Below are 72,089 nucleotides of genomic sequence, written 5' to 3' on the forward strand. Positions count from 1 at the left end.
GATTAGGTTTCTGCAAAGATAGGACGTGAGTTAATTGTGGGTGGAGTCTCAAGACATTAAATATAGCTCTCATCAGGAAAGATGTGAATTCTTTTGGTTTTGCTTGACTTGGTTTTCTCTGATTCAGTCCAGGACTGAATCACTCAATCAGTCTATACCTGTGCAGCACAGAAGCAACTTCAGTCCCTAAACAGAGCTGAGATGCCTGGACATTGTATGTGGCCAAGAACTGCCCCCAGCAAGATGTGGCTGATTTCCCTGGTGGTCTTCTCCTTTATTGTGTTCACAACTCAGGGTAAGGTTTGGGGGTATATTTTTTCCTCGTTCAGAAAACAAATAACAACAACAAAAACAGCAACAACAATAAAAGGTACTGAGAGTTCAGGGTAAGAACTCAGCTAAAAAGTTATCAATCTTATAAAAACAAATGTTGAAAGCTAAAATTAATGAATTAATTAATTAATTTAAAATGTACCTAGCATAACAAGTGAAGTGGTCAAATGGGGAAAAATAATTTTTGTATTACAGATAGACATATAAAACCAAAAGTTATTCCTTAGTGCTCAAAGGAAATGAAGAGATATTTCTCAAAAGAAAATTAGAAAAGTATTAACAATAATATGAATACCTCGAATAAAAGAAATGTACATCAAAACACTTTTTGTGGTAGTAAAAAATTCCAAGCAAGATAGATGTGTATTAATTAGTTATTAATCAATTGGTTAAGGGTTAACCAAATTATGGTTCATGAATAAAATGGAATATTATGGTGCTGTAAGAAATGATGTGTATGGTTCTCTTCTAGTTCCTATTGCCAACAGCTACAGTTATAGGAGCAGCAAGAGCAGCATGTCCCACTAGAAATTTCTTGCTCCTAGGCATGGGTCTCTGGACTTACTGCCTCAAAAGCAAAGCAGCAGGTATTGGGGAAAGGTAAGAGCTTCCCCAGAGATGACCCCACCAAGGCCATTCACTTGATAGTTTTTCTGGGCTATAAGACAAACTATAAGACCCACAGCAATTAAGATGTGGACAGGCCTTGCTCAAAGATGAACAAGAAGGAAGAAATTAAAGCCATTGCAATTATGGAGATAACTTTATGATCATTGTAGGCATCATGGGCTGGTGCAATCCTTCTGAGGCCTTTAGACCTGCAAAATCATCATTACAGAGTCTATCACTTAGGAGTATAAGGGGCAATTCAATGAGAACTGGCATATATTTTTATCTTTTTCTATATTTTATTTAAAATACTTGTTATATGACATGACTGGAAGACATTACAGAAAAAATACTGGGAGAAATTCTGATGTTTTCGAAACAAATGAGGTCAATAAAATTAAATTTTAAGAAGGGAGCTATTTAGAGGTATGTGACTTTGAGTAAGCCACTCCATTTCCCCTTCTATAAAATTGGGATAATATTGCTACTTATCTTGTTTGCATGTATACAAAAATTTTATAAAGAAGAAAAACCTACATATATGTGATTTACTATTATTATTAGTAGTAGAACAATTTCATTTCCATTTTCTCTTTTGATATTCAATACAATCCTATTGGGAGCTATTATTACTTCATACTTATAAGTGAGGAGTAGATGGTCCAGTTTTCATTGTTTTTCCAAGGTCTCTTAGTATGGAGCAGAGTTGGAATACATACATACATACATACATATATACATATATATGTATATATATATATATACACACACTATATATATGTATATGTGTATATCTATAAATACAGAGTGTATGTGTGTAAATACATATACATACATACACGCATATATCTCTATATCTATCTATCTACCCACCCAAGAATCCTGCTTAATAGTTCAGTGTTGATTCCTTTCTGCCATATTGCCTTTTCAAGTAAAATCACTTCTCTCTAAATGTTTCACAGGGCCACAATCCTCAGCACCTGTAGTGGACACTGAATATGGGAAAGTCCAAGGCAAACAAGTGATTCTACAAGAATTAGGCAAATCTGCCAATGTTTTCCTGGGACTCCCCTTTGCCAAAGCCCCTCTTGGACCCCTGAGGTTTGCTCCACCACAGCCCCCTGAACCCTGGAACTATGTGAAGAGCACTACTACATACCCACCCAGGTAAGTCATCAGTCTTTAGGTTTTTCTGGAGAAGGGAGAGCTTTGAATAAAGAAAATCATTACCTCCTAATTAAGAGAATTATCTACAAATTCTTTTATTAGTTTTCTGCTGTTCCAGATCCCTCATATCATTCCATAATTCTTTGTTTTTCTTATCTCTTCCTCTCCCCTGGAAACATTTCTGTTTTTTTTTCTCATTCTTAACCCACTCATTTAAGATATATCAGGTAGGAGGAGAACATCTCAGATTTCCACAGTAAAATGGTCCTCAGATATAAAGTGATCTACCTCCCTTGGAAATCTTGACTACACTAAACAGAGCAAGGTCCTGCTGTAGATCCCAGCTTAAATAGATCCTGCTGGTACTGTTTTATTTGCTTGGACATAATCAAACAAAACCCTTGAAACACATTGCCCAATAAAATGGCAATTGCCCTTTGCCTCCATTCTTCAGTCATGCCAGGAACATACCTAGTTATAAAGCAGTCTTTCTATTGACCTCCATGGGCTCAGTGACTTTAAAATAGATCATTTGGGAGAAAGTTTTGGAATAAGAATCATGATTTCATCCAAGACTCTTCTGTTTCATAACTCTGACCTTGGGATAGTCATTTAATTTTTATGTTGTTCAATGAGGACAAGGATGGCTATTCTACTTTCCCCACAAACAGAAGGTCCAGAGAGTGAAAGCGAAGAAGCCTCCTAGCACATTTAGGAGCAGCTCTAGGGTCACAGTTTTGTGTTTGTCCCTGAAGGAATACAAATATATAAAAAATCAGAATAATTTATATAGACCATCTACCTTATTATACCTCTCCCCCCTTTTCATTCTATTTTTCCTAAGAATAACAAATAGTTTATTGATAGAAAGTCAGAATTGAAAGAGGCCTTAAAGACCATCTAGTTCTATTACCCATTTGGTAGAGGAGAAAACTGAGGACCAGAGGGAGAAAAGGATATGCCCAAACATAATGTAGGTTGGACATTTTATAAACTTAAAGAAAATTTAAAAGGCATTCAAAGTAATTTGTCAATTCTCCATTAGAAGGCAAAGTAGAGGGTCTGAAGAAGAGCAGGAGGGTTGTATTGGAGGAGTCAGAGGACCTGAGTTGGAATCTTGAGTGTGTGATTACCTATGTGATTTTGGGCAAGTCACTTTCCTTTTCTGGGTCAGTTTCCTCATATGTAAAATGAATGTGTTTGACTAGTTAATCTTTAAGAACCTTACCAGCTCTAAATATTCTGACCATTGATCCTATGACCCCAAAAGTGCTTTCCTGAGATGCTGTTAAAACAACAAAAAAAGTGATTTCCTATGTTTCATTGCACAGGTGTGCCCAGAATCCACTTGAAGGGGATGTTATAGCCAAACTTTCTGGAGATCAAATCGGAATTTCCTTGAAAAATTCTGAAGACTGTTTGTACCTGAACATTTACACTTCAGCTGACCTGGCAACAAAGACTAAGTTACCTGTAAAGAGTTAATGGTTTGGATTTTCTTTAACTTTGGATTTTTAGGTTCTCTTTCCTTCTTGCATCTATGGCAGATGAGGATAGGCAGAAATAATTTTACCTTCCTTAATCCTTCCTCCCTCCTATAAATCCCTTCCCTTCTCATGGCCCCTTCCCCTCCTACTTCCATGATGGTGAAGATATATGAATATACCTTCATCTCTCCATCCATCCACCCATCCACCCATCCTTTCATCCATACATCCATAATTTTCCCCTCTCTCCTCCTCCCATTCCTTTTTCTTACAACTACATTTTTTTGGATTATCCCATTTTAACTAACTCATACCCCTAACTTCTATCTATGGGGAGTCCTGCCAAGGATTCTAATAATGATGAAATTCTTAGGAGTTAGATGTATCATCTTCCTATTTAGGAATGTAAACAGCTTAACCTTATGAATTCCCTTATTTCTCTTTTGTGTTTTCCTTTTTAACCTTTTCTTGATTTTTGTGTTTGAAAATAAAATTTTCTATTCAGCTCTGATCTTTTCATTAGGAATGCTTTAAAGTCCTTTGTTGCATCAAATCTTCATTTCTCCCCTCCCCTGAAAGGTTAGACTGCAGTTTGCTGGATATGTTATTATCTGTTATAATCGTAGTTCCCTTACCTTCTGGAATATTGTATTCTAAGCCCTCCACTTTTTTATCATGGTAACTGCTAAATCTAGTATGATCCTGACTGTGGTTCTATGGTATTTCAGTGGTTTCTTTCTCTCTGCTTTTATTATTTACTCCTTGATCTGGGAGCTCCAGAATTTGGTTACAAGATTCCTAAGAGTTTTCATTTTAGGATCTCTTTTAGTAAAGTGATCAATGGATTCTTCAGTTTATTTTTTAACCTCTGTTTCTAAGATATTGGACCAATTTTTCATTATAATTTCTTGAAATATGATTTCATGGCTTTCAGGTAGTCCAATAGTTTTTATCCCTCCTCAATCTACTTTCCAAATGAGTCATTTTTCCAATGGGATATTTCACATTTTCTTCATTTTTCTAACTTGGTTTTATTGTTTCTTATGTCTTTTGGAGTAATTAGGTCTACTTGCCCAATTCTAATTTTTAAGGAATTTTCTTCATTGAGATTTTGTATGTTGTTTTTCTATTTGGATAATTATGCTTTTTAAGGAGTTATTTTCATCAATGAAAGTACATCTTTTAGTAAGCTGCTAATTCTTTTTTCATAATTTTCTTACATTGCTCTATTTTGCCAGATTTTCCTCTACCACTCTGATTAAAAAAAAACAAGATTCTTTTTTCCTCCTTTATATTGCTTCATGGTCCTCCTCCTAGGGTCTTTTGTAATATTTTATTGACCATATGTATACTCTCTTTACTGCCCTTTCTGCTACTACTGATGCTTCCACAACCTGCAGACCTCACATTTCAAATTTGTAATGATTGGAATGACGCCACCTACTGGAGACTTGCTGTGGAGAGCTCCACCATGAGGAAAATGCCTCAGAGGCATTGTGGCTTTTCCTTGGCGTCAGGAAATGACGCTTACTCATGGGTGCTGTCTATCAAGTCTACCAGCCAATCAACTGGAGGAGCCTCCTATGGTCTGGGAGGAGACAGGAAGGAGGAAAGGGAGCCTGCGCAGAGAGCGCGGGCCCTTTTGGCTTCCGGACTTGATGGTGGTGGCGGCAGAGGACTTCACAGGAGATTTGAGGAAAGATAGGAATGCCAGACTGTTAGAATTCTGTTCTCAATCTTTTTCTTTCTATTTTCCAATAAACCCTTAAAAACCTAAACTCGTTTTATCAGTGATTTTTAGTCAGTTTCCCCCAAACTGGGGGAACACATTAGAATCCACATTTAGAATCTTAAATTACACAAATTCCTGAGCAGCCCCCCTTCCCTGCAGTGTTTGTAGGCAGCCCTCTTTTTCCATCTTGCTAAGATGTCCTGGGCTAGAAAAATGAGATTCTGAGACTTTTTGATTATCCTACTCAGAATATGATTTGAAACATTAAAAAACATTTGATTAAAGAATTTGTTTTGGCAGAAATGCTCATTTCCCTCTGCCATCTTGGCTCAGCCCTTGAGCCCTCCTTCTCTAACTTAAATGTTCTTCCTTCAATCAATCCTCATAGCACAGTTTTAAGTGTCTTCATCATCTTGGTTACTTTCCTCTAGTACAGGATGCCTTCCCTTCCTCCCTCACAAGGGATCTGGAGATACATTTTCAGGAAACTGTGAACTTTAATTGGGGGGGATACATATTTATTTCAATATTACTGTTTTGGGGGTGGATAATTTTACATGTTTTATTTTATGCTTTTAAAAACATCATTCTGAGAAGGATTACATAGATTTCACCAAATATACAATGGAGTCCATGAAACAAAAAAGGTTAAAACCTTCCCATTAAGTGTGTAAATACAATTTCTCAGGAATGAGAAGACCTCAAAAGTTATATAATACAAGTCCTACTTCCACAGGCATCTACTCTATAATATATCTGATAAGTAGTTAGTCACCATCTGAGTGAAGACCTCCAGTAGTGGTGGTAGTGGTGGTGTGTCTAACAATTACTTACCAACACATTTTCTTTGGAAATTCTATTAGAAAGTTTTGGCTCACATGGAAATAAAGTTTGCTCTTTTCAATTTTGCAGTTTTCAATACTGTTCCTATTTCAGCGCAATGGGCCAAAAAATGAGTCCAAAGTTTCCTTTGCATAACAGCCCTTCATATTATTAGGATAATCTATCATGTTCTCCCAAAGTCTTTCTCCTGCCTTAAACATACCTAATTTATTCACCTGACTCAAATGTAAGAAGTTCAGGATTACTTTCTTCCCATCCCCCCTTCTCGTCAACAACAGATTTTCCCAATAAGTCAGATGATTAGAACATTGAAATCTGCATTATTTTTCTGGGTTTGTTCCTTATATAACAATATCAATAGAGTGGAGTGTTCATAGAGGAGTTTAACCAAAAGGATGATGTCTCAGGGAGAATATGACTTCCTTAACCTAGCTGACCCATCCTACCTCCCACCCTCCCTATGAGTAGGACTCTGTCAAAGAAACAGCATCATAAAATCAGTTAGAGAGGACCTTAAAAATTATCTAATCCAAATCCTTCCTTATAGACAGTTGGAACTTGAGACTTAGGAAATCGAAATTAATTTCTTTAATTCACACAGCAAGTTATTGGTAGAGGCCAAATTAGAATCCAGTTTTTCTGGCCTTTAGTCCAGAATCCATTATACCCTATCATCTCCAAAGAGATCTCTAGAATGGGTAGACTCATCTACTTGGCCTGGGCGGTATAAAAATGTACTTTCTGAGGTTTCCTTCAAAATAGGGATGCTGTGACCAATAAGATTCTTCTCTCATTCCTCAGGTGATGGTCATGGAGGGGGTTTTTCAGTGGGTGAAGCTTCAACTCTCAATGGAATATACCTCTCAGCTCTTGAGAATGTTGTGGTGGTGGCCATTCAGTACCGTCTGGGAATCTTTGGATTCTTTAGGTAAGACCTTGAAGAAGGGAATTTAGTTGACACAAAGTACCTGTGGTGCTTCCAACTCTGAAATTTTGTAATTTTTGTGTCACTTCTCTTAAGATGTTGTAGAAGCATACATTTAATTATCTGATTGTGGCTGACAGAATTTTTATATCTTTTTGTTTCCTTAGGAAAATGTGTGGGTTTATTGGAATTTTCCCATAATTCAGTCTCTTTGGGTTCAAAGATCATGGCAAATATGGTGTTGGTGCACAGTGAGCACTTAACAAATATAGCCAACATTATTGCAAGTCTGCAGTGGACCATCTGTAGCTAAGGGATATACATTCTTCCCTGCCTGGTTCAGTAGGTATTGATTGAATAACTGCTTTGTATAGGCTTATTTAGTGAATATTTATTGAGGATCTTCTATGTCCAAACTATTCTATTCACTGAAGGATTTTTTTTAGCGTTTATCTGTGCTCAGTTCAGGAGTTGTGGGCAGGATACAAAGATATGTTTTTTGCTCATCTTTCTTCTAAAGAACTTTTTAAAAAATATTCTCTATTTTATTTTCCCCCAATTACAAGTAAAAACATTTTTTAACATTCATTTTTAAAACTTTGAATTCCAGATTTTTTCCTTTCCTCTCTTCCCCCACAACCTAATTTAAAAGGCAAGAAATTTGATGTAGGTTATGCATGTGTAGTCGAGGAAAATGTTTCCATATTATTCATATTGTGAAAGAAAACATACACAAAATACTCAAGAAAAATAAAGTAAAAAAAGTATGTTGTGATCCATATTCAGTCACCATCATTTCTTTCTCTGGGAAAGGATAGCATTTTTCATAAGTCCTTCAGAGTTGTCTTAGATCATTGTATCACTAAGAATAGCTAAGTTATTAAGAGCTGATCATCTTACAATATTGCCATGTCTTTCTAAACAGTATATTTCACTTTGTATCAGCTCATGTAAGGCTTTCCAGATTTTTCTGAAAGCATCCTGCTCATCGTTTCTTTCTTTTTTCTTTTGTCTCTCTTTTTTTTTTTTTTTGTGCAGGGCAATGAGGGTTAAGTGACTTGCCCAGGGTCACATAGCTAATAACTGTCAAGTGTCTGAGGCTGGGTTTGAACTCAGGTCTTCCTGAGGTGCTTTATCCACTGTGCCACCTAGCTGCCCCCATCGTTTCTTATAGCAAAATAGTATTCCATTATAATCACATATCGCAATTGTTCAGCCATTTCCCCAATTGATTAGCATTACCCTGATTTCCAAATCTGTGACACCTGAAGAGTTACTATAAATATTTCAGTACATGTAATTCCTTTTCCTTTTCGTTCTTTAATCTCTTTTTGCATACAGACATAGTAGTGGTATTACTAGGTCAAATGGTATGCACGGTTTTATATCCTTTTGGACATAATTCCTAATTGCTCTACAGAATGAGTAAATCAGTTTACAACTCCACCAGCAGGACATTAATGTCTCATTTTCCCCACATTCCCTCCAACATTTGTCACTTTTCTATTGGCTCATTAGTCGTTTCCTTATATGGCTTTATTTTTATAAATTTGACTCAGTTCTATATATATTTTAGAAATGAGGTCTTTATAGAGAAACTTGCTTCAATTTTTTTCATAGTTACTATTGCTAACTGTATTTAAGTCCATCCTATCCCCATACATGACCCTGTTTATTCTTTTCTATCCATTTACCTTGTCCTTCCTCAAAAGTGTTTTGCTTCTGACTCTATGCCCCCCACCAATCTGCCCTCCCTCCTACCACCCTACCCTGTTATAGTATCCCCTTCCCCTCCTACTTTCTTGCAGGTAAGATAGATTTCTATAGCTAGTTGACTGTGTATATTATTCCATCTTTGAACCAATTATGATGAGAGTAAGGTTCACTCATTCTCTATCACCCTTCCTATCTTCTCTTCCACTATTTTCCTACTTCTTTTATGTGAAATAATTTACTCCATTCCGTCTCTGTCTATCCCTTTCTCCCAGTGCATTACTCTCTTACCCCTACATTTAATTTTTTTTACATATAATTCCTTCATATTCAACTCACACCTGTGTCCTCTGCCTATATATACTCCTTCCAATGTTCCTAATAATGAGGAAGTTCTTATGAAGTATTATCGTCGGAATGTAAACAAGTTACCTTATGAAATCCTTTATGATCCCCTTTTCCTATTTATGATTTTTAAGCTTGAGTTTTATATTTGAAAATCAAAATTTCTATTCAGCTCTGGTATTTTTATCAAGAATGCTTGAAAGCCTTCACTTTGATTGAATGTCCATCCTTTTCTGAAGGATTATATTCAGTTTTGTTGGGTAGGTGAAACTTTGTTTTAATCCTAGCTGCTTTTGCATTCTGGAATATCATATTTTAAGGACTCCAATCCTTTAATATAGAAGAATCTAAACTGTGTGTTATCCTAACTGTGGCTCCATGATATTTGAATTGTTTCTTTATGACTGTTTGCAAAATTCTCTCCTTGACATGGGAGCTATTGAATTTGGTTACAATATTCCTCAGAGTTTTCATTTCGGCACTTCTTTCAGGAGGTGATCAGTGGATACTTTCAATTACTATTTTACCCTTTGCTTATAGAATATCAGGGCAGTTTTCCTTAGATAATTTCTTGAAAGATGATGTCTAGACTCTTTTATCATGGCTTTTAGGTAGTTCAATAAGTTTTAAGTTATCTCTCCTGTATCTATTTTCCAACTAAGTTGTTTTTCCAGTGAGATATTTCACATTGTTTCTATTTTTTATTCTTTTCATGTTGTTTTATTGTTGATTTCTCATAAACTAATTACCTTCCACTTGCTCAATTCTAATTTTTAAGGAATTATTTTCTTCAGTGACTTTTTGTACCTCCTTTTCCATTTGGCCAATTCAGCTTTTCAAGGTACTCTTTTTCTGATTGCCTTTGTGTACCTCTTTTATAATTTCACTTAGTCTGCTTTTTAAGGTGTTATATTCTTCAGTATTTTTTGTGTCTCCTTTACCAAGCTATTGATTATTTTCTTTCATGATTTCCTTGCATCACTCTCATTTCTTTTCCCAATTTTGACTCAACCTCTCTTATTTGATTTTCAAAATCCTTTTTGAGCCCTCCAACTGCTTAAGAACAATTCATCTTTTTCTTGGAGGCTTTGGATGTAGTAGATTTGACTTTGTCACCTTCCGATAACATGTATTTTGATCTTCCCAGTTATAATAGTAACTTTCTACAGTTAGAATTTTTTTCTGTTTGCTCATTTTCTCAGCCTATTTCTTGTCTTTTAACTCTTTTATAGTGGGACTCTGCTTCCAGGATAAAGGGTGCACTATTCCAAGCCTCAAAGGTTCTGTTCAGTGTTTTCAGAGATATTTCTAGGGACTTGTAAGTTTTCAATTCTTCCAAGATAGTATGACCTAAGGAGGGTTGTGTTAACCATTCTCTTGGCCTGTGCTCTAGTCTGTGAACAACCACAAGCACTCTGTTCTGACTTAGACCTGTGAAGAGGGTACCTGCTCCACTGAGGTCATAAGTTCAGGTGTGCTTGTGCTCCTCCTTGTCCTGTGTCTGCTACCCAGGACTACAACTGGATCAGACTATGGGCATAGCAACATAGTCCTTCCTTCAGTGGCAGCAGACCCCTATAATCTCCCTCTGACCAGTTATTTGTCCCCTTACTATCTTTGAGCTGAGAGCTCTAGAAGTACCTGCTGCCTCTGCTGATACAATGGCTCCTAAGGCCTGTTTCTGGTTTTCTATGGCCTAGTCTATCCTGGGTGGCCTGCACTAGAGTGTACTCTACTCTCAGCTAGGTGTAACAGATATTTTCTGCTGACTTTCTAAGTTATTTTCAGCTGATAAAGTATTTCATCCTGTCCTTTTGTGATTTCTTCTTTTTTTTTTCTTTTGGTGAGGCAATTGGGGTTAAGTGACTTGCCTAGGGTCACACAGCTAGTAAGTGTTAAGTGTCTGAGGCCAGATTTGAACTCAGGTCCTCCTGAATCCAGGGCCGGTGCTCTATCCACTGTGGCACCTAGCTGCCCCCCTTTTGTGATTTCTGGTGCTCTATGAATTGTTTTATGGCATTATTTATAGATATATGGCGAGGTTTCTAGAGAGATCTCAGGGAAGTGGCTGCTTTTTCAATGCCATCTTGGCTCTGCCCCCCCACCCACTTCTGAAGAACATATAGTCTAATGGGGAACCACAAAATACACAAATAAAGGATACAAATGTGAGGGCAATAAGTCCCAAAGGAAGGTACAAGTAAAGGTGTTATGAGATAATCAAGGAAGGAGAGATCACTCTCACCTGAGTGGGAAGGGAGATTAGGGGATGATTTATGGAGGATTTAGCATCTGAATTGGGTCTTGAAGGAAAGAAGGATTTAATAGAAGAAATGGGTTGAACTCTCTATTCCAGACATGGAAATGTGTCAGTCAAGTCTTAGAGACAGAAATAATAAGGAGAAAATAGTACATCTAAGTCTAGTTATTGCATAGAGTATGTGTAAAGCAGATTAGTTTAGGAAAAGGCTAGCCAAAGGTAAATTGAATCAGATTATAGCAAACCTTGAGTACAAATGTCAGAAATTTTTTTGCTAGAAAAAAGGGAGACATTGAAGGGTTGTTTTTTTTTCTTCTAGTGGAGACATATGCATTAGGAAGCTTATTCAGGCATAAGTGTAGATGATAAACTAGAAAGGTGATAGGAAATAAATAAACCACATAGGCATTTAATAATTTTTAAATAATTTGAATGCTGGTGAAACAAAATCTCTGGTAGTTTCTATAATAGTAGAAAGTATAGACCTCAATTAAATAAGTCGATCATTCATGGACAAGCCTAGCTATGGTTTGTCACCAGGCAAGTTTTCAAGTTTTTCCCATGTGTGTGTGTGTGTGTGTGTGTGTGTATGTAGGGAAGAGAGAAGGGGTTATGATCCATGTTGGCAGAGGAAGTATCCACATCTTTGGAAATCATTTTTTTAAAAAATAATATTGGTGTACTACCCATTTTGTACTCCAGATTCAATGTAAGAGCAGATCATACCTTTGAAAATGTGCTGGATTTGGGGTCAGAGGACATGGTCCCTAGCTCTCCCACTTACTATCTGTGTAACCTTGGACAACTAAGTTCATCTTTTTGGTCCTCAGTTCCTTCAACTTCAGAGTATTGGACTGCATGATCTCTAAGGTTGTCTCCAGCTATAAATGAATTATCTATCCTATTCTGTGGGTCTATGATCTGCTCATGATCCCTCACTGAAATGTTTTTATTTGCTAGTTAGTCCGATTACATAATTCATTGAAAGTAAAGCCATTTAATGAACTAAGATAGTAATAAAAATAACAAGACACCACCACTTCCCATAATACCTGTGCACCCTTTCCCACAAATACATGTACAATAAAAAAGAATTGATATTCCTCACACATAACATTGCATGTTCTATTATTATGTATCTATTTAGGATGTTCCCTAAGCCTGGAATTTACTTTCTCATTTCTATCTTTTAGAGCCCCATAATTTCCTTTAAATGTCAGGTCAAGGGGGGCAGCTAGGTGGTGCAGTGGATAAAGTACTGGCCCTGGATTCAGGAGGACCTGAGTCCAAATCTGGCCTCAGACACTTGACACTTACTAGCTGTGTGACCCTGGGCAAGTCACTTAACCCTCATTGCCTCACAAAAACAAACAAACAAGCAAACAAACAAAAAATAAATCTCAGGTCAAGCACCACCTCTGATATGAAACCTTTTATATGCTCTCAAGTGCCGTTGCCTCTTCACTCCTCTTAAAATCACCTTCATTTATTTTGTATATACTTTATACTTAAATTTTTGGTTATGTAATGATTCCCTTAACAAAATATTAACTGAGGACAAGGATTACTTGGACCTTTTCCTTGTCTTGTCAGATACAGAGTCTATAAGGCAACACACCTATCCGAGCAGCAAACAAAATGCAGCAGAAAGGGTTCAGGCTAAAATTTAATTTGATCATGAAATCAACTGCCCTGTATTTCCTGGGGCAGATTTACAGTTTATAATCCTAGACAATATGTGGGTAAATTTAACTTCTATTATGTCCCTGATTGAGATATTATGTCTCCAAATGCCATTTCAGGGACCACCCAAAATAATGCCACAGAAGTTTTCTAGAGGTGGATATAGCCCCCATCTCTCCTAAGATCCTGACTGATTGGAAAGGAGACATACAAATGAAGTTAGGGGAAAATACAAGGCTTTAGTGAAACATTTGAACCACACTTTTTCCTTTACTATACACATCTTCCAGAGGATGAAAATCAAACCTCTTTCATTTACCTCTGTCCAGGACAAATATGCTGTTTCCCTAAATTGAGTATTAATGAGGTAGTTTATGGCAAGTATTAAATGAGGATTAAAGGTGCATAGACTTTTAAATTATTAGAGGTCAGAGGAGGGAGCAATTACAATTGGCTTAGGTGAAATTAAGGCTTCATGGAGGAGATTAGAGGGGAACTGAGCCATTTGGATAGGCAGATAGATGGACTTTCCAGTCAGAAGAAAAGCATGAGTAAAAGGCATTGACATGGTAACAGTAGGGACAGGAAAGAGATGGGCAACAAAGAAATAGGAATTTCTTTCAGGGTCTATTAGAGATGGGGATTAATATTACCAACAGAGTTCCCTGAGGGTTTGGTGGGGCCATGAAGTTAACAGAAGAAAATTAGAAACCATAATCCCTATCCTCATCAAATTATATCTAAAAGAGAAAACATGACCCATATATAAACATAATTGTGAGGTAGTAAGTTGACTAGAAGTGGTTGGAGTGGTGGATCTGGTATCAGAAAAACTCATCTTCTTGAGTTCAAATCAAGCTTCACACTAACTGTGTGACCTTGGACAAGTCACTTAACCCTGTTTGCCTTAGTTTCATCATATATAAAATGAGCTGGAGAAGAAAATGGCAAACCACTCCAGTATCTTTGTCAAGAAAACCCTAAATGTGGTCATGAAGAGTTGGATACAATTGAAAAATGATTGAATAAGTTGATCAGACACTGGAGGTGGGAAGCTTAGCATTATTCCATATTTCCCACAATACCACTTGTTCCTAAAGTAATTGCTATGTTTTATATGTGTCATAAGGTTTGAGCCTAACTGCAACAATATGAAGTAAGTGCTATTATCTCCATTTTATAAATTATGAAACAAGCTTAGAGAGACTAAATGACTTATTCATTATCACAAATCTTTTATCACAGGCTGAATTTGAATCTGGGTATATCCTGACTATTAATCAAACTTTCTGCTACATCATACTTCCTCCCATTTTCTTTCTTACTACTATTATACCAATCGGCACTTTTCTAATCATCCATGCTAACTTCTCTTTTCCTCTCTGTCTCTCAGCACTGGAGATGAACATGCCCGAGAGAACTGGGGTTACTTAGACCAAGTGGCTGCACTCCAGTGGGTCCAGAAGAACATTGGTAACTTTGGAGGAGACCCAAACTTGGTGACCATCTTTGGTGTGTCAGCAGGAGGTATCAGTGTTTCAGCACAGGTGAGTTTCCACGCTTGGATTCAGGAGGCTTCCAACAATATCTGTTAGTAGAGAGTGAAAGTCCCAACCACATGTAGATATTGTTGGCATTGACTGCTAGCTGCTTTAGTTCTTCCACAAGACCATGTGTGATTCTAGGCAGTGAGTTTCTTCCTTAATTGGGTAATAAAATAGATGGGATGAAAATGCAGAACTGTCCATGCCCAAGACTAACTGTAGAAGTCTAATGGTGAAGGTCTATGGGAAAGAAGATTTGATTCTGTCTTGTAATGTGCTCTTCCTTTTATAATACCTTAACAATTCATAGTTACAAAGTATTTAAAATTACTTTCCTCAAGGCTACTCTATTAGTGAGGTAATAAAAGCATTATTGTTCATATTTGTAGAGATGAGGAAACTATCTGTATGATAAAGTCCCTTGCTTAAAAATCACACAGTTATGAAGTGTTTGAACTGGGATTCATACTGATTTCAGATTCCATGCCCAATGCTCTTTCCACTCACATTATATTTTTTTTGCTCAGTTGTTTTCAATTATGTCAGACACTTTGTGACCGCATTCAGGATTTCCTTGGAAAAGAAACTGAAGTACTTTGCCATTTCCTTTTCTAGATCATTTTAGATGAGAAAACTAAGGCAATAATATTTAAATGACTTGCCCAGAATCACACAGCTAGTAAGTGTCTGAGGTCAGATTTGAACTCAGGAAGAAGAGTCTTTCTGACCCTATGTCCAGCACTATATTCACTGTGTCACCTAGCCCTCTCACAATATCTCTACAAAGTAGCTTAGAACATCATCACTATTAACAATTAGCAAGCCCTTCAATAAACCATTGCATTCCCCTTCTGAGTGCATGAAAACTCTTGTGATACCTAACACCCACACCCTTCTGCTTTTTTCTTGAAACTGGGTCAGCTCTGGACAAACTTGTAAAGAAAGCAAAGTGTGATTCTGGGACCCTATCTCACTCTCCTTTTAATATCTCTTCCTTTCCTCTCCTCTCATATTACTCCTCTCTTACTTTCCTCCATTTTCCAGGAAACATTTATTAAGTGTCTGTTGTATATTGAACGTTGCCTTAGGTACTTTGGAACACACAGAGTTCAAGGTCCTGAGGCAAAGCTACAATTTTCCTACCCTACTTGTAGTTCTGGGCTAAATCATAATCTCACTTCCTCTTTGCTTTTTCCCTCTCAGGTTCTTTCTCCTTTGACCAGGAACCTCTTCCATAGAGCCATTTCCCAGAGTGGAGTTGCCCTTATGGAATCTATATTCAGTGCTAACATCACATCAATTGCTGAGGTTGGTTTTTGTCACTTTCTAAGTCATATATGAAGGTTTTTATTATTATTTTTTAAACAGCAAGCTTCCTCACTGGAAAAGAAAAAACTGTATATAAAACTCTTGTAAAAAATATGTAGAGTGAAGCAAAAATTCCCATGACTGATCATTTAGTTGATTTGAGTTCTTAAATCCTTCAACATTGTCTTTAAAATTCTGTTTTTTATCATATAAATTGTTCTCCTGGTTCTTCTCAATTTACTTTGTTTTCAGTTTATAAATGTCTTCTCTGATTTCTCTAAAAACCATCCCCTTCACCATTTCCTAGAGCACAATAGCATTCCATTACATTCATACACGACAATTTTTCAGCTATCCTTTGTTTGCCATTACCAAAACTGCTCTAAGTATTTTTGTCCATATAGGACCCTTTCCTTTTGGGGGATGCCAGGGGGAATCACTTTGGGCATATAGGCCTAAGGGAGTTATCTCTAGGTCAAAGGGTATGTCTAATTTACTTTAGCAATAGAATGTCAAGACAATTTCACAGCTCCTTCAACAGCACGTCAATGTCCTTTTTATGTAGCCTTTACAACTTTTCTAATTTTTCTTTTTTTGTCAATTTTACCAATCTAATGGGTGATCTCAGAGATAATTTTATTGTCATGTTTCTAATTACTAATAATTTCATACATTTTTAAAAATAATTTTTAGTAGCTTGGATATTTCCTCTTGAAAATTCAATAATAATTGTCAAATGATAAATATTCTTACAAATTCAAATTGTGTCCTTCCATATCTTAGAAATGGAACCTTTATCAGAGAAACTTGTTACACAGGTTTTTGCTAGTCTATTCTTTCACTACTAATCTTAACTAAACTGGATTTTTTTTTGTTTTTAAAAATTTTATGTAATCCAAATTATACATTTATCTTTTGTGATCCTCTTTGTTCTTTGTTTGGTCATGTATTCTTCCTATTCTCATTGATCTAAAAGATATTTTTTTTCTTTGTCTACTAATTTTTTTTCACTAATTTGTTTTTGATGAGGCCTTTTATATCTAGGTCATGAATACATTTAGAACTTATCTTGGTACATCATATAAAGTATTTTTCTAAACCAAGCTCCTGCCACACTGCTGCCTACTTTTCCTAGTAATTTTATCAAATAACAAGTGCTTACCCAATAGTTGAGGTCTTTGGGTTTGTTTCAGCAAGTAGTGTACCTAATCTATTTCCATGGTTGCAAATCACACAGGTGGGGCTCTTTAAATCTCACTCCTTTGGTTTCCATCCTGGAATTTTTTCCAATGTACCATGTCACACCCTCAAGAATATAAGGTTGTCCCTGTTAAATTTTGTTTCAGAAAACTGCAGCTTTTGCTGGATGTAAGACAACCACGTCAGCCAGTATGGTTCACTGTATGCGGCAGAAGACAGAAGAAGAGATCCTGAACACAGCTCAAAAAATGGTAGATAACCTTAGAGTTCTGAACCCATGTTCCTTTAAGAAGATCCATTGCACATGATTATGTTAGATCCTCCAATTCCACTAGGCAGCTTGTATGGTATGTCTTGAATGAGAAACACTGACCTGCAGAACTATAAATAACTGATTTGGGAAGAAACATAGATATAACAGGGACATTTTTTAATGATAAAAGTATGTTATTATTTTCTAGTTACATGTAGACCTAGTTTTCAACATTTGTTTTTATAAGATTTCTATTTCCAAATTTTTCTCCCTCCCTCCCCTCCTTCTCCCCTCCCCAAGACAGCAAGCAGTCTGAAATAGGTTATATATGTACAATCACATTAAACATATTTCTGCATTAGTCACGTAATGAGAGAAGAATCAGAGCAAAAAGGAAAAACCTCAAAAAAGAAAAACAAAAAAAGTAGAAAGAGTATTGTTCAATCTGCATCTAGATTCCACAGTTCTTTTTTTCTGGATTTGGGGAGCATTTTCCATCATGAGTCCTTTCGAACTATCTTGGACCATTGTATTGCTGAGAAGAGTCAAGTCTATCACAGTTGAATAACACACAAAGTTGTTGATACTGTGTACGATGTTCTCCTGGTTCTGCTTATATCTCTTAGCATCAGTTCATGTAAGTCCTTCCAGGTTTCTCTGAAATCTTCCTGCTCATCATTTCATATAGTACAGTAGTATTCCATTACATTTATATACCACAACTTGTTCAGCCATTCCCCAATTGATGGGCATCCCCTTAATTTCCAATTTTTTGCCACCACAAAGAGAGCTGCTATAAATATTTTTGTACGTGTGGATCCTTTTCCCTTTTTATGATCTCTTTGGGAAAAAGACCTAATAGTGGTATTGCTGGGTCAAAGGGTATGCACAGCTTTATAGCCTTTTGGACATAGTTCCAAATTGCTCTCCAGAATGGCTGGATCATTTCACAGCTCCACTAACAGCATCAGTGTTCCAATTTTTCCACAGCTTCTCCAACATTTATTATTTACCTGTTTTTGTCATGTTAGCCAATCTGATAAGTGTCAGGCGGTACCTCCAAGTTGTTCTAATTTGCATTTCTCTAATCAATAGTGATTTAGAACATTTTTTCATATGGCAATAGATAGCTTTGATTTCTTCATTGGAAAACTGCCATAACAGGGCAATTTTTGTACCCAACTGATGCTCCCTTCATCATCACTGGGGGGATGCCATGGATTGGATGCAGTGAAGAAAGGAGGCTGATTTTGATGAGACCAGGGAAGAGCTCACACTTGTTCATAGGAACTAAGTATCAGATTAATTATTTTTGTTACCCCATTGCTATTCAGTTGTTCTCCTGGTTCTAAGGGATACAGGTATCAAAAGCAGTCTCTTTAGTGTCTTGGAGAAAAGCCATGATTTCTCCATCCCACTTATAGCTCTGATTTTCACAAAGGTCCTCCCAACTCATTTTGGTTGATTTGAATAATCACTCAAGTTATGGTCTAGTAAAGGGCTTTCCAGGTTTCATTTCTGATGCCCACCTGCCTGAACATAAGGAACTGGACCAGGAGAACTCTTGATATTCCTCCTCACATTGGGATGCTGTACAGTCAGTATTTCTGAGAAACTATTCTTTTAAAGAAGAACAAAGTGTGTGTGGGGAGGATGAAGTGGAATGCAGAGGAGGAGATGTTTCCTAGGACTATAATGTACTTGATATGTGTTGTTGCTTTGCCTGAAGAGAGGGTGTATCATAATGTAGGCCATCCTCTCAGAGAGTTATCTGCTTTTCTCAATGAGGCCAATCTGACCACGGACTAAGATAGTGTCAAAATGTGAAAAACAAAATATAGCCTTGAGATAATTATTTAGATCTACTCAAGCCCCAAACAAATTGATGGTGAGACATACCCATGTAAGTGAAGTCAAAGTAGTTTGTTGGACCAAGAGTGATTGTATAATTGCAATAATTATTGCTTTGTAAAAATGAAGTCAGTTTGTCAGGAACCAATAATCAATTTTTAAAGTCTCTAGTGATTCAGAACAGAAGCCTAGCCTTTCAGAAGTATTCAAAATGCTTAATGGCATCTATGGCACTGTTTCTGTATGAGTTTTAAGATAAGATTAGAGATTCAAAAATCTGGGGCAAAGTGCTCCTCTTCTTATCTGTAAGAATGTTTACCTCTTCTGACTTTTTTCCCAGAGGTCTAGTTGGAAGAATGGTAGGTAGGAGAGAAAAGAGATCTAGATCTTCAGGTGGTTGTACCAAGTTGGAATTCTAAAAGGTCTTGTGACTATATTAATGGCTCCCATAACCCAGTTTCACTGCTGCTGTGAAGAGAAGGGACTAGAAGTGCTGTGTAATTCATTTCTGAAAATAATCATGAAGAAGTATGGAAAAGAACCTGAGGCTCAAGTGAACCAATGGTGAAGCAGCTGAGGCCTCAAGATGAGTACTTTCTGGAAAAATTTTCTCACTTACCCTTCTTTTGTCTATCTTCACAGGAACTATTTGGTTGGATTTCCTGGGAGACCCCACACAGGTTAGATATCCTTGTTTTATTAATTATTTGAATCTTTATTTCTTTAAACTGCAGTTAAACATAAGGAAGACAACCTTGAACAGAGTCATTTCAGTCCTTTACCCTTGAGAAACAGCTGGTTCCATGCTCAGGTAACTTCCAGGTTAATATTTCATATCAACCACTACTGAAAATGATCTTTTCAAGAGGCCAAGGTTGTTCTTTGTCTTTTTCAGAGAGACCCATAGGGAAACACCTGTTCTGGGCCTAGAAATTATTTTAAAAAGTGTAAGAGATATTGCCCAGGCTCTAGTCAAGACGAGCTATGATCACTAATACCAATTACCTCTTATATACTCTTTGAAGATATTGCCCGCTAGTGAAAGCCTTAGCTTTGGACTCATTATTAAGTTTAAAAATCTTGGAGGGGTTAATTGGTGCATTTGAGGTTCCATTTTTTTCCCATTCAGTTCTGTAATGAACTTTCACCCTAGGCCTATTTTTCCCATTACCATCACTACAAAGGCAGTCCCCATTGCAATATTTGTAAAAGGCCGTAGGACCATTTTAAAATTCCAATTGTCCCTTAAATCATACCAAGAAATTCTCTTGAACAAATCAAAGGAGAACAATAATTTCCCTCCAACCCCACTGTCTCTAAGTTTAAATTGCAGAATCTTCCCAGGTTCTCACCTGATGACTGTACAAACAGCCCTGGTTTGATATAGAAATGTTCCCTCTTTTCTTAGCCTAGTTGCACATTGAACTGATGTCCTGCAGTTTGGCTTGAAGTAGTGAAATTGTGATATAGTGGAAAGAACAATGGAATAAGATTCGGGTAATGTGAAATTAGTCCATAAGTCCTAACTCTGCCACTTACTAGGCATTATTCCTTGAACACCCAGATTCCCGCCCCCCCCACCTCCCCAAACCTTAGTTTTCTTATCTCCAAGTGAAGGAGTTATAGAATTGCTTAGCTTATAGATGAAAATGAAAGGTTTGAGAACAGGGTCTGCTTAAATTTTATCTTTATATTCCCATGGCTAACCCACAATAAGTACTTGATAAATATTTATGGGATGAGAAATTTAGACTAAATTATCTCTAAAGTCTCTTTTCTATCTAGGAAATAAAGAGTATATAATACATTTCAACCTTAGTTTCCTCATCTCTAAAATGGACTTATTACATGGTTATGAGAACTGAATATGATAATGGATGTAAATATGATTTATAAGTGGGAAAATTCTGTACATAGGTATAGTTTTCTTCACAGAGTCACAGAATTTAAGCATTAGAAGGATCAAAAGTAGAATGAGAGGGAGTGGGTTTCTCCTTCTCAGAGGAAAGACCCCGATGTGATTCTTTCAGGTATATGATAGTGGCGATTTCTTTCACATATGTATTCCAATATATGACTGCTAAGAGCAATTTCCTTGTTCCTAATATCTGTATTTTCTTCTTTGTAATTTCCACACATTGCTCCTGGTTCCACCTCCTATAGCCAAAGAAAACAAATCCAAGTTATACTCTGCATGACAACCTTCTCATACTTGAACACAGCTTTCATAATCTCCCTGAATCTTTTGTCTTTGGGCTAAAGATTCTAAGCTTCTTCAACAAATTTTACATGTTATGAAATAAAGGCTCTTCACCATCTTGGTTACCCCCATTGAAGGCTTTTTTACATTTCCTATATTCACCTTTGAAAAAATCTTGGTTGCAAAGTATTCTATGTCACTTTAAACAACTGCCATTTTTCTCACTCATTGGCATTGTTCCTCTTTTTTCCTACAGAATTTTATACTTCAGAGTTTCTTATCCTTCCTGAACTGACTTTCTCTGTAGAATCTTAGTTTACAGTTAGTTGGGATGGTGGGTAAGATGATTAGACTTGGAGTCAAAAAGACCTGATTTCAAATTCCATCTCAAAAATTTACTATCTCTGTAATGATGGGCAAGTCATTTAACTTTTCTCAGTCTCCTCATCTGTAAAATGGGGATAATAATAGCATCTACCTCACACGATTATGAGGATGAAAACAGCCAACATATGAAATGCTTTGCAAATCTTAAAAGTGCAATATAAATGTGGGTTTTGTTATTATTACTTTTGTTATTATCCTACCTATCCTTCCACTGAACCTTTGAAATCTGCTTTCTCCAAATCTGGACAAAAGAAAACAAAAGCAAAATTGGGCTACATTAAAAGAGACATGGTTTCCAAGAATAAGGAGGCTACCTTATAATTAGATTCTATATTCTACCCTGGTCAAAGTATTAGATTAGGTTCTCAGTGCAACATTTCATTAAGGATATTAGTAACCTTAATATTGAGCAGACATGAGCAATCAAGATACTGACAGACCTCTAGTTCATGCCATATGAAAATCATATTAAGAATCAAGGGTGGGGGCAGCTAGGTGGTGCAGTGGATAAAGCACTGGCCCTGGATTCAGGAGGACCTGAGTTCAAATCTGGCCTCAGACACTTGACACTTACTAGCTGTGTGACCCTGGGCAAGTCACTTAACCCTCATTTTCCTGCCTCCCCAAAAAAGAATCAAGGGATATTTAAATGTAGAAGACTCAAGAATGACATGATAGTTATCTTCAAGTAGTTAAAGGGATGTCATGTGACAGAATAAATTAGATTTGTTCATTTTTGCCCCATACACTAAATTTAGGAAAGGTCAATAGACATTACAGAAGGCCGAATTAAGCTTGAGCTATCTAAAAGTGGAATGGGCTGCCTTAAAATGTTATGTTCTCCCTCATCTGAGGTCTTTTGGTAAAGAATAGAAGGCCATTTATTTGAGTATGTTGTAGAGGGAATTCCTTTTCACTTACAGGTTTGACAAGATGGCAACTGAGCACCCTTACAAGTTTGAGATTCTTAGTTTTGTGATGGGACTGTCAAATTTAAAACAATTAGAATATAGCTATGTGGCAGAGTGGATAGAGCACAGGGCCTAGATTCAGGAAGAACTGAGTTCAAATTTGGCCTCAGATACTAGCTATGATCCTGGGCAAGTCACTTAACCCTATTTGCCTCAGTTTTTTCATCGGCAAAATGAGCTGGAGAAGGAAATGACAAAACATTATCTTTGCCAAGGAAACTTCAAATCAGGTCATGAAGAATTGGACAAGACTGAAAAATGACTGACAAAATCTTTTAGTTGGTTTAATCTAAGTTTGTACACAAATACAGCTAGTTTGTTTTGCTTTCCTCACAATCCTATAAAGTACAGAATCATCCTCATTTTATAGGTGAGTTACCCAAGGTATAGAGTAAGTGATTTGTCTGGTCTCATAACTATGGAATGTTTACTCAAACTTTGCATTCTTGGCTCAGAGAATAGTGGGGGGTTGTGATATTCAGATAAATTATATATACACACAAATACACACACAATATAGCATACATACATGAATGTATCTATATAAGTATCTATACAAATGTATGTGTCTATTCTATATATGTATACATATATGTATGTATACATGTTCATAGATGGGAGATATATGTATATATATACATACACACATGTTCATAATTGGGAGAGATTTATATAGTGAGTAAAAGAGTTGATACCCTGGCATCTGGGAACTTTTAAAAATATTTTTATAATTGATATATTTCAAATTGACAATTTTAATATCATTGTTTTCTTCTGTAATCCATGTATTTTATTTTATGCATTTAAAAAGATTATGAGAAAGAGTCCATGCCACAAAAGAGTAAGAATCCCTTGATTAGAGTAATCAGGGAAGTCTCCTTAGAGAAAATAGCACTTATACATGGTCTCAAAAAGATAGGGAAACCTTTCAATACTTACTTTTCATTTAAGCAGTCAAGACAACCTTTTATAAGGGACTAGTTTTTGTTACTTCATATTTTTCTATACATTTGGCCATATTAACTGAATTAAGTTTACTTAATTATTTTCTCATCCATTGTGTTCAAATCAGTTATAAGACAGGCAAAATTAATTGATTCATAAATAATCCATTGGTGAGATAGAGATGGTACTGATAAAATTTGTTGCCATTTAGATTAAAGTTACAGGTTCTTAACCCTGCTGACTTCATCAATGGATGGGGAGGATGTGTCAGTCCACAGTCCACAGAGGAAGTTCATTAAAACATCACACAGTTTATTCCTCTTAGGATAAGCATGAGAAAATGGTTACATTATTTTTTTTTCTTTCAGAAAATTATTTTGCTACCTGGAGTTGTGGATGGAATATTTTTCCCCAAAAGTCCCAAAGAGCTCCTCATTGAAAAGCAGTTCAATCATATTCCTTATATTGTGGGAATCAACAGTGATGAATTTGACTGGATTCTTCCAACTGTGAGAACATTGTGTTTCTTCTTTATGTTTCTTCATGTTTTGCTTTGTTTTGTTTTTCTGTCTCTAGGACCAGGACTTTCCTACCAGTTTAGTAAAGAAAAAAATAAACAAACAATGATTGTCTTTATTTGGATGCAACCATTCTGTAAAGTTAACCCTGTACTTCTATCCATTAGCATAGGACTGTTTCCAAGGAATTTCTCTAGACAGTGGTCAAGTTATTGAAGATATAAAGTTGGTATTTAGTACTCCCTAACTCAAAAGATCAGTCCACCTTAAAAACCATCTAGTCTAAACACCTCATTTTACAAATATAAAAACTAAGGTCCAAAGAAGGAAAGGATTTTCAGTGAGTCACATATGAGTTAGTGGCAGACTTAAGATTAAAACTCAGGCCTTCTCACTTTGGGGATTTTAGTCCCACAATCCAGTACACAGGACCCTCATACTTTTTCCAAGTTACTAGTTGATTGTAGAGGTGTTAGAGAGTCACTGGGGTTTATTAAGTATAGAGGGTGGGGAGACATAGTCAGATCTCTGTTTTAGGAAAAGTCACTTTGGCAGATTAATGGAGGATGAATTGGAGTGGGCAGAGAATTAAGGCAGGCAGCCCTACCAGTGGACTATTAGAATAGGTTGACAAATGCATGAACCAGAGTGGTGGCAGAAGAGAAGGGGGAATAATTGAGAAATACTACAAAGGTGAAATGGATAGGTCCTTGGCAACAGCCTGGATATGGGGTCCATTTTGGTGGATGAGAAATAGTGCACAGTCAAGGATATGTAAGCCTTAATAGTCAGGAAGCTGCCCATTGGCCAGCCTTTCAAACACAATAGGAACCCTAGGATATTTTTATCAGCTAGATAAATGTGAGGTGACTATTATTTTTATATTTAAAATATATATTCCTATTTTTGTGTTTTTTTGGAATATTTTTCTGGGTAATTCATTCATTCTATTAATAAGGCAAGCAGGTTATTAGTAAAAGTATGGTCAAAGGACATCTCTCTCAGACCAAAAACCATTATGGCAGTAGGACTTAAAGCTTATATTCCTTTGAAATAGTGGGTGATTCATCAAACAGCAATCAACTCTAATTCATTAATGTAATCTAGAGGTAGGCTATATGAAAATGGAAGGCTATACTAGATTATCCCCAGCCATGTGCTATCAATTCAAAGAATTTATAAGCTTTTCAGTGGGTCGGCAGAGTGACCCCTTCCTAGACAGAGAGACTTTGCTATCTAGGAAAAATCTGTCTCTACTTCTTGGAGTATTTTATAGGCTCAATGAATTCATTGATCTAACCCAACTTGGAGAATCTTATTTCAATGACAAAGATAAAATAAGAGTGAATTCTTCACTTGTTTCATAGAGAATGCTTTACTTGCTTTGTTGACTGCCATTGCTTTTTGTAAATGATTTTTTTCATTTAATAATTGATTTCTTGTTTGTTTGTTGGTTTTTAATTTTTCAGCTAATGGGATATCCTCTATCAGGAGACAGACTGGACCAAGAAACAGCAGCAGCTCTATTGTGGGGTTCCTACCCACTTGTTGTAAGGGATCCAACATGATAAAATGTCAGAACTAAGAAGGAACTTATGATATAAATTGGCCAGTACATGCATGATAGCAGAGTTTGGAATCCAGAATGTTAGAAATGAGGGGACCTAGAATCAAAGTAGTTCAATACCGTCAAGGTAACAATGGGGAAACTAAACTCCAGAAAGGGCAAATTATTTTCCTCTGGACAGTTGTTCAATGGCAGAATCAGGACTTCAACACAGGTTCATTAACTTCGGTATATTTTCTACTGAACTCTAATGATTCCAGAGACAGCTCAGTAGCACAGTGGATATAGAGTTCAGGGCTTGTAGTTTGCAAGATCTGAGTTTAAATTTGGCTACAGACACTTACTAGCTGTGTAACACTGGGCAAATTATTTAATCCCATTTGCCTCAGTTTCTTCATCTGTAAAATGAGCTGGAGAAGGAAATGACAAGCCACTACAGTATTTTACCCCCCCCCCAAAACAAACAAACAAACAAACTCAAATGGAGTTATGAAGAGTTGGATGTGACTGAACAATTAAACAACAACATAATGGTTCCAAAAATACATGATTTTAAGTAAAACAATATTGTTATGCGGCAGTTAGCCTCAATAAGTAATGTTATAAATGGGTAATTGGCTAAACAAAATTGTTTAGCAAAGTTTTATAATATTATGGTGGGACTTGGTTACAATGGATTGACAATATCATTGAGAAGAGATATTGCTTGGGCCAATATTTTGTAGGATGTAAAGTCAATTAATAGACTAAATGAATTATGTATGGATGACAAAATGGAAGATATGAATGAACCACCCATCAGTTTTCATTCCTTCCCTCATGATCTATTCAGGAAATCCCCAAAGACCTTACTCCTGTGATAACTGAGGAGTATCTTGGAATGACAGAAGATCCTGTCAAAAAGAAAGGCCTATTTCTGAACATGATAGGAGACTTGATGTTTGGGATTCCATCTATAAGAGCGGCTCGACTTCACAGAAGTGAGTCCCCAAGGACCCCAGGGAGGGTGGCGGTGATACAGTCAGACTTACCCCTTCCAATTTTAGACAATGATTCTAACTCATTCTAGAGCTACATGAGACACATTTTACACAGAAACATAATAGATAACTATATTTAAATAACATAGGATTGGACTTGGAGATAGGAGACCCAAGTTCAAATATTGGCTTGAATATTTTCTAAATATAATAGGAAGGGGGGGCAGCTAGGTGGCACAGTGGATAAAGCACCAGACCTGGATTCAGGAGAACCTGAGTTCAGATCTGGCCTCAGATACTTGACACTTACTAGATGTGTGACCCTGGGCAACTCACTTAACCCTCATTGCCCCACAAATAAATAAACAAACAAGCAAATAGATAGATAAATAAATGAATGAATGAATGGATGGATGGATAGATAGAGAGATATAATAGGAAGGATATAAAAGTTTTGGTAGAGAAGAAAGCAACAGGTTATGAGAAGATGATGTTGGTCAGCTGGGGAGAGCATCGTGATGACACTTACTACCTAGGAATATAGAATGGCCTGCCTTTATCAAGTAGAGATTTGATGACTTTATTGAGGATGCCACAGTAGATTATACAAGATGACTTCAAATATTCTAACCATAACTAAGATTCTATAATCAAGGAAGAATGACAGAAGTATCTTACTAAATTGACTTAGATATGGATAACAACTTTTGAGAAAATAATGTGTAATATCATTCTGTGTGCCTCTGTTGATAACTCTAGGTATTATCCTCAAGTCCTATGCTTTCCCAATATTTAAAATATTTAAGGTGCAAGCTTTTTATTTCTTTTGTAATAGTCTTAAAGGAGCTTTATCAATTGTAAAAGACTTGAAGTTCTAAAATTTCCACCATTTTCTTTACTTTTAGCTTCAGGTGCACCTACCTACATGTATCAATTGCAGCACCGCCCACACTTTTGGGGAAACCTGAAACCAGCAACAATAAAAGCAGACCACAGGGATGAATTTTTCTTTGTCTTTGGGATTCCATTGTTAAGTGGTAATGGATCTTTGCTTACAACAAAAGCTTCATAAAAAAATCATCTACCATTCATTTCTGGAAGCTAATTATTAACCCTTGCATAACCCTTTTAATAATCACAGCAGCCCTGTTGCATAGAAAGGATACTATTTTATATACCCAATTTACAGATGAAGAAACAGGCCCAGATAGTCAACGTAATTTGGCTAAGGTTGGAGATAGAGCTAGAACTAGAACAATCATCATTTCACTTCAAGTCCCATGGAAATAAAAACAAGATGTCAAAACTGAGTAAGAGCCCTTTATTTCCCTTAGGAACTGATGCTAGGCTGCATTAAAAACACTCTAATATTTAGGATTAGGAAGGTCATACTTCTGCTATACTCAGCCCTGGTCAGACCACATCTGGAGTATCCTGTGATAGTGATTAAAGAAGAGTACCTAGATTGGGGAGGAACTCCAAGACCATGATGTAAGAGAAAAATCAAAGGAATGGAGCTAGAGAAGGCTGCAGGGTCATGACAGATAGCTATCTTCAAGAATATAAAAGATTACCATTTGGAATGAGACTTGGTCTTCTTGGGTGAAATTAAGAGTGATGGATAAAAGTTACATAGAGATAGACTTTAACTTGATGTAGGAAAATATTTTGACTGTTCAAAAGCATCCTTCTTTCTATTAAGGTAATGAGTTCTCTACCACTTGACTATTCAAGTGAAAGTTATAGGTCCACTTGTTAGGGGAATTGTAAAGGTTATTGTTGTTCAGGGTGGATTGGGCTTGAAGTCATTTGAGGCCCCTTCCAGTTCAGAGTCTTGGATTCTGGGTATATTTGTTGGGATTTTTTTGTGAAATATCTTTATTCACATCTTTTTTCTTTAACATCTTCATAGTACCCCCCAGTATTCCTGCCCGTTTCCCTCCCAGAAAGCTATCCTATATAACAAGTGGTATTTTTCAAAAAGAAAAAAAGAGAAAGGTGAATAACAAGTGCAATATATTGAAAAAGTCCAAAAACATACCCACTGTGGTCCTTCCTCCTCCCTAAAGTAGTGGATTAGAAATATCCTTTCATAGTTCTTCTTTTGACTTTTGCTTCAATTATGCCATATTCACTTTCAGTTTGGGGTGGTGGTGGTTGTTCTGTCTATTTACAATGTTGTAGCCACTGACTATATTGGTTTTTGGGTTGTTGTTTTTTTTTTTTTTCTGTTAGCTTTACTCTGAATCAGTTCATGTAGATCTTTTCATTCTTTATCCACTGGGCCATCTAGCTGACCTTTGCAATGATGTTAGGAGATCGAATGATCCAAAGTTTGAAAGAGTCTCTATTCATCAGTCACAGAACCTAATAGTGTTCTGAAGGTTCATGCTATGGTTCCATGATTTCACTTCTTTTCCAGCATGGAACTCAGACGTTTCCAGTTTTAAAATTCAAGTCTTATAGGTTCTAGCTAGCTTCATGGTTTTTTTTTTTTTTGAGGATTTAGGAATAAAACCTAAGCCCATTTTCCATTTTCCTTTGCGTTCCCATTTCTATTAGCAGCAGTGACCTTCAGGTAGAATGATAATATTAAGGACCTTCAAGTTTTAGATGCAAAGTTGGAAATCGGCATAGTGAGAACAATGGATTTGGGATCTGAGTATCTGAATCAAATCCCAACTCTGCTTCTTATACTTTTACATTCTTGTACAGGTCACTAAACTCTAGCCCTCAACTTCCCAATCTGTAAAATAAAAGAGTTCAACAAGATGGGTCCTATCAGAAATTGTAAAATCTTGTGATACTAAATATCATTTATAATTTATTGTCATCATCCTCAAAAACTTGTTAGAATTTGAAATTCTATCACAAGGAATTATTTTTTTTTAAGTTATGGTCTTTTGATAATAGGTAAATTCCCCTGGTAGGTAGGATACATGGAAATCACAAACCGTCTTAAGTTTCATGGATAAAGCCAGGGTATTACTTAGGAAAGTCACTGAGCAAAGTAGAAAACTGAAAGTTTATGAAAAGAAGAGCTCCCTAAAGGAAACAAGGTGTGAAGGCAAAAACGGTATGGGACCCTGAAGAATAACGGATTTTGATCCTTAACATCTAGTTACAGTCTGTCTTCTGCTCTTATTTTCAGAGGGTTCTCCAGAAGAGGACAAGCAAATTAGCAGGACAATGATGAAATATTGGGCCAACTTTGCTCGGAATGGGTAAGACAAGTAACAGAGAAGAGGGTAACTTTTTTCCCAAAATATGTTGTCAATATCTTTTTTCTCCCATTACTTACATTTCCTATTGCATATCCCACCTTCCTCCCTCTCTTAGAGATTCTTCTACCTTACCAAAAGATTTTTGAAAAGCATGGTCATGTGTTTTATATATATATATATATATATATATATATATATATATATATACATATATATATACACACACACATATATATGTGTGTGTGTATATAGATACATACATACATATATATGTGTGTGTGTGTGTGCACATATAGGGGGAGAAAGTTCATCAGACCTAACTTATACATCAAATAAATCTGACATTACATGTAAACTTCTATATACACCATCTCCCCATTTTGCCAAGAAGAAGAAAGTAAATTTTCCTATTTCTTCTTTAGAGTCAAGCTTGTTCATTACAATTTTGAGATGTTGTTCTTCTAGTCATTGTACATATAGTTTTCATGGCTTTGTTTACTTTGTATCAATTCATGTAAGTCTTCCCATGTTTCTATGTATTCATATTTCTTCTCTATTCTGATGCAGCAATATTCCATTAAATCCATATATTACAGCATATGTGGTGAGTCCTCAATTTATGGACATTTGCTTTGTTTCTATTTCTTTACTTCTACAAAAAAGTTCACTTCCATCATTTTCATAATTGATCATTGACTTCCTTGAAGTATATGCTTATCAATGAGTTATGTGGCTCAAAGGGTAGAGACATTTTATTCTACTTTCCTAACTACAAATTATTTTCCATAATGGTTAGACTAATGCATAGTTCTACAAATGGTGCATCATTAGTTTGCCTGTCTTTTCATAAATCCTTTAACGTTTATTGTTTTATCTTTCATTACCTTTGGAGATAGATTTGTTGGATTTGAGGTGAAACTTTGGAATTTGTGGGGTATTTTTGTTTGTTTACTATTTGTTTCTTCCTTATGAGTAATTTGAAGCACTCTTTTTGGTGAGTAATAGTGTCTTTGAGAATCACTTTCTTATATTAGTTGATGACTTATCTAATGGAGAATAACAAAATTTTATGAATTTGTATTATTTTCCAATAGAACTTGGTTATCAGACCCTTACCCAAAATAGTTTATGCAAAATTCCACTCCACAATAGATCATTTTACTTCTGATCTTCCTTGCACTAATTGTATTCCTGCAAAAACCTTTTAATTTCATGTAATTGATATAATCTATTCCATCTTTCATGATTATTTTTGTTCTTTCGCTAAGGATTCTCCCTCTAGTAATAATACAAAAGGTAACTTTTCTGGTTCACTAATTTTAAATATTTGTTTTACATATCCTTTTTAAGTTTGGTAAGGTATATTGTATTAAAGTTGTTGTTATAGATATAATTTCTTCCAAGCTGCTTTCCAGTTTAACATACAATTTTTGTTGAAACAACACCTATGGGCCTTTTCTGAACTTGTGCTCTCAGATCAGTTCTCAAGAGGGCACCTGCTACTCTTACATTCTAGACTCTACCCTTTGCAGCTATAAATCCTAAAACTGTGATTCAAAGCTTCCTCTCTGCCCCAGTATACTTCTCAATAATAATCAGCCAGTAGACAAAATTCACTTTTACAACAAAACTAGGATCACATGATAAGAGCAGTAGCTACAAACACTCTCTCCTCTGAACTTGGGGAATAATTTCCCCAAAATATCCATAGCCTATGCAGGAAGAGTGGAGAAAAATTTAGAGTACATTGGTAGTGAGGCACCCATGTGGGGAATACATATGGCTAAGGCTATTCATTAATCCAGGACCCTGGCATCTTGTAGTTCTTTGTCTCCTGTCAAATTATCTCACCAAACTAAAACCTGTCCACTTATCCTATTTCAACCCTCCCCACCCTACCCTACCCTACCCTACCCAAGACAGCAATAATTTCTTATCTTGACTTCCAGGGTCTAAATTTATCACTGAAGAATGGAACTAAATATCCAGAACTATCTCTCTCTCTTGAGTCTATAACAAGCTGTCTTTTTTGTTTGTTTGTTTGTTTGTTACCAGAGGTCCGGCCATTCAATGTTGCAGCTTTGAGTGAACCCCTCCTCAAATAGCCCTCAAAATCTCTTAAAGTGATTTTTACTACTACTAGATGGAGTCTCTTTTTCTAAGCAAGTAGTCCTATTAATCAGAGGTGGGGAAGCAGAGAAAAATGACTCCCTTTGCCTCCATCACCTCTTAACAGTTAGGTTCCTCTGCAGAGGAAATGCCAAAGTAGCAACTCAGACCTTTAAAGTTCCAAGATGACCTGCCAATTTTTGCCCAGTCAATGAGTGCCTTTTCCAACTTAATTATTCAGATAGTCACCTTTTTGAAAAGGATTACAAGTTGTTAGCACTTAGTCAACACATTAACATTTTATCAACTGTGCTTATAGCTTTTACTTGCATTAATTGAGTTAGAAGTGGAGGGAGGAACCAATTTCCCCCGACATGCATCCATTATACTTTCAAATATGGAATTTGTCCTCAAGTAAACCTTTATGAATTTATCTTCTTCAGTTTTTTCAAATACTCAGTTACTGTTTTCAGTTGCTTATAATTCTTCCTTACATAGTCTATTCCACTGATTTACTTTTCTGTTTTTTTAACCACTACAAATGGTTGATGATTATCACATTATTGCATTAATGATAACTTGATGTATAATTAAGAAGGCAGAAACTTATAATGTCCCAATTCTAGGAAATTTGGCTTTGTGTGACTAAGGAGTGAGTTCTTCACCTCCTATCTCCTTTTTTGTTAAATCATGACCATCATCAATGTTTAAATGATTAATAACTTCTAAAATGTTTTATTGCTTTCCAGAAATCCCAATGGTGAAGGCCTTCCAAAGTGGCCTGTATATGATCAGAATGAAGAATACCTTCAAATTGACATCCCCATGAAGACAGGTAAAAAGTTAAAAGACAAAGAAGTAGCATTTTGGACGAAACTCTTTACAGAGAAGCCAGTTGGAGTGAAGAGAGATATTACAGACCTATAATTTGAAAAGGTCTGCTATTTCTTTTTTCACAGAAAGCCTCCATGAAACTTAATGAGAATATTGTTTATACTTGAGATGGCTATTGGGTTATTTGGTGGTGGGAGAACCTTTCAACAGGGAGGTGGATGAAATCACATGAAATTAATGACAAATGGAATGGTGACATTTAAAAATCTATATGTGTGGTCAACTTAAATTAGAAGCTTTGGCACCAGTCTTTGGGCATTAAGCATTTATTAAATCATACCAGATTTAAAAAAGAGAAACATGTGGACTTCAGAAAGTTAAGAAAAAGCCTATCTGGCATAGAGGTCCAGCCTGGTCTGGTTCTTCCTCAACTCCTCCACCATGAGCCTATTACAGCCACAAAACTGTGTGTGGAAGCTTTTTATAGGTCTGGAGGAGAGGCTGTCCTTACACACTGCTTCAAGCTGATTGGTTAGCATCATCCAAATCTATTGGTTCACTGGACTTGAGGGTGGTCTTATGTTGATGTCATAGTCCGCAGCCATTGAGAACACTCTCTGTTTGGATTCAGTCAGGTGTGGCTTTAATTGAATTAACTTTAAGTAGGTTAATCAGGAAAGTCAGTCATTCTCAGTCAGTCTCAATTCAATCAGTTCTAAATTAATCTCCATATTGGGTCTTTGGGCATCTGCCAAATCCCATTATTTCCTCACAGAAGCCAAGAAAACCTTAACACTTTGGGAAGTTATTGGAAATTAGTTCCCCACAACTCTTGTAGAAGGAGACATTATGGGATTACTTTCTTTTCAGAATGCTCCAAAGAACCAATTTTCCTTGGGTGCAGTTTATCTACAGTTGTATTAAATGAAAGATACCTTATTTGTGATTCTTGCTATGTATACCAGGATTTTATTCTTATCCATCTGACTACATGTGAAATAAAATTTAGTCCATGTATGAATTCCAATTTTGACCTCTCTCTACCACATGCTTTTTAAGTTTTGAGGCCACAGGATTCTATGCAAGTTGAGCCTTTCAAAGATACATCAAAGAATCTTTATCAGACCATGTACTTTAGCCAAAAGATGCAGAGTCCCATCTCCTTACAACCCAATTTAAGTCTCTTAAGGCCATATGGATCATTCCTTTTCTAAGATGCATTATCTTATTCTTTCTTTCCCTATATTATCTTTCCATCCTATCCCCCCAAACTCTCTACCCTCAGAGACAGAGCTCCCATACTGCATACTCTCTTTCAGTTTTACTATCACTATAGCACATTAAAGGTCATCTTTCTGCTTTGTTTCCTCTTTTTTTCTGCTTACTTTTCCTTATTTCTCCTGTTCTCCCACTTCATTTTTCTCTTTCTATTACATTTTTTCTATTTTCATCAATCAATAAATATTTATTAAATACCTACTATGTTTTAGGAACTATTTTGGATGCTGTGGCTAGTAACAAATATCATTTCCATCCCAAAGACCATGTGCCCAGAGCTTCATTGGAAAGTTACAAGGAACCCAACGATAAAATGACATTGCTTATGATTTGTTGGCCTAACATTGAGAAGACATTTTTGGTGATTAATAAAATAAGAGGCTCATGTCTAGTGACTCTCTTTGGTTGTAGCTTCCCCAGTAATATGTGATTTCATCAGGGAGGAAGGAACTTCATCTCTCTCACCTAATGGTAACCAAGGGCAACTTTGGTGAAGCAACAGCCACATTTGCCCTGAAAGACACTGCTGCTTTTTCAGCAGCACTTGCAGACTTTCAAGGACATTTTGATGCTCCTTAGGTATATGTTAAAGTAAGGAAAAACAGGAGACACACAGGGCAGTGAGAGACCTCAGTAAAATTAGAGCTGAGTTGACTCTCTATGAGGGGAAAGGTACAACTAAAGAGGATGCTGAGGAACATCTGAAAATTTAATCAAATAGGAAGTTAGACGTGTTGGGTAAGTTGACCAAATGAGCCCTCTTCCAAATCCCTTTTACTGGTTCCATCACAGACAGAATGGGATCTGTGGAGTTGACTTGGAAAGGGATAGAAAGTCTGATCTTTTTAGGTCCAAATTTGACATGCCTAAATAAAAATTCATTACCTCTAAGAGTCACTAACATCCTTCAAATCATCTGGGTTTGCAACCTCCAAATCATCCCAAATACTTCCTTCTCCTTTTACTTCCATCCCACCTTCCCCCAAATCCCCAAAATCACCAAGTGCTGTTTATTTTGCTTCCATAAAGCATCTATTAACATTGATCCCCTTTTCTTTCCACTGATGGCCACCAGCCTAGTTCAGTCATTCATGACTTTCTGTCAAATGCTTCACCATAAAAAACAGGTTTTACGACTGATCATGACAAAGTATTGTCAGCACCTGCTGCTATACTAGAAGATCCATAAGATTTTTCCATCTTACTTGTAGCTGAAACTTCCTGTATTTGTTTCTCCCTTGTTATAATGTGAGCTTCTTAGCACAGGAACTATACTGATCATGCACATGAATGCCCAGGAATTAGCATGGTGCTTTGCACAGAGAAAGCTTTTACTTTTTTTTTTTCATTCATTCATTCATTCATTTCTACACTGTTGCAATAGTCTAAGGGAATTCTTGCTACACTTCTCTCTCCTCTACAAGATATCTTTCTCAATTGTCAAAAATAATCCTCACAAAGAGGCAGGTTACACTGCTCAAGAACCCTTCATTTACTCCCCATTCTTTTTAGGATAAAGTATGAACTCTTCACTTTACTGTTTCCTCCTCCCTCTGCAATCTGAACCCAGGCTTACTTTTACAGGATTATTTCACATCTTTCCACTTTAAGTACTTCACCTTCCAGACAAATCATTCTAATTGCAATTTCCTGAATTTATCATCCCATTTCCAACTTCTGTGCTTTTGCACAATCAATTTTTTATTCCATAAAGGCATTAAATATTCACCTTTTCCTTTTACTACCCATATCTCCCTTCAAGGTTCATGTCAAATACTGACTCCTATTAGTATACTGTCCACTCTCAAATTAATAGGTTTATACTTAGATTTATGTTATCTCCCACATGTAGATTTTTAAAAATATTTTTATTTTATTAAATATTTACCAATTACATGTAAAAATATTAACATTCAATTTTTAAATTCAGTATTTAATTTTTCTCCAATCACATATATAAAAAATTTTAACATTAATTTTTTTTGGGTGAGGCAACTGGTATTAAGTGACTTGCCCAGGTTCACACAGCTAGTCAGTGTTAAGTGTCTGAGGTCAGATTTGAACTCAGGTCCTCCTGACTCCAGGGCTGGAGCTCTATTCACTGTACCACCTAGCTGCCCCAACATTAATTTTTAAAACTTTTGAGTTCCAAATTATCTCCCTTCCTCTCCTCCCACACTTACATTGAGAAGGCAAGCAATTCAATATAGGTTATACTTGTGTAGTAATGCAAAACATTTATTTTTAAGTGCCTGGGAGAGGAACAATAGATAACCCTGAGAAGTTAGGGACAGCTCCAGGGTATTGGGGGAATACATAGTAGTAATGGGAAGTAAAAGGGCATGAAGGCTTCTTTTGACCACTTCTACTCATGACTGGCCCTGCACAAACCTGATTTCTTCAAACCCTCTCTCTCATTACAACCTTATTTCTCCTTACCATTCTGAAGACCCTAAACCTAAGTGATCCAAAGAATGTTAGATCTGGAAGAGACATTAGAAATCATCTCATCTAATCTCTTAATGATCCAAAGGAAGAAAATTGGTATCTAGACATGAAACAGCTTACTGAAGGTCTGTTGAAAGTGAGTAGTACATATTATAAACTTAAAAATAATAAATCGTTCAAAGCCAAATCCTAGTTAGCCCTTCAATTAGAGAATTATGTGAAGGAATTGGGGGAGGAATCAGAGAAGTTGGATTAACATCTTGGCTCTGCTCCAAGCCAGGTCATCTTAGGCAAGTCACAACCTCCCTCACTTCAATTTCCTCAACTGTAAAATGAAGGGTCTTACGTCCCTTCCTGCATTAAAACCCATAATTATCTATGATCTTTGAGTCTATGGCCTGAAGTAAAATTTCCTAGAGATGTTGCTCTGTGGGACAGAAGTAAAGGGCACTGAATTTAGAGTCAGAAGCCAGAAGTCCCTGCTATGCCACTTATTTTTATCAACTTGGCAATCAATCTCTTAATCAACAAGCACTTATAAGATGCTCACTATGTTCTCTGGAACTTACTTAGTTTCCACATTTGTAAAATGAAGTGCTTGACATGGATGATATCTAAGTTTTCTTCTAGTTCTATAGCTTTGATCTTGAAAATAAATGATATTTTTTGCAATGTTTCATTGCACAGGTATGCCCAGGACCCAATTTCTGGATAGTTACTCCCTGACCTTTTACCAACCAGGATGAAAATGTTTCCTTGAAAATCTTTGAAGACTTTTTATACCTAAACATTTATACCCCTGTTGACCTATTAAAGAAGAACGAGATACCTGTAAAGAGGCTATAGATGGCATTTAATATGGCTTTGGAGTTGCCATTGCCTTGTCTTTACATGCATCTATAGCAGAAGAGGATAGAGAAGGGGCCCTTGCTGTAGAGGGGGAAACAGGAACTTAGGATGCTGAATTTTCCCTCGGTTCTCAGTAGTCAGGCTGTGTAAGGTCTAAAATTCTAGCTGTGATGTCTAAAATGTAATTAGTGGTCACCTTAAATTAGAAGCTTTAGCAAGAGTATAGTCTTTTAAGTATTTATTAAAGTGTATTAGAAGTTAGTGAAGAGAGAGAGGGGAAAGGTAAAACAGCCCTCATCTAGCTACCTAGGAGTGAGTCTCTGTCCTCACCCCAAGCCCCAAGTCCAGAACTGAAAAAAGACCTCGCTTCTCTGTGGCTTCTCCTAGAAGCCGCCTGAGAAATGGGAAACAGGACTATTCACACACACAGCTCCAAGCTAATTGGCTGGTAACTTTGATAGACAAGACCCAGAAGCATTAAACATAACTTCTGGATGCCAACCTGACCTTTGGAAGCCCAGAAAGATCCCTTCCGGACACCAAAGTCACATGCTTTCTTTTCAGGCCAGAGATCACTATGTCCCTCTAGCAGGGAGTGTCATTCCAAATCACACAGCTGTGTGGTGTAAAGAATTAATTGTTATTTGAGGTTTTTATGCCTAGGTGCTCACTGGCCTGGGGCTCCGCAAACCGCACGGTGCTCCACACACTGGTTGTAGCCGTTGCTATGGTGCTGGCACCTCATGCCATCACCACTCGCCGCCTACATGGGCCTGGCAAAATTATAATGATTGGAAGCCTAGTGAGGGCAGTCATGGGACTGTCAGAGCGGCCATCCAATTGGCTGGGGACTGCGTGGGAGTGCTGGGAGAAGGGAGTTTTTTTGTCCGGCATTCTAGCTAGAAGCTGGAAGGTGACAGGAGCAGGGCTATGTATTTTCGGCTGATTCCTGGTCAGTGGTATTTTTTCAGGTTGTATAATTTCCCTTTCCCCATTTTATTTCCTTTCCCTTGATCCTACTGATCCTGTTTGTGTTTTTTTTTTTAAGTTTGTTCTTGGTAAAATAAATCCTGTTCTATTTTGAGGGAGGCTGCTGGTCTCCTTCCTTGCCCCAATATTGTGGTGAGCCGCTTAGCTAACACTCCCCAATTAAAAATTGGTCCCCACAATGGCCTTTTGTGTGTGCGTGTGTTGGGGTGGGGGGCAATAAGGGTTAAGTGACTTGCCCAAGGTCAAGAGTGGGAAGATGATGGGAAACTCTTAGTGGTAGATGAAAGAAAAATGTACAAATACCTTACATTTGCAAAACGCTTTCATTTATATCATTTCACTAAACCCTAGGGACAAATGCTATTTTCCCCAGAAAAAAGGGGAAGTTGGGATCCAGAGTGACTAAAATTTACATAGCTGGTCAGCCGGCATCTCCAACTAGATGCCTCAACTTGAAAAAACTGAACCCATTATCTTATCCCCAAAACCCACCCTCTTCCTAACTTCCTTATTCCTGTCAAGGGTACCACCATCCTCCCAGTCACCTAGGTTTGCAATCTAGGTGCCATCTTCTGCTCTTATTCTCCACTGCACCCCTAACCTCTATATCCAAACTGTTCTTAAGGCTTGTCAATTTCACCTTCCCAACATAAGGCCCCTTTTGTCCTCTAAAACTGCCACCACCCTGGCTCAGGCCCTCATCATTTTATACCTAATCTATTGCAATAGTCTCTTGGATTGCTGATTGGTCTTCCTGTCACAAATCTCTCCCAATTCTAGTTCACACTCCACTTGGCTGTCAAAATAATTCTCCTAAAGCATAGATCTGAACATGCCAACTCTCTACATAATACATTGCTCCATTGAATCCCTAATATTTTTTGAATCAAATATAAAATCCTCTCTCTTGGTTTCAAAGCCCTTCATAACCCCCAAACACCCACTCACACACCTTTCCAGTTTCCTTATACCTTATGCCACCCTACCACCCTCAAATTCTCTGTGAGATCCAGGGGCAATGACCTTCATCTCTCAGCCACAGGCATTTTCTCTGTTGATCTAGAATGTTCCCCCTCTACATCTCTTGCTCCCTGCTTCCTTCAGGTACTGGCTAAAATTCTACCTTCACCAGGAAGCCTTTTCCATTTCCCTTTAATTCTAGTGGTTCCCTTCTGCTGATCATTTCCAATTTATATTGCATATAGCTTGTTTATACATTGTTGTTTACATGTTGTCTCATCCATTAGACTGTGAATTTCTTGAGAAAAGGGACTATCTTTTGCCTTTATATTTCCATAGCTTGGAACAGTGCCTGGCATATAATAAGTGCTATGTAAATATTATTATTATAGCTTACATTTATATAACACTTATTTTGTGGAAGGCACTAGGCTAAAAACTGTATAATCATTATCTCATTTGATCCTCACAACAAATCTGGGAGGTAGATGCTATTATCTGTACCATTTTATAGATGAGGAAACTGAGGCAAACTCGTTAAGTAACTTGTCCAGAGTCTCAAAGCTAGAGACTGCTTAAGACCAAATTTGAACTCAAATCTTCCTGACTTCAGGCTTAATGCTCTATGTACTGTCACCTAACTTCCATCCATCATCATATTCTTCTTCATCATCATGGGACAGCTTGGAGGTACAGTGGATACAGCACTGGCCTTGAAGTTGGGAGTACCTGAGTTCAAATCTCACTTCAGACACTTACTAGCTGTATGAACCTGGGAAAGTCACTTAACCCTGACTGCCTTAAACATCCAGGGTCATCTCCAGCCATCCTCATATATATCTTGCCACTGGATCCAGATGGCTCTGGAGGAGAGAGTGAAGTTGGTGACCTTGCATAGCCTTCCCTCCCTTAAATCCAATTCAGTATAAGTCATGACATCACCTGATTTCATGGTCCTTTTTGGGAACAAAGGACAAAAACAACATCACCATCATCAATACTTATTGATCAACTGGAAGAGTAGAAACCCTGACAATGTCACAGTATCTCAGAGTTGGCCAGTACCCCGGGGAACTTTGAATCAAATATATAAGTAAACAAGAACTTTTTCTACATTTCTAACATGTGGTCTTTCAGTTTCTGCTTAAAGTCTTCTACTGAGGGGGAACCTACCACCTTTTGAGGCAACCAAATATCTCAATAATTCCTCCCCAATATTATTAGTTATGCTTTCTCTGACAAAACAGAAAAGGTCTAATCCCTATCCCATAGAATAAAGGATAGGTATTAGAATTATGATTGCTTTGGTATAGAATAGTGGTTTTAGACTCAAATAGAATTGGGACTAAAACATGCTTAAAATCCCTGCAGGCCATATATTAACTTAGCACCACATATTAGCATTTTGTTGTTCAGTTGTTTCAGTCATGTTGGACTCTTTGTGACCCCATTTGGGGGTTTCTTGGCAAGTAGTCATTTGCCATTTCATTCTCCAGCTCATTTTACAGATGAAGAACTGAAGCAGAGTTAAGTGACTTGCCCAGGGTCACATATCTAGTAAATATCTGAGGCCAGATTTGAACTCAAGAAAATGAGTCTTCTGACTCCAGGCCCAGCACTCTATCTACTGTACCACCTAGCTGCTCTAATGTTAATATTATTCATATTCTATTGTATTTATAGTTATTCTGTTTAATATTTCCCAATTATATTTTAACCTGGTTCAGGCCAGTTGAATTATTTGACACTTCTGGTATGGAGAATTTACAGATAAAGAATTTTCCTTTATTTCTGTTAGTACTTTCTCTTCAACTTACAGCCTTAGCTTATCTAGTCATACAGCAAGAATTTCAGAGGCAGGACCCGAACCCAGGTCTTCCTGGCTTTAAGGTCAGCTCTCTATACACCATGCTCAATCTATTCTACATGGTAGGTTGTTAAATGCTTGAAGACAACTCTTATACTCCCACCCTTATCCCAAGTCATATCTTCTCCAGGGGATGTATTTTCATTTCCTCAACCAATACTTCAAACCTGGGGTGGGGGCGGGGGGGAGCAGCTAGATAGTGAATAGAGCACTAGTTCTGGAGACAGGAGGAACTGAGTACATATCTCAACTCAGATATTTATTAGCTGTGTGACCCTAGGCAAGACACCTAGCCTCAATTGCCTTACAAAATATCCCAGGCCATCTCTAGTCATCCTGATGTATATCTTGCCACTGGACCCAGATGGCTCTGGAGAAGAGTGAAGTTGGTGACCTAGCATAGCCCTCCCTAACTTCAATTCACTGCAAGTGATGACATCACCCTTGTAGCATGATCCTCTTATAGAACAAAAGGACAAATAGCAACTTTAGACCCGGTCTCCTGATTCCATTTAAAGCTCTTGCTTTAAATTAGTAGCTTCTCCCCACCTCTACCCAGATAACTGTCAATTATCCACATCAGTGAGAAAGACCAGCAAAATGTATACTCTAAAGGAATTCTGATTGACTTTGGTATGTATTCTGTGATTTTCTTGAAGACATGTTCTCTTGGCCTCAATTTCCACATTTGTAAAATTATAGGCTTTAACTGGAGAGTCTCTAAGGTCCCTTTCAGGTCTAAATTTGTTCTCCTTCTTTAGTTCTTATTGATTTGAACAACTCCGAGAGTGCAAATAGCATTCCCTAGGCATATAGGGGTATATGGCTTCTCCTAGAGGCTGAATGGGGTACCTTGGAACCAGCCTTGAATGCAATTCTTATTGTGGAAGATACAGAGTCAGCCTGAACAGCCATGAACCATGACATTTCCACCTCTCTGCTTCCTTATTTAATTAGAATTGCTGGTAAATCCTTGACTCCCGAAGTATGAGATAGACTGAAATTGTTTTGCTTAAGATAATATCCAGCTCTTCCCTGCTCCACGACATCCAAAACATTGTTGGAAATCTCTAATTGTTAAAAGTTGCTCCTTATCTTGAGACCAAGTTTGCCTCCTTTTAATGTATACTCTCTGGTTGTAGTTGTGTTCTTGAGAACTAATGAGCCTATGCCATTCTTTTATATACATGAAAGCAGCATATTCTGCCCAAATCTTCTTTAACATAGATATAGATTCTTCATTAACCATTATGGGACCTAGTTTTGAGGTCTTTCTCCACCATGGTCACCACCATCTGGAGGTTCTCCAGCTTAATTACAGAATTTCTGAGCTAGAAATAATTCAGAGGTCATCTAGCCAACCTATCCCAGAACTGGAGTCTCCTCTACAACATACCCGAAAAATGTTAAAGAAACCACTGCTTTGAAGACCTCCAATGAGGTAACATAAGAAATCCACTGAGGCAGACTATTTGCCTTTTAGGGAACTCAAATTGTTAAGGAATTTTTTCTTACATTGAGCTAGAAACTGTTTCTCTGTAATTTCTACTTATCCCTTCTTCTAGGTCTGCCCTTTGAGGCTACATAGAACAAGTTAAATTTTTTTCTGCATACAAGCCTTTCATATATATAATAACAGCTAACAAGTTTCACATTCCCCAAGTCTTCCCCAGGTCAAACATTACTACTTTCTGAGAAAAATGCTTATTTTTCCCTTGTATTAAAATTGGGAAGACTCCAGTTGTTGTTGTTTTTTTCCTGTCCTATTTTCTTATCCAATCTCTCAAGGTCAGGGCTGATGAAAGATAGGATTAACATTCTCCTCATTTTGGGTATTACTACTCTATCCAAAAAGCTCTTGCTTGGATAGGGAATATACATTCTTTGTCTAGATTGCCAAAGGCTGGAGGTGGTCTGGGGATAGGGATGGTCTCTCTGGCCAAGAGTGACATGATGTCGATTTTTGCCCTTCATTAGCGTGAGCTCACTTCTCTTTATAAAATCTACCTCTAATTAACTGTTAACCAATTAGAGATGATTGCCACCCTCAGAAACACTCCTTTTCCAAAGAACATATAAGTTGTGAGCCTACCACCACTGATTGTCATTGGTCTAAGAGAGAGATGGCTAAATGACCATCCTTTCATTAATAAACATGGTGACATTACTAATAAAATTATTAAATTACACAGAAATTATGACTTGAACTTTTTTTAAAATGTCATATTTCTTTAGAAACTGGAATGGGATGCACAGTATTACTTTGATTTTTCCTTCATCACCAATGTAATATAAATTCTGACAGGCCCTATTAAGCTGTTGTTGCAAGGAGAAGTTTAGATAAATTCAAACAGTCTAATCACCATTTCTGACCATCAAGTGAAGTTTAAAGTCAAGATTAAAGTGTGGAGGGGTTTTAATCTGTGTTGGTAGACATCATAGCTGTTTTGACACTTGTCTTGGTCAGTCATTTCAGTTGTGTTCAAATCTTTCTAATCCCATTTGGGTTTTCTTGGCAAAGGTAATGGTTCAGTTTGCCTTTTCCTTCTCTAGATGATATTACAGATGAGGAAACCAAGGCCAACAGGGTTAAGGGACTTCCTCAGGGTCACACAGCCAGTAAGTGTCTGAGGACAGATTTGAACTCAGAAAGATGAGTCTTCCTGACTCCAGCTCTGGCACTCCATCCAATGTGTCACTTAGCAGCTCTTTTGACATATTGAATTCTAAGTATCAGATACAAGGATCTCTGTGTCTAGCTCTGTGCTAAGCCATGAAGCAGATATGAAAATGCTAGACATATCCCTTGGCCTAGCTGGGAAGTAAGGTGCACTTGAAAAAAGTAAGTAACAATATGAGGATATTTGTACTAAGTGGAATAGATCATGTCCCTGGCAAGGACCTTAGAACATCTACTATACCCTCTGCCTTTTATGGATAAGGAAACTGAGGCCCAGGGAAGTCAAGCAGCTTACCCAAGGTTATTAAATAAAAGTTATTAATTGAACTGAGGCCTTTTGACTCCAAGTCCAGCACTCTGCCCAGAATTATAGATATTCAGATGAGGGAGAAATCACTGTGGCCTGGAGTAGTAAAGAAAGGCTTCCCAGAAGACTTGGTACATGAGCAAAAAAGGTAAGAAGAAGGCATTTTGGGCAGGGGAGAAACATGAGAAAAGGGCATGTTCTGAGCTGAAAATAGGAATTGTTTCCCCTTGAGCAAAAACCATTGTGTTTGTGGAAAGGAATGGTGGGTATTAAAGAGAATGGTCTAACCTTAGGCATAGTTGTGCAAAGAGAACAGTAACTAGCTTTCACCCCAAAGGAGTTGAGGTCTTGAGAGAAAAGCACTATGAAGAGAAAGCCTTGAGATGTCAAGGCATGGTTATGGTGCTCATCAAAAGGAGAACAAGTTATTCTCTCACTCCTCCCCATCCCCACCCCTCATAAACACTCTCAGGAAGAAAAAATGCTCCCTGCTGTAGATATTGGCTAAGTAAGGCAAAATACCAGTTTCTTCATGCTACTTATGACTCTTGGTATCAGTGTGGTATGGTGAGCAACTACAAGAAGATTGGCACCAAAGAAGCAGAGATTTCCTTTTGACCATTTTTTGGGGGATTCAGTTAATAATCCTGCTAGAGAATCGAGGGAGCAATGTGGGGCTATGGAGTTAACAGGAAATCAATTAATTATTCCCTGTGCTCAGCAAATTTACATAATGAAGAAAACAGAAGGGGAGGAGGGAACAAACATTTATTAAGCACCTACTAAGGGTCAGTACTATTTACAAATGTTCTCTAATTAGATTTTCTTTTATGATTTCTATCCCTAATTTAGTTAATAATCTTTTTTTTAAGTGAGGCAATTGGGGTTAAGTGACTTGCCCAGGGTCACACAGCTAGTAAGTGTTAAATGTCTGAGGCTGGATTTGAACTCAGGTACTCCTGGCTCCAGGGCTGGTGCTCTATCCACTGTGCCACCTAGCTGCCTGAATAATCTCTTAATTATAAACCTACAGTTTTTTTTCTTTCTTGTGGTTTTTATGTTTTCTTCTGATCCATTTTTCAAAACTTGACTAATGTGGAAAATTGTTTAACATGATTGTTGTACTTATTGCTATTTGACCTTCATTCTCAAAGAGGACCATGACATAGGGGTGATGTCATGAGTTGTACTGAATTGGATTTCAGTGAGGGAGGGCTGTGCAAATTATCATTCTCACTCTCCTCCACAGCCCTCTGGGTCCAAGGACAACATATATATCATGATAACTGGAGATGACACTAAATGTTTGAGGCAATTGGGGTTAAGTGACTTGCCCAGTGTCACACAGCTAGTGTCACATGTCTGAGACCAGATTTGAACTCAGGCCTCCTGATTCCAGGGCCAGTAATCTCTCTATGTGCCATATAGCTTCCCCTAACATGATTGTACATGTATAACCCTGTATTCATCATAGTCTTATTCTCTTCTAATTCATTCATTCATTTATTTTTTTATTTGTTTATATTTTTGTTCTGTAACATTTTATATTTGACTTTGCTATCCATTCTCTGCATGTTATAATATATAGTGGAAGATGCTAATCTAAACTCAATTTCTGCCAAATTCCCTTTCAATTTTCCTGGCAGCTCTTGTCAAAAACAGAATATTTCCCCCAAGTAATTTGTTTCTGTGGGCTTATCAAACTGGGATTCTATTTTCATTTGCTTCTGTCTTGGTTTTCTTGTTTGTTTCTCTTATCCCCTTTTCTGTTTTTTTAAAAATAGTATCAAGTGGTTTGAATGACACTTGCTTTATAGTAGAGAGTGTTCAAATTTGTCAGTGCAGTTTTAAACTATTAAAACCTAAAGAAACTTAACAGGTAAGCTTGTCAAGATTTAATAGCTTAAAGCTGCATTAAGTCTTTTGGCACACTTTGTATAGTTTGAGATCTAGTGATGTTTTCTTTTCGTTTGTTTTTTTTTCTTCTCTCATGATTTACCTTGATATTCTAGACCAAGCATTCTTAACATGGAGTTCATGAACTTGTGGGGTTTTTTGTTTGTTTCTTTCTTTCTTTTTTGGTTTGTTTTTTAGCATTTTGGTTTCTAAATTTCAATTGATATCTTTTGTTATACTATGCACTTTATATATTTATAAATATGATTCTGAGAAGGGATCCAAAGGCTTTAGCAGACTGACTGACAATGGGGCCCATGGCACAAACAAATGATTTAAAACCCTATGCTAGGCCTTTTTCTCTATCACATGAATTTTGTTATTGTTTCCTCAAAATTTTTTAAAAGAAATATTCCCTCTTTTATTTGATTGGATGGTATCAATTATGCAAATTAATTTAGGTAGCATTGCCATAATTTTGTCAAGAGAGTACATTAGAAATTTATGTTCCATAATTTCCATACTTCCTCCCCTTTCCTTTTCTTCTTATCTTTGCAATCTGGCTTTTCATTTCATCATTCAACTGAAACTCTTCTTTCCAAGGTTAACTATGACATATTAGTGATAAAATATAATTACCTTTTCTCAATCCTCATCCTTCTTGATCTCTCAACAGTTTTTTGACTCTGTTAATTGCCTTTTTCTAGATACTTTCTTCTTTCTAGGTTTACATGACACTGCTCTCTCCTGGTTTTCCTCCTACCCATGTAATCACTCCTCAATCTCCTTTGCAGGCTCTTTTTTTTTAAATGCAAAGCCTGCTTATAGATATGTATTAAAAAGGCAAGAATACAGGCTAGGTGGGTGTCTCATCTGAGACAAACCCAAGGGAACTAAAGGAATGGAGATACATTCTTTTGTCTAGATCAGTGAAGGACTGATGGGATCAAACCACACTCATTAACTTTGCCTTAAATAACTGGAGTGTAGATCTTTTGTGTTATTTCCCTGATGCCATTTCTAGGGTATATTTTAATGTAGACCATCTTCAAGTCATGTCAACCAATGGAATTGAATGATGCTAACCAAAAGAGGATTAAAAATCACTGTAAGATGCCACAGGAGGTCTTCTAGGTCTTCTCGTTCTTGGAGTTCTTCTGAGCTCTCTTCGGTTTCTTTGAGATTGCAGACTGTCTTTTAGGGCTTTTCTCCTGCTTGCATTAACTCTCATGTTGAAGCTCTCTCCCTCCTTTCTCTAACATGTGGCCTGAAACCATGAAAAGTTAGGGAGACACATGCTCAGTTCTTTACTGGTATAATATTAGTAAATTAATATATGCTTACTCCAAACTGGTCTAAATAGCAATAGTAATTAATTTGAAAAAAATACTCCTATTATATCATGCTGCGTAAGGTTACAATTTTGTTGGGTGCAGAACAGTCACTTCAGCCATCATGGTTCACTGCATGCGACAGAAGTCAGAGGATCAACTTGTGGATGTAGTTGGGAAGTTGATAGTTGACCCTGGATTCTCATGCATGCCAATGCCCGTGATCCCTTTAGAATCTTTAGTTCCCTCTGAGAATGTGAAATTCTCATCTGTAGAAGTACAGATAGGCATGTTTTAAGAAAAAAATATTTTTGCAAAAGTGCTTCCCATTCACCTTGTTTGATTAAGTGATGATCAGAGAAATGGTTTTCAGGCATTCACACTTGATGTCCAGATGCCCACCTACATGAAGGGACTGGACCAGAAGAGCTCTTGAAGTACTTCCCCACTCAAACTACATTGTCAGATGTGTCTGATAATCTGTCATTGCAGAGAAGACAAAGTCTGGGGCTAGTCGTGGGTGTGTATGTTTTACTTCTGAGGAGAGATTGAGGTTTTTTCCCCATCCCTGAGGGAAGAGAGACCTAAACCATTGAATTCTCCCCCAAATGGCCACATCTCCCAGGAATTTCTCTGGTCTACTCATTTGAAATCATCTGATCCAATTTAATCCTATGTTCACAGATGTAGTATAAAATACAGTTATAGAATATTTAACTACATATATTCAAGCTCCAAACAAGTAAGCAAGACATGTTTGGGAAATTGAATCCAAAGTAGTTTACAGGGCTTAGAATGTAACTTGTATAAACAACAATACTTTACTTTGTGCATATGGGCTCAGTTGGTAAGGAGCTGGTGGGATTCTGAAGAATCTAGATTCTAGTGACACAGAGCAAAGTCCTAGCCAGATTTCCTTAGATAGTGAAGAAATCTACCCCAGCTGATTCATGCAGTAGTAATGAAGAGGCCATTTCTAAATCAGTTACAGGTTCATTGGCAACGTTTCTACCAAATACAAATGTAATCTTGACTGCAGTTATATGAATGAACAATAAATTCTTATTTCCTCAGCTTCTATCCTGGAGTGGGGAATCAGTAGAGGGCAGTCCTGCTGAAAGATAAGGTGCTCTCAAAAAATTAAAGGTACCTCTTATTCATAGGCCTGTTTTCTTCTCCAGAGGCCTACAATGTGGGAAAAGATAGGTAAGAGGGGGTGTCCCAGAACCTCAGATGGTACCTCAGCTTTATTCCAAAAGACCTTGCCATTATCTCAGTAACTATCCCAGCCTCAGTTTGTTCCTGAAGTGAAAGTGGGGTTCAGAAACCCTTCAATTAAGATCATAAGAGCACTGAGAGAAGGAACCTGATCAGCATGTAAATTAACATGATCAGCTTTTTCTGCGAAGTTCTCTCACCTAATCTTTTTGTTTGACTTCATGGGATTATTTGGCCTGGATTTCCAGGGAGACTCTTTGGAGGCAATAAAGTGTCTATTTTTTTTTTTAAATTATGGGTTCTAAGTCTTAGCTCCTTTAAGTGCTGATTAAAAAGAGGAGGAAGCCCAGTATGAATGGAATTATTTCAGTGCCATTCCTTAAATGCCAGATTACTTTTCTCTCTTAACTTGAGGGTCTTTCTCTCCCCTATCTTTTTTATCTATTTTTTTGGCTTGGTAAAAGAGGCCTTTCTTTTCCTCTCTTCTTACCTAGCCTTAATCATTAAATAGGTGTTGCCTCAGACAAACTGAGACTAGTGAAAAGCCTTAGCTTTAAAAGCCCCAAGGTTTCCCACTCTATCCAGGGCTGTCTACAGTTGTCCTAGACCCACTAGAGGAGAGAGGGAGGCTGAGTAATTTGCACAGTCCTTCCTCACTCAAATCTAATTCATTGCAAGCCATGATATCTGCCATGGTCTTCTTTGAGACAAACAACAAACAACATTCTCTGAGTAACAGCTGCCCCATTCCCCAGATCCAATTGGACAATGCAGTTTATTTATTTTCTCCTTCCTTCCTTCCTTCCTTCCTTCCTTCCTTCCTTCCTTCCTTCCTTCCTTCCTTCCTTCCTTCCTTCCTTCCTTCCTTCCTTCCTTCCTTCCTTCCTTCCTTCCTTCCTTCCTTCCTTCCTCTTTTCCTTCCTTCTCTCCCTCTTACCTGAAGCTGCTCTGCCCAAAGTAATACGAAACTATCTTCACAAATTTCATAACATTTGTTGGGATGTACTGAATAGAGTGAGGCTGGTGACTTTGAACTGCCCTGCCTCACTTAAATCCAATTCAGTGCAAGTCATGCCATCTGTCTTGGCCCTCTTTGACAACTAAGGACAAACAATAACAAGCCAACTGTTAAAATTCCACTTTCTTGAGACTTCGGTTGGCTTTCTAAGTTTCATAGTGGCCTCTAGGGAAACACCTGAGCTGGGCCTATGAATCCTTTCAGTAGGTCTCAGAGATAAGGTCTAGGCTTCAGACAATCAGCTCTCTGTTAATCTACCACCAGTTTGTAAAGTGAATACTTATAAACTGCTACAGGATCACTTTGCTTTGGACTAATTATTATCTCAGTGACTTTTGCCAAACCATTTGCTGTGCTGTCTCTTTTGTGACTCCAAACGTTTTTTCCTATCAATTTACCAATTAAATAATTAATTTAGTAAACAAAAGTAAAAGTCCTGAGTGAGGTGGTAGAACTACAAAAAGCAACAAGAAAGCAACAAGATATAGGATTTTATTGATCTAGGGCACTTCTGGGGGAAGAAATGTCCTCTATAGTATATAATGCTGGTGGACACCCACACCCACACACACAGTCAACTCAACATTACTATGTTTAACTTTTGCAACTACAAGCAATAGAATGATTTTATTAGTAACCTTATTTTCACATTTGCAGCTATGTACAGGAGAGAGAAAAAAGGTGTGACATATAGAGGTTTGTGGAGCAACTGATATTGTAAAAGACATTTTTCACTGCTTTTCTTCATCCTAGCATTGTAATGTGCTACCCATGCATTCATTGTATATTTTCATTGTTTACCTTTAAAATTCAAGTTTTATGCTGCAATTATGCCCCCAAGTGTAATACAAGACCTGTGGTCTCTAAGGTGATGTCAAGACTTTACAAGTCTCAAAGTCTTCCAACAGCAGTGACTGAAGTCCCAGCAACCTTTCCCTTGCTTTCCAGAGGACAGCCAAGGTAGAGAGACTTATAGTATATATTGTACAATGTCAGAGCCTTATACCACCTTCTGACACAGTGAAAGATAAGATTCTGGTTAAAATGTTTTCTAAGAATTTTATTTACTGTATTGTATGTATGGTACTAGGAATTTCATGTGTTATGAAAAGTGAATATTATTTGAAATCAGTGTTCTTGTTTTCTTGTTATTGAGATGTTAATACAAAAGGACATGATTCTAGGGAATTATTATTGGTAAAAAATGGTTTTCATGTTACTAGTTTCATTTGGTGTACTGCATTTTGTTCATTACTTTATTCATTGATGGTTACTGTGTTAGGAAAAGTGCATTTTATAAAAATCAATGGATGACATGCGGGCAGTGCCAAGATGGCAGAGAGGAATCAGCAAGCTATATGAGCTCTCCTTCTGTTCCCTCAAAAAGAACATTAAATCAAGCCTCTGGACAGATTCTGAAACCACAGAAACTGCAAAGAGACAGAGAGGCAGAGGCTTCCAACCAGAGATAATTTAGAAGACTTCAGGAAAAGGTTGGTCTGACGTGGGCAAGAGGGAAGCACAGCACAGGGCAGCAGCCCAGCACCAAGGGGGTTGGGGCAAGTCAACAGGAAGCTGCAGGCCAAAGCCAAACTACTGAGAGCCCTGGAAACTGGCTCTAAAACCTGGTGGCCCAGCAAGACAGTGGAAAAACCTGCCTGCACCAGCAAAGAGGGCAAGTTTCCAGCCGTAGGGCCACAAACAGTAAAGGCACAACTAGGCCCACTGATCCTAGCATGCTCAGACAGGAAATGGCGGGGGGGAGGATCAATGGAATAGGCTAGGCACAGGAAACACAGTAGTAAATGACACTAGTAATGTAGTGTTTGATAAACCCAAAGACTCCAGCTTCTGGGATAGGAACTCAGTATTTGACAAAAACTGCTGGGAAAACTGGAAGATAGTATGGCAGAAATTAGGCATAGACCAACATTTTACACCTTATATTAAAATAAGGTTAAAATGGATACATGATTTAGACATAAGAGGTGATACCATAGGTAAATTAGGAGAGGGAAGGGAAACAGTTTACAATAGTAATCATGAGAGTGAGCTCCCGAACTCATGACACGATCGCTCCAAAAAACATCCAAATAAGGTCATAGGAAAATGCCCAGAGCAGCAAAACTCACAGAAGAATGTGCTGAAATCATCTTCTAACCAAGAACAGCTTGGAAGGTCAGAAGGAGGGAGCTGTTGTGCTGATACAGGAGTCGGGCCCAACCCCACAGTCACCCTGACACAGATCCAATCTCAGGAAGTCCTCACCAGAGAAGGAGACCCCCAGAGCTTCTGAATCAGGTGAAGCACCAGTGTCATCTGGAACTAAGCTCACAGTCTGGTGAGTGGGCTGAGCCCTGGGAAGGGGAGAGACTACAGGGGTCTATGCTGGTGCTAAGATAGAACTTGGATTTTACACCCCTACTGAGAACCAGGTGGTAGGCTCGAGTAGAAGTGGCCCAGGTAGGGGAGGGGCATAGGCTCATCGGAGCTAACAACCACAACACAGAAAGCTGGTTGATCGGCAAGTTGGTCTGGAGTCATCTAGGACCAGGAAACAGGCCTGGTGAGGGAAGAACCTGATTCTCCTTAAATCATACCACCTGGGACTTCTTAAGCTTGGGATACTGCAGCCTAGAAACAGTGCCCCACTTTAAGGAGCTAAAAGTCTAGTAAAAGTAAGGCAAGATGAGCCAACAGAGAAAGGTGAGGACCATAGAAAGTTTCTTAAGTAACAAGGAAGACCAAGGGGCATCCTCAGAAGAAGATGTCAACATCAGGGCCCCTATATCTAAAGCTTCCAAGAAAAATATGAATTGGTCTCAGGCCATAGAGGTGCTCAAAAAGGACTTTGATGATAAAATTAGAGAGGTAGAGGAAAAAATGGCAAGAGAAATGAGGGTGATGCAGGAAAGACATGAGAAAAAAGTCAACAGCTTGAAAAGTCAAATGGAAAAGGAGGTACAAAAGCTCTCTGATGAAAATAATTGCCTAAGAATGAGGATTGAACAAATGGAAGCCAGTGACTTTATGAGAAACCAAGATACAACAAAGCAAATTCAAATGAATAAAAAAATAGAGGGCAATGTGAAATATCTTCTGGGAAAAACTGTTGACCTAGAAAATAGGTCCAGGAGAGATCATTTGAAAATTTTTGGTCTACCTGAAAACCATGATCAAAGAAAGAGCTTAGACACCGTCTTCCAAGATATTCTCAGGGAAAATTGCCATGAAATTCTAGAAGAAGAAGCTGAAATGGAAATTCAAAGAATCCACCAATCACCTCCATAAAGAGATCCCAAAAAGAAAACTCCTAGGATTATTATAGCCAAATTCCAGAGCTCTCAGGTCAAGGAGAAAATATTACAAGCTGCCAAAAAGAAAGAATTCAAGTACTGTGGAGCCCCAGTCAGGACAGCACAAGATCTAGCAGCTTCTACATTAAAGGACCGGAGGGCATGGAATATGATATTCCAAAGGGCAAAGGAAATGGGATTACAACCAAGAATCACCTACCCAGCAAAACTCAGCATTAACTTTCAGTGAAAAAAATGGGACTTTAATGAAAAAGAAGACTTTCAGATATTTGTGATGAAAAGACCTGAACTGAATGGCAAATTTGACTTTCAAATACAAGACCCTAGAGAACCATAAGAAAAGAATTGGAGCTGGGGGACATACCTGGGGTTGTACAGTGGGTGAATGTCTTGTGTCTGAGGCCAGGTTTTGGCTGGGATCCCCCTGGGTCCAGGGGTGATGATTTGTCCACTGTGTCACTTAGCTAGATGATAACATCTTTAGGGTTAAAATGAGGGGTGAAGGGAATTCATTGGGGGAGGGGGAAGGGCAGAAGCAAAATCCTACATGAAAGTAACAGGAAAAGGCTTATGGAGTGGGGGAAGAGATGGGAGAGGAGCAAGGCAGGAAATGAATTTTACACTCATCAGAAAAGGCTCAAAGATCTTAAACTCATCAGAGCTGCCTCAAGGAGGGACTAATAGACACACCCAACTGGGTGGAGTAATCTATTTAATCTAGGCAGTAAATGAGCCTAACACTCATCAGAATTGGCTCAAAGATCTCAATATCATTAGAATTGGCTCAAGGAGAGAATAATGTACACACTCAATTAGGTGGAGTAATCTCTATAACCCTGCAGGAAAATAGGAGGAGAAATGGATAAAGAGCGAGGAGCAAAAGAAGGAAGGGCAGAGTTGGGGAGGGGACAGACAGAAGCAAATCCCTTTTGAAGAGTGATAGGATGAAAGAAGATGGATAATAGAATAAATATGGGGAAGGGAATAGGATGGAAGGGAAACAGTTAACAATAGTAATCATGAAAAAGAGAAAAGGGGGAAAATTGTACAAAAAATATTTATAGCAACTCTTGGTGGAGGCTAAGAATTGAGAATCAAGGGAATGTCCATCAATTGAGGAATGATGGAAAAAGCTGTGTTATATGATTGTAGTGGAATGGACTTGTGCTACAGGAAATGACAAACAGGATGATCCCCGAAAAACCTTGAAAAACTAATGAACATCGATGTATGGTGAAGTGAGCAGAGCTGAGAGGACATTGTGTGTAGTGACAGCAGTATTGTTCAATAAGTAATTGTGAATGACTTACCTACTCTCAGCAGTACAATGATCTAAGACAATCCCAAGGAACTGATGAGGAAGCATATTATGCACCCCTATAGAAAGAACTGATGAAAATAACACTTGTGGATTGTACATATATAACCTGATTGTGATCTTGTGGAGGGGGGAGGAAAGGGAGGGAGGAAAGGAGAAAAATTTGGAACTCTAAATCTTATGAAAATGAATGTTGAAAACTTCCCTTACATGTAAATAGAAAATAAAATAAATGTTTGTTGAATGAGGAAAAAAAAACACAATAGTAATCATGAAAAAGAGAAAAGGGGGAGAAAATTGTACAAGAAATATTTATAGCAACTCTTGGTGGAGGCTAATAATTGAGAATCAAGGGAATGTCCATCAATTGAGGAATGATGGAAAAAGCTGTGCTATATGATTGTAGTGGAATGGTCTTGTGCTACAGGAAATGACAAACAGAATGATCCCCGAAAAACCTGGAAAGACTAATGAACATCGATTTATAGTGAACTCAGCAGAACTGGGAGGACATTGTGCATAGTGACAGCAGTATTGTTCAATGAGGAATTGTGAATGACTTAACTACTCTCAGGAATGCAAAGATCCAAGACAATCCCAAGGAACTAATGAGGAAGCTTACTATGCACCCCTATAGAAAGAACTGATAAAAAGAACACTTGTGGATTGTACATATATAACCTGGTTGCAATCTTGTGAAGGGGGGAGGAAAGGGAGGGAGGGAAGGGGAAAATTTTGGAACTCTAAATCTTATGAAAATGAATGTTGAAAAATACCCTTACATGTAATTGGACAATAAAATAAATAAAGGGGTAAATTAGGAGAGAAAGGAATAGTCTACCTTTCAGATCTTTGGAAAGGAAAACAGTTTATGACCACACAAGAAATAGGGAATATTATAAAATGCAAAATGGATGACTTTGATTACATTAAATTTAAAAATTTTGTGCAAACAGAAGCAATGCATCCAAAATGAGAAGGGAGGCAGAAAGCTGGGAAACAATTTTTATGGCCAGTACTTCTGATAAAGGCCTCATTTCTAAAATATATAGGGAACTAAATCAAATTTATAAGAATCCAAGTCATTCCCCAATTGAGAAATGGTCAAAGGATATGAACAGGCAGTTTTCTGATGAAGAAACTGAAGCTAACTATTCCCATATGAAAAAATGCTCTAAATCTCTAATGATTAGAGAGATGCAAATTAAAACTACTCTGAGGTACCACCTGACACCTATCAGATTGGCTAAAATTACAAAAAGGAAAATAATAAATGTTGGAGAAGCTGTAGAAAAATTGTGTCTGAGGCCAGATTTGAACTCAGGTACTCCCAAATCCAGGGCCAGCACTTCATCCACTGTGCCACCCAGCTGCCCCCCACTAATGCATTGTTGATGGAGCTGTGAACTGATCCAACCATTCTGGAGAGCAATTTGGAATTATGCCCAAAGGGCTATAAAGCTGTGCATACCCTTTGACCCAGCAATACCACTTTTGGGTCTTTTTCCCAAAGAGATCATAAAAAATGGAAAAGGACCCACATGTACAAAAATATTTATAGCTACTATTTACATGGTGGCAAGGAATTGGGAGTTGAGGGGATGCCCATCAATTGGGGAATGGCTGGACAAGTTGCGGTATATGAATGTAATGGAATACTATTGTGATGTAAGAAACGATGAGCAGGAGGAGTTCAGAGAAACCTGGAGGGTCTTGTGTGGGCTGATTATGAGTAAGATGAGCAGAATCAGAAGAACATTGTACACAGTATCATCAACATTGTGTGTTGATCTACTGTGATGGACTATATTCTTCTCACCAATGCAATAGTACAGAAGAGTTCCAGGGAACTCATGATAGAAGAGGATCTCCAAATCCAGGAAAAAAAAAAAAAAAGAACTGTGGAGTATAGATCCTGAATGAACCAAATGATTTCTTTTGTTTTTGGTGCTGTTGTTGTTTTTCTATTTTGAGGTTTTTCCTTATTGCTCTGATTTTTCTCTTATAACATGACTAATACAGAAATATGTTTAATGTTATTATGTGTATATATATAACCTATATCAGATTACCTGCTGTCTAGGGGAGGGGGGAAGGAGGGCAGGGAGGGAGAAAAATCTGAAATTGGAAAGCTTGTATAAACAAAAGTTGAGAACTATCTTTACATGTAACAAGGAAAAATTTAATTCTTTAATAAAAAATTCAATGTTTTACTATTAAGAATTATATGCAGGGGTCAGCTAGATGGCACAGTGGATAAAGCACCAGCCCTTGATCCAGGAGGACCTGAGTTCAAATCTGGCCTCAGACACTTGACACTTACTAGCTGTGTGACCCTGGGCAAGTCACTTAACTCTCATTGCCCTGCCAAAAAAAATATATATATATGCAGAAAAGCACATTTTCAGCTATATCTAGTAAAAAAAATGACATAGGTTCAATGGATCAACATTTAGCATTTAGGACTTTCACATATTTTCTAGGAAAGTTACTCTGTGAAAATCAAGGATTGACTGTTATGCAAACTTTAATAATCTAGATACAAATGATAGGGTTAATGAATGCACATAAATCACCTGGATTTGATGGAACTGCCTAATTATCCAAAAGAATTGCATGAAACCTTGGATTCATGAGATCAAAATGCCCTCCCACCAAACCCAGATAATATACAAGTGAGTGTCGAGCAAACCCAAGAGTTATTTGAGGTCTTGCATACCATTTGCCTCTTCATGTCTCTCTAATCCCATAAATTCGAAACCTAAGAGTCATCCTTCACTCTTCAACCTAACTCCTATTATTGAATCAGTGAACAAACCTATAGAATTCTGCCTCCCCAACAGTTCTCCCATGAGTATCTCTCCTTAGCGATACCAGAAGTACCCTAGTCCTCAAATGTCCTTGTGTTTCAGAAGCCCAGAGAAAAGCTGTATGTCCTCTTCCTTGTTGATCTTACCTGTCTATAATAAGAATATAGTATCCCCTGGGTTATAATTCATAGCCATAAAAAGTTGTTGGGGTTTTTTATATATTTTTCCAGAAAATTTCTTTCCTAATTGGAGTCATTGATGGAATATTTTCTCGTAAAATTCCTGAAGAGTTCCTGGCTAAAAAGAAGTTCAGTCATATTCCCCATATTGTGGAAATCTACAATCATGAATTTGGCTGGTTTCTTCCAACTGTGAGAACAATGTTTTGTTTTGTTTTCTGGAATCTCATGCATATCCTTCTGCATTCGGCAGGATTAGGACCTCCTTGTAGTTAAACTAGGAAAATAGTCTGGAGCTTGATAGAGATAATAGGCTGCTAGTTCTGAACCAATTCAAACCCCCTCACCTCCATCCCCCACCATAAAACTTGATTTCTCAGTAGCTGCTCTAGGCCGCAGTAAATTCTTCCAAAGGCAAATCTGGTATTTGGCCCTCTCACTCATAGAGTAGAATATTAAGCCTGAAGAAACAATAGAGTCCAACTAATCTAAACCTCTTATTTTACATATGGTAGAAGTACAAAGGGTCGCTGAAGTAAATAATTCCTTAAAAATTAGAACAGAACAAGTGGAAACTAATGACTCTATGACACATCATGATATGATAAACAAAATTAAAAATGTAAAAATAAAAATAGAAGAAAATGTGAAATTTCTCATTGGAAAAACAACTGACATAGAAAAGAGACCAAGGAGAGATGCTATAAGAATTATTGGACTACCTGAAAGCCATGATAAAAAAAGGCTGGACAATATCTTTCAAGAAGTTATCTAAGAAAACTCCCTGATATATTAGAACCAGAGGGCAAAATAGAAAGGGAAAGAATGCAACAATCACCACCTGAATGAGATCCCAAAATGAAAACTCCCATATTCCAGAGCTCACAGATCAAGAAGAAATTATTGAGGGGGCAGCTAGGTGGCACAGTGTATAAAGCACCGGCCCTGAATTCAGGAGGACCTGAGTTCAAATCTGTCTTCAGACACTTGACACTTACTAGCTGTGTGACCCTGGGTGAGTTACTTAACCCCCATTGTCCCATAAAAATAAAAAATAAAAAAAGAAGAAATTATTGCAAGCTACCAAAAATAAGCAGTTAACATATTGGCGGGACAACAATGAGAATTACACAGGATTTGGCAGCTTCCACATTAAAGAACCAGAAGGCTGGAAATATGATATAACATATAATCAACCACATCGATATGAAAATCAACCAAAATCATATGATTATCTCAATAGATGCAGAGAAAGCTTTTTACAAAATACAGCACCCATTCCTAATAAAAACACTAAAGAGCTTGGGAATAGGTGGTGCTTTCCTTAAATTAATAAGCAGTATCTAGCTAAAAGCATCAGCAAGCATTATATGTAATGGAGATAAGTTAGATGATTTTGATTATATTACATTAAAAAGTTTTTGTACAAACAGAAGCAATGCATACAAAATTAAAAGGGAGACAGAAAACTGGGAAAAAAATTTATAGCCAGTAATTCTGATAAAGGCCTCATTTCTAAAATATGTCAAAAACTAAATCAAATTTATAAGAATCCAAAAAAAAAGAATCCAAGTAATTCTCTAATTTAGAAATGGTAAAAGGTTATGAACAGGCAGTTTTCTGATGAGGAAACCAAAGCTATCTATTCCCATATGAAAAAATGTTCTAAATCACTATTGATTAGAGAAATGCAAATTAAAAGAACTCTGAGGTACCACCTGACACCTATCAGATTGGGTAATATGACAAAAAAGGAAAATAAAAAATGTTGGAGAAGCTGTGGAAAAATTGGAACCCTAATGCATTGTTGGTGGAGTTGTGAACTGATCCAGCCATTCTGGAGAGCAATTTGGAACTATGTCCAAAGGGCTATAAAGCTATGCATACCTTTTGACCAAGCAATACTACTATTAGGTCTTTTTTCCAAAGAGATCATAAAAAAGGGAAAAGAACCCATATGTACAAAAATATTTATAGCTGCTCCTTTTGTGGTGGCAAGGAATTGGAAATTGAGGGCTGAACAAGTTGTGGTATGTGAATGTAATGGAATACTTTTGTGCTTTATGAAATGATGAGCAGGCAGATTTCAGAGAAACCTGGAAGGACTTGCATGGGCTGATGATTAGTGAGATGAGCAGAACCAGGGGAACATTGTACACAGTATCAACAACATTGTGTGTTGGTCAACTGTGACAGACTTGACTTTTCTCAGCCATATAATGGTCCAAGATAGTTCCAAAGGATTCATGATGGAAAATGCTCTCCAAATCCAGGAAAAAAAAAAACTGTTGAATCTGGGTGCAGATAAAACCATACTATTTCTATTGTTTTTCTTTTTTGAGGTTTTTCCTTTTTGCTCTGATTCTTTTCTTATTACATGAGCAATGCAGAAACACGTTTAATGTGATTGTACATATATAACCTATATCAGATTACTTGCTGTCCTGGGGAGAGGGGAGGGAGAGGCAGCATGGAGAAAAATTTGAAACTAGAAATCTTATAAAAACAAATGTTGAAAATTATCTTTAAATGTAACTGGAAAATAATAAAATATTGAAATGGGGAATTTTAAAAAAATGAAATATTATATACCAGAAGACAAAGGAGTTAGGTTTATAACCAAGAATCACCTACCGAGCAAAACTGAATATAATCTTTCAGGAGAAAAAAATGGATATTTAATTAAATATAGGACTTTCAAGCATTTCTGATGAAAAGGCCAGAGCTTAAAAATAATTACCTCCCAATACAAAATGCAAGGAAAACATTAAAAGGTAAAATAGAAAGAAAAAGAACAAATTCAATAATGTTCAATTGTTTATATTTCAATATTGCAGATTCTATGTGTAACAACATTTTTTTTAACTTATAAGAGCAATTAGTGTGAGTTTATGTAGATAGAAGGTGTGGTTTAAGGTGACACTGATGGCATGATACCTCAAGGGACACAATAAAGGGGTGGGAAAGGAATTGTACAAGAAGAAGGAGCGGGAAGAGCAAATGTGGTAAATTATCCCACATAAAAGAGGCAAAAAAATGCTTCATATATCATATTATATCATAGCATATCTTAACAGAGGGGAAGATGGGTGGTGATGATCGGTAAAGCTTAAACCTTACTCTCATCAAAATTAGCTCAAAGAGGGAATAGCATACACTCAGTGTGATATAGAAATCTATCTTACCTTTTAAGGAAGTAGACAATAGATGGGGATAATAGATGGGAGAGGGGCAACTGATAAAGGGAGGGTATATTGGGGAAGGCAGTGATCAGAAGTAAAACACTTGTGAGGATGGAAAGGGTGGGAGGATAAGAGAGAAAGGGACATAAAAATGAAAAATAGCATGGAGGGAAATTCATTGTTAGTTATAACTATAAATGTGAATGGGATCAACTCACCCATTAAACAGAAGCAGATAGCAGAATGGATTAAAAACCAAAATCCTACAATGTGTTGTTTACAAGGAAAAATAAATGGAAACTGAAAGATACACATGGGGTAAAGGGAAGGGAATGGAACAGAATTTATTATGCTTCAGTTAAAGCTGAGAAAACAGGGGTAACCCTCATGATTTCAGACAACTCAAAACCAAAAATAGATCTAATTAAAAGAGATAAAGAAGGAAACTATATCTTGCTGAAAGGTACCATGGACAATGGTCATATCAATATTTAACATATATGCACCAAATGATATAGCAACTAAATTCTTAAAGAAGTTGAATGATTTACAGGAGGGAAATAGATGATAAAACTATACTAGTTGGGAATCTTAAACTTCTTCTCCTAGGACTTGATAAATATAACCAAAAAATAAACAAGAAACAAATTAAAGAAGTGAATAACATTCTGGAAAGGTTAGCGATGATGGATCTCTGGAGAAATCTGAATGGGAATAGAAAAGAATAGACATTGTTTTTTCTCAGCAGAACGTGGCACCTCCACAAAAACCTGATCATGTGTTAGGACACAAAAACCTCACAACCAAGTGTAGAAAAGAAGAAATAGTAAAATCCTTTTCAGATTATACTGCAACAAATATTACATTTCATAATGTAAAATGAAAAGAGAGATTAAAATTAATTTTAAATTAAATAATCTTATCCTAAAAAAAGGAGTGGGTCAAATAACAAATCATAGAAACAACTGATAATTGCATTAAAGAAAATGAAAACAATGAGACAACATATCACAATTTATGGAATACAGCCAGTGCAGTACTTAAGGGAAAAATTATAACTCTAAATGATTATATCAATAAAATAGAGAACACACAAATTAAAGAATTGGTCATGCAACTGAAAAAAACTAGAAAATGAATAAATTAAAAATTCCCAATTAATCACCAAATTGGAAATCCTGAAAATCAAAGGAGAGATTAATAAAATTGAAAGTAAGAAAACCATTTAACAAACCAATATAGCTAGAAACTGGTTTTATGAAAAAAACAATAGAATAAATAAACCATAAGTTAATTTTATTTTAAAAAGGAAAGAAAACCAAATTACTAGTATCAGAATTGAAATCAGTAAACTCAACACCCATGAAAAAATAATTTAGACAATGATTAGCAGCTATTTTGCACAATTGTATGCCAATAAATTTGACAATATAAATGAAATGGATAAATATATAAAAAAATATAAATTACTCAGATGAACAGAAGAAGAAATAAAATATTTAAATAACCCAATTTTAGACAAATAAATTGAAGAAGTCCTTAATGTACTTCCTAAGAAAAAATAACCAGGACCACATGGATTCACAAGTAAAATTTTTTTAAACAGGGCAGTGAGGGTTAAGTGACTTGCCCAAGGTCACACAGCTAGTACATGTCAAGTGTCTGAGGCCAGATTTGAACTCACATCCTCCTGAATCCAGGGCTGGTGCTTTATCCACTATGTCACCTAGCTTCCCCTTCACAAGTGAATTCTACCAAACATTTAAAGAATAATGAATCCCAATACTATGCAAGCTACTTGGAAAAATAGTGAAGATGGAGTCCTACTAAATTCCTTTCATGAGACAAATATTGTGCTGATATCCAAACCAGAAGAGCCAAAACAGAAAAAAAGAAATTATAGACCAATTTCTCTAATGAATATTGATGCAAAAATTTAAACAAATACTAATAAAAATATTACAGCAATATATCACAAGGATCACACACTAGGACCAGGTAGGATTTATACCAGGAATGCAGGGCTGGTTCAATATTAGGAAAACTACCAGCATTATCAATAACAAAACCAACAAAAATCATATGATTATCTCAATAGATGCAGAAGGAGCATCTGTCAAAATTCAGGACCCATTCCTATTAAAAACATGAGAGAACATAGGAATAAATGGACTACCTTGAAATGATAAGTATTGTTTATCTAAAACCATCAGTGAGCATTATCTGTAATGGGAATAAGCTAGAAGGCTTCCCAATATAATCAAGGGTGAAGCAAGGATGTCCATCATCACCTCTATTATTTAATATAATATTAGAAATGTTAGCAATAGTAATAAGAGAAGAAAAAGAAATTAAAGGAATTAGAATAGGTAATGAGGAAATAAAATTATTGCTCTTAGCAGATGATATGATGTTATACTTAGAAAATTCTAGAGAATCAGCTAAAATCCTAGTTGAAATAATTAACAGCTCTAGTAAAGTTGAGGATGTAAATAAACCCACATAAATCTTCAGCATTTTTATATATTACCAACAAAGTTGAGCAGCAACAAATAGAAAGAGAAATTCCATTTAAAATAACTTTTGATAATATAAAATACCTGGGAGTCTACCTGACAAGACAAACCCAAGAACTATAGGAACATAACTATAAAATGTTTTTCACAGAAATAAAGTCAGATCTAAACAACCGGAAAAATACTAATTGCTTAAGCAAATAAAATAAAAATGACTCCTACCTAAATTAATCTATTTACTTAGTGCCATAGCAATCAAACTATCACAAAATGATTTTGTAGATCTAGAAAAATAACAAAATTCATCTGGACGAACAAAATCTCAAGAATATCAAGTGAATCAATGGGAAAAATAATGAAAGAAGGTGGTGTAGCCATATCAGATCTCAAGCTGTATTATAAAGCAGTAATTGTCAAAATAATCTGGTACTGGCTAAAAAGCAGAATGTTGGATCAATGGAATAGAATCGGTATGCATTGCACTACAGTAAATGGCTATAGTAACCTAGTATATAATAATCCCAAAGATCTAAGCTTTTAGAACAAAAACTCATTTTTTGAGAAAAAAAACTGTTGGGAAAACTGGAAAACAGAATGGTAAAATCTAGGTATAGACCAACATCTCACACTGTATACCAAGATAAGGTCAAAAGTGGGTTCATGATTTATAAATAAAGGTTGGTACCATAAGGAAATTAAGAGAGTGTGGAATAGTTTAGATTTATGGACAGGGGAAGAAGTTAGAACCAAAGAATATATAGACAGCATTACAAAATGTAAAATAGATCATTGTGATTTCATAAAATTAAAAAGCTTTTTCACAAACAAACCCAACACAACCAAGATTATAAGGAAAGCAGAAAAGTGGGAAATAATTTTTGTAACAAGTATTTCTAATAAAGGCCCCATTTCTCAAATATATAGAGAACTGAGTCAAATTTATAAGAATACAAGCCATTCCCCAATTGATAGTCAAAGGATATGAACAATTTTTAGAAAGAAATCAAAGCTATCTATAGTCCTATGAAAACATTCTCTAAATCACAATTGATCAGAGACATGCAAATTAAAACAATTCTGAGGTAACTACCTCACACCTATCAAAGTGGCTAATATGACCAAAAGAAAAGAAAAAGAAAATATTGAATGTTGGAGAGGGTATAGTATATTATTTTAATGGAATATGATTGTGATATAAGAAATGACAAGCAGGATGATTTCAGAAAGGCCTGTACTTATATGCACTGATGTATAGTGAAGTGAGCTGAAACAGAAGAATGTTGTGCATAGTGACAGCAATATTGTTAGATAAAGAACTATGAATGACTTAACTATTCTCAGCAATACAATGACCCAAGAAAATCCCAAAGAACTGATATTGATTGTACTCAGACTGAAATATGCCATTTTTCACTTTCTTTCTTTCACTTTTTTCTTTTATTTGAATCTTATACAAAATGACTAATATGGAAATGTTTTACATAATTGTACATGTATAACGCATATCTGATTATTTACTGCCTCAGGGTGACTGGAGCAGAATGAGGGAAAATGAAAGATTGAATTTGAAACTCAAAACTTTAAATAAAAATGATTTTAAAAATAAAAAACTGAAAAAATCTATTTTATTACCTGTGAACCGCTGGATTTCTCATTTGATGAAGAATTCTTTCTTTATCTATAAATCTGATAGTTATTTTCATCCATGTTTCTTTAATATTTTGTTAATGATGTCACCTTGTATGTCTAAGTTATCTACTCATTTGGACTTCGTCTTGGTTTATGTTCTGAGATGCTGGTCTATACCTAATTTTTGTTAGACTATTTTTAAAATTTTCCTAGCAATTTTTGTCAAATAGTAAGTTGTAACCCAATATCTGGAGCCTTTGCATTTATCAAACATGAGGCTATCTTGCTCATTTGCTTCTATATATTATGTGACTAATCCAATTATCAAATTGTTTTGACCATTATAGCTTTGTAATAGAGTTTGAGATCTGGTACTGCTATACTTCATTTCTTCCCACTTTTTCCCCATGAGTTCCCTTGATATTCTTGACCTCTTATCCTTCCACATAAATTTTGTTACTTTTTCTAGCTCTCTAAAGGAGTTCTTTGGTAGATTGATTGATGTTATATTGAATAAATTAATTTAGGTTGTATTGTCATTCTTATTATATTTACTCAGTCTACCCATGAGCAATTAATATTTCTTCAGTTATTTCAAGGTCTTTGTGTAAAGAGTCTTTTATAATTATGTTCACATAATTTCTATATTTCTTGGCAGTTCAACATTCCCCAGAATTTCTAAAATTCTATTCAGGAATTTTCTTTGTTGCTTTCTTTGTTTCCTTCTTTGTTTCTTTGTTGGTTTCCTTCCTTTCTTCCTTCCCTTTTGTTTCTTCCTTTTTGGTGTATGTTTGTATAGATCATCTAAGTTTGAGCAGGATCAATTAAGTTCTTCCACTTTAATAGTTTTATCATCAACTTTTTCCTTGTCATTCATTTAACTTTACTTTAAGGAATTTAGATATGAATATGTTTTGGTGAATCTATTTTAGCATTGATATTAATTTATTATCTATGGTACCTTTCAGCTAAACATAGATTTCCTGTTTATTTCTATATATTAGACATATTTTTACTGTTGCTATTGTGTATAAGATCATGATTGTTAGCCATGCCTTTTTTTAACTGTAGCTGAAGCATAATTAATTCTGCTTCTATCTCTTGTTTTAAGTCTGTGTTTATCACTGTTTTGTGTGTATTTATTGTAAACAATATATTTTTGTATTCTGGTTTATAATCCATACTGCTATTCTATTCCAATTTTACAAAAGATTTCATCCCATTTCATATTCACAGTTAGGATTTTAAATTCTGTACCTCCCTCAATACTATTCCCTTATACTTTTGATTCTGTTTACTTCCCACCCACTTTAAGAGCTTCTCGTTAACTTCTTTCTTAATTTATTCTGCCTGTACTCCCCCACCCTTTCCCTTTTCCCTTAAACACTTTTCCTCCCATTTCCCTGTTGTATAAAATACATTTCTGTATCCAGCTGGGTGTATGTGTATTTTTCTGTCCTTTGGCCATTTCAGATGAGAGAGAGGATCAACTGTCAGCCTTCCACTCAATCTACCCTTCTTCTTCTATAGATTTCTACACATGAAAACCAATTATGTGAAATAATATTCTTCTCCCAGTGCATCTGTCTTTCTTTACCTTGATATTTTTCTTTGAAGACCATAAAAAATATCTAATTAGATTTCCCCTATGATTCATCATAATGATAGAATTCCAAGGAATATAGGCATCATCTCTCTATGTAGAAATCTATAACCTATAAATTGTTTAAATTTACTTAGATCCTTATGATTGCTTGCTCATGTTTATATTTTATGCTTCTCTTGACTCCTTTGTTCTATATTAAATTTTCTATTTCTCTGTGGTATTTCCTGAGAAATGCTTAGAAATCCACTATTTCCATAGGGAAAAGGAAAGAGAAATAGCAATTACTAAATAACTATGTTCCAGGCAATATATTAAAAACTTTAATATACTATGTCAATAAATGTCTTTCCCCAAAAACAGTTTATTCACATATTCAGCTTAGCCAGGTAAGTTATTCTTGGTTGTAAGCTTTGATCTTTTGTGCTCTGGAATATCATATTCCAGAGTCTCTGCTTCTTTATAGTGGTGGCTGCTAAATTATGTGTGATTCTAACAGAGGCTCTTCAGTAACTGAATTTGTTCTTTCTGCCTTCTTGAAGTATTTTTTTCTTTGACCTAGAAATTTTGGGTTTTGGCTATGGTATTCTTGAGAGTTTCCATTTGGGAATTTTTTTTTAAAAGAAGGTCATTGTTGTATTCTTTCAGTTTCTACATTGACTACTGGTTTACTTTTCCCCTTCTTCTCCTATTTCCATATAGGATAAGATAGATGTCTACACCCAACTCATTGTGTATGTCAGTTGCTCTTTGAGCCAAATCTGATAAGTGTAAGGTTCAAACAATGCTCACCCCCTCCCTTCTTTCCCTTTATTGTAAGACATATTTCTCACCTCTTTAAGTAATATAATTTACCCTGTTCTGTCTCCCCTTTCCCTCTTTTCCAAGTACAATCCTTTTTTTCACCCTCAATTTTTAAAAAAATCATCAAATCTTTGTCAATTTATATCAGCACCTTTTGTCTATGTACTCTTTATAACAGCCCTAATTGAGACATAGTTCTTAAGAGTTATGAGTATCATCTTCCCATGTAGGAATGTAAACAGTTTAACCTTATTGAATAACATGTTTGTTTGTTTTTTTCTTTTATTTACCTTTCAATGCTTCTTTTGCATTTGAAAATTGAATTTTCCATTGCCCTTTGGTCTTTTCATCAGGAAAGTTTGAAAGTTCCCTATTTCATCCGGTATCCACCCCTCCCCCCACACACACACAGATCCAAAAATTATATGCTCAATTTTGTTCAGTAGTTGATTCTTGGTTGTAATCCAAACTCCTTTGCCTTCCAGTATATCAAATTCTAAGTCCTTTGATCCTTTAACGTAGAAGATGCTAAGTCTTGGGTGATCCTTTGAGGCTTGAAATCAATTCATATTCCTCTTTAAGCTTTCACATCCAAGCATTTTGACCTTGTAGTCCTCTTCTGAATTTGTGATTTGATCTTCCCTATCATCATAGTAGCTTTCTATGGTCAGAACTCTTTTGGGGGGCTCATTTCCAATCTATTTCATGACTTTTGAAGATGAGCTCTGCTTCTGGGGTACAGGGAGCACTGTCTGAAACTTGTTCTGGAGGCCAGGTGTGTGGTCACTGGCTTTCTGCACTAGGGCCTCCAAGGTTAGCTGCTTGCCCACTGCTTTGGGGTGGCCCAGTGAAGTCATGCCTATTGTGCCAATGTTTCTAGCACTGTCAATTTTCCTGCAGCACTGGTGCTAAAGATCTCATAGCTGACTTACTATGCTACTGATCTGTTAAGTCAGGACCTAAGGGCCTCAGTTGCTGATTTTTGGTACAGGTAAGAGCCTCCCACTTGCTTCTCCAGACTCTGCTTGTGCTCGGTGGTGGTTCCCATTTACCTAAGTGAGACAGACCTTTCTTTCAGTCCTTCTAAGTTATCTTGGGCTGGAAAGTGCTTTACTCCACCTTTTTGTGGGTGGTGTTGCTACAGAATTTGTTTAGAGAGTTGATTTAATGTTGTTTCAAAGGAAACTGGGGAGATCTGAGGGAACTTCCTGCCTTTTCTCCTCCATCTTGGCTCCACCCGCATTTTCTTTAAATCCCTAACTTATAGCCCAGTGTCTTGTACGCATGTTACATGTATGTACTAAAAGCTTCTTAGGCTAGATTAGAATCAGAGTGTTATTGTTAATCTTTTGTTCTCAAAGAAGACCAGTGATATCAAGACAGTAATATCTTGACTTGCAAGTGAATTGGATTTAGAGGCAGAGTTGTGTAAATTCATGAACTTTACTGTCTCCTCCAGAATCATCAGAATCAAATGGCAAGACATAGGTCAAGATGACTTGTGAAGATCCTGGAGGCTTTTTAGGCTAAGGTCTTTCCTAGGTCTCAATTTGTCTGAGACAAACTCCATTCAGTAATTAAAGGCTATTTAAAAATTGAGCAAAAAACAAAAAATGACCTAGTTTACTTTCCTAAAAGAATCAATCTGGGAGGGAAAGACCCTCAGAGTTTCTGGCCAGAACAGAAACAATTGTTATTTACACTCACTCTGAGCCATCAAACCCCCTTCGGGATGAACAGGTGAGGTTTAGGCTGGGACCTATTATTGGCCAATCAGTGAAAGTCAAAATTATTTGGGTTTAAAGGGATAGGGAAGTAGCTCATTTGAATAACAATGTCCATTAATAAAGCCTAGTTTTTCAAAGCTATATTTCAATTAGATTCATCACTTAGACAAGAAAGACAGACTGTGGGGGTTAAATTCAGAGACTCTAGGCTGGATCTTTATATATTATGTCTAAATCCTTATTAGAACACACAGTAGATCATACAGTTCCAATGTTAGGTGGTGTCTCAGTTTGTCAAAGGACTGCATCTCACCTGAGCAAATCCCCTTGACAGAAACAATAAACTAGGGCTGGCTTATTCATCAAAACTAAATTCAATAGCTATAATGAAGCTCCCTGAGTTTCAGCTATGATATAGCTGCCAAAATGCCAGTCAATGAGAATAGATGCATGGTATGAAGAGAAAATCCTGTAGGGCAACCCATTATGTAATGATGATGTGCACATAAATTTGTTTTCTACTGAAGTATTGTGAAGTAAAGGTAAGAGTGTTGAACTTGGTATCTGAAAAAATGTAAGCTAAAACATCCCCTGTCTCTGGTAGCTGTGTGGTTTTTTGTGTTTTGTTTTGTTTTGTGGTGGAGGGAGTTTCCATACTAATGGAATAAAATTCTCCCTGTATTTCATTATATGAGTAAAAAGGAACTTTCCTTTTTTAAGTATCACAAACAATTTGACCTGAAGGTTTTATAGATTAATGTAAAGTTTTCACTTGCTGATCTGGTTAATATCCTCACATATGTCTTCCTATGATTGTCTCATTGTGAGCCTGTGGTTTGGAAGGTCATGCAAACAGAATGCAAACTCTGATAACTTCTATAAAGCTGAAAGTGTGTCATTGAAAGACCTGAATGGGAAGTGTAGAAATGGTCATCAGATCAATTTAAAACAATTATCAAGCACCTACAAAGGACAAGCATTGTGTTAGGGGAATAGGAGCATAGAATCATAGATTTATAACTTGAAGGTATATCCCTTTGGCATATTATACATCTGACCCCTTTTGCATTGCACATTCATCATTACTTTGAATCATAGAATGATGGCATTTGGAGCTGGAAGGAAACTCAGAGATTGTCTTGTGTAGCCTCTTCATTTTACAGCTTAAGAAAATCAAAGTATCAAGAGTTGAAGTGTTTTCCCCAAGATCAAACAGGCATGAAACATTAAAATCAGTCCTGAACTCAGGTCGTTTGACTTCTGAACCAGTGCTCTTTCCATTTCCAGGTCCCATTTTCCTTCACTATAAAATAGGGGGAAAACAGTGCAAATAATAATATGATGTACAGAGAGATGGATTTAGAAGTAGCTTGATAAATATACCCAAAAAGTAATTATTAATGGTTTGATTTCTTCTTGCAAGGAGGCCTCTAGGAGAGTGGCTAATGGATTTCTGAGTTTCCCAGTGTTGTTTAAATTAAAAAAAAAAAAATTGAACCTCTCACCTTTCTATTCCTCCCTTACCCCCACAGTCAATTAAAGGAAACAAAAAAAGAAAAAAACAAAACCAATAACAAATATTCATAATCAAGGAAAGCATTTCCCTCACCGGCCATGTAAAAAGAGAATGCTTCATTCTGCATTTTGACTTCATCCCACCTCTGTAAGGAAGTAGGTTGCATTTTTTATCTTTGGTCCCCAGAAACTGCAGTTCATCCTTACATTTATCAGAATTCTGGTCTCTTTTAAAATTATTTACCTTTATAATCTTCTTGTTTTATAAATTGTTCTTTTGATTCTGCTCACTTCACTATGGATCAGTTCATATTCAGTTTCTCTGAAACAGTTTATTTTGTAATTTCTTTTTTTTTCTTTTTTAATCTATTTTATAGATTTTTATTTTCTCCATGTAAAAACAATTTTAACATCCATTTTTAAAACTGTGTTCCGAATTTTCTTCCTCCCTCCCTGTCCAACCCCCACCTTAAGAATGCAAGAAATTCAATATGAATTATACACGTGTAGTCATGCCAAACATTCCCACATTAGTCAGGTTGTGAAAGAAAAAATTAAAAAGTAAGGAAAAGAAACTAAAAAATATGCTTCAATTTGTATTCAGACACCATCAGTTCTTTCTTTGGATATGAATTGCATTTTTCATAAGTTCTTCAGAGTTGTCTTGGATCATTGCATTGCCAAGAATAGCCAAGTTATTCACAGCTAATCATCTTGCAATATTGCTGTTACTTTGTATACAGTACATCTCAATTTGCATCAACTCAAGTAAGTCTTTGCAGGTTTTTCTGGGAGCATTCTGCTTATCATTTCTTATAGCACAAGAATGTTTGATCATAATCATCCCACAATTTGTTCAGCCATTCCCCAATTGGTGGGCATCTCTTCAATTTTGAATTCTTTGCACTAGAAAAGGGCTGCCATAAATATTTTGTGTATGTATAGGTCCTTTAACTTTTTGTTTTCTATCTCTTTTTGGATACTGACATAGTAGTGCTATTATTAGGTCAGAGTATATAGGGTTTTATAATCCTTTGGCCATAGTTCCAAATTGTTCTACAGAATGTTTGAATCAGTTTACAATTCTAGCAATGGTGAATTAATGTTTGTTTTTCCCAAATCCCCTACAACATTTTATAATTTCTTAATTATGCAATAACTTTAATTTTATTCATATCCCACAATTTGTTTAGTCTTTCCCAAATAGAGGGGATATTCCCTTATTTTCAAGTTTCTTACAAGGTCAAAAACCTTTTATAAATATGTTTGTACGTATGGGTTGTTTTCTTCTTTCTTTGGTCATTCTGGAATATATACCAATTAGTCATATAGCTGGATCAGAGTGTATATATGATTCAGTAGTAGTGGGATGCGGTACCCCAAGAAACTTAGAGTCCCCAACCCCTAAGCAATCCTTAAACTTTAGGCATTAAAACCAAAGAATCCAGAAGTGAAAAACATCTCTGTCTCCCACCTCAGGAATGTGGTGTAGTCAGGGCATGTAGACCAGGGTATGTAGACCCTGGAACATTCAGAGACAGTTCCATATATGGTATAAATACCAATAAGCATATCATGGTCTCCAAGGAACAAAGATGATATCCATGTTCCATATGTTCAAGATATGGATTCCAGGGGCAGCTAGATGGCACAGTGGAT

At 36.7% G+C, this 72,089-nt stretch overlaps 1 protein-coding gene across 1 annotated transcript; it reads left to right on the forward strand.

Moving 5' to 3' along the window:
• Positions 1-243: 243 nt before the first annotated feature.
• Positions 244-33,081, forward strand: LOC122741129 (liver carboxylesterase 1-like). Its single transcript, XM_043984253.1, has 15 exons — positions 244-295; positions 1,905-2,109; positions 3,441-3,589; positions 6,973-7,099; positions 14,491-14,644; positions 15,845-15,949; positions 17,296-17,400; position 18,284; positions 19,896-19,933; positions 24,125-24,265; positions 25,744-25,824; positions 26,674-26,821; positions 27,727-27,858; positions 29,973-30,045; positions 32,904-33,081. Exons 1-15 carry the CDS (start codon positions 244-246, stop codon positions 33,079-33,081), a joined length of 1,689 nt encoding a protein of 562 aa, XP_043840188.1.
• Positions 33,082-72,089: the final 39,008 nt, after the last annotated feature.

The sequence above is a fragment of the Dromiciops gliroides genome, chromosome 2 (genome assembly GCF_019393635.1).
Source record: "Dromiciops gliroides isolate mDroGli1 chromosome 2, mDroGli1.pri, whole genome shotgun sequence".
Lineage (NCBI taxonomy): Eukaryota > Metazoa > Chordata > Mammalia > Microbiotheria > Microbiotheriidae > Dromiciops > Dromiciops gliroides.

What these genes read in the sequence shown, in the direction of transcription:
- LOC122741129 (XM_043984253.1), top strand. Translation starts at nt 244, where the DNA reads ATGTGGCTGATTTCCCTGGTGGTCTTCTCCTTTATTGTGTTCACAACT. An exon ending in GACTAAGTTACCTGTAAAGA is followed by an intron (nt 3,590 to 6,972) that starts GTTAATGGTTTG and finishes CTCATTCCTCAG; the next exon opens with GTGATGGTCATGGAGGGGGT. An exon ending in TCCTGGGAGACCCCACACAG is followed by an intron (nt 19,934 to 24,124) that starts GTTAGATATCCT and finishes TTTTTCTTTCAG; the next exon opens with AAAATTATTTTGCTACCTGG.